This window comes from Spinacia oleracea, chromosome 4 (genome assembly GCF_020520425.1).
Source record: "Spinacia oleracea cultivar Varoflay chromosome 4, BTI_SOV_V1, whole genome shotgun sequence".
Lineage (NCBI taxonomy): Eukaryota > Viridiplantae > Streptophyta > Magnoliopsida > Caryophyllales > Amaranthaceae > Spinacia > Spinacia oleracea.
The window spans coordinates 28337196-28409284 of record NC_079490.1 but is presented as its reverse complement, the minus strand read 5'-3'; the positions used below and the strand labels follow the sequence as shown (position 1 = coordinate 28409284).

General features: G+C 37.7%; 2 protein-coding genes, 2 long non-coding RNA genes and 1 pseudogene across 10 annotated transcripts; 1 reads left to right on the top strand and 4 right to left on the bottom strand.

Moving 5' to 3' along the window:
* The first annotated feature begins 20040 nt into the window (after positions 1–20040).
* On the top strand, positions 20041–26377 carry LOC110787834 (protein BONZAI 3). Of its 4 annotated transcripts, XM_056827279.1 has the most exons (17): positions 20041–20562; positions 21411–21489; positions 22466–22513; positions 22632–22780; positions 22890–22938; positions 23045–23101; positions 23256–23423; positions 23520–23654; positions 23754–23815; positions 23921–24011; positions 24105–24219; positions 24326–24402; positions 24694–24831; positions 25373–25537; positions 25610–25723; positions 25802–25898; positions 25979–26377. In XM_056827279.1, exons 1-17 carry the CDS (start codon positions 20420–20422, stop codon positions 26122–26124), a joined length of 1833 nt encoding a protein of 610 aa, XP_056683257.1. In that variant the 5' UTR covers positions 20041–20419; the 3' UTR covers positions 26125–26377. The 4 variants fall into 4 exon arrangements, with proteins under 4 accessions (XP_056683257.1, XP_021848170.1, XP_056683258.1 ...); XM_021992478.2 differs by lacking the exon at positions 21411–21489 and having other exon boundaries at positions 20042–20562; XM_056827280.1 differs by having other exon boundaries at positions 20424–20562; positions 20680–22513.
* A 3559-nt stretch (positions 26378–29936) lies between these two features.
* Positions 29937–33012, bottom strand: LOC110787835 (uncharacterized). 3 transcript variants are annotated; one of them, XR_002533180.2, is made up of 8 exons: positions 32727–33012; positions 32119–32191; positions 31859–31958; positions 31525–31745; positions 31315–31403; positions 31100–31184; positions 30900–30979; positions 29937–30179 (listed from the first exon to the last, which is right to left on the bottom strand). It is a non-coding gene; the product is annotated as an uncharacterized lncRNA (long non-coding RNA). The 3 variants fall into 3 exon arrangements; XR_002533181.2 differs by lacking the exon at positions 32119–32191 and having other exon boundaries at positions 32727–33008; XR_002533182.2 differs by lacking the exons at positions 31859–31958; positions 32119–32191 and having other exon boundaries at positions 32727–33002.
* Positions 33013–33908: 896 nt separating this feature from the next.
* On the bottom strand, positions 33909–37481 carry LOC110787837 (uncharacterized). Of its 2 annotated transcripts, XR_008918801.1 has the most exons (4): positions 36250–37481; positions 35179–36100; positions 34896–35081; positions 33909–34517 (listed from the first exon to the last, which is right to left on the bottom strand). It is a non-coding gene; the product is annotated as an uncharacterized lncRNA (long non-coding RNA). The 2 variants fall into 2 exon arrangements; XR_002533183.2 differs by having other exon boundaries at positions 33916–34517; positions 35179–37481.
* A 2281-nt stretch (positions 37482–39762) lies between these two features.
* LOC110787836 (shikimate O-hydroxycinnamoyltransferase) lies at positions 39763–62097 on the bottom strand. The gene is made up of 2 exons (XM_021992479.2): positions 61318–62097; positions 39763–40804 (listed from the first exon to the last, which is right to left on the bottom strand). Exons 1-2 carry the CDS (start codon positions 61988–61990, stop codon positions 40107–40109), a joined length of 1371 nt encoding a protein of 456 aa, XP_021848171.2. The 5' UTR covers positions 61991–62097; the 3' UTR covers positions 39763–40106.
* Positions 62098–63569: 1472 nt separating this feature from the next.
* Positions 63570–65868, bottom strand: LOC110787825 (anthranilate N-benzoyltransferase protein 2-like; annotated as a pseudogene).
* Between the last annotated feature and the right edge of the window lie 6221 nt (positions 65869–72089).

Below are 72089 nucleotides of genomic sequence, written 5' to 3'. Positions count from 1 at the left end.
CAGTGGTCGGCAAGCTCAGCAAATGGCATATGTGGAGGAAAAGGTGGGTCGTGTTTAACACGGACGACCAGGAGATGTATGACAGGATGAGCCGCTGGAATTGCAACGCCAACTATAGGGACCGTGACGAGCCCCTTCCACCCCTTACTTCCGAGGAGTGGGATCAAATAATGGTCCTGTTCAAGGCCAACACTTACCACTTAACCGTTGACAAGACTTTCCATGTGCCGGCCGAGTGGTTGCCGCACATTAGCCAGTTTCGGAATGAGGCCTTTCTGGCGGCTGTAGGCCTAGGATATTCTATGACTCGAGGTTGTATGCCAAATTGTGTGCCGTTCCGCGTTGGTCTATTCAAATTTTCTAACTTTAGGTTTCTTTTTGTTCACAGAGGAAGGGATGAGCAAATTGTCGGCGGCGGATATTGGGAAGGGCGACATGACCGATTGGATGGCCGACATCTATGAGGCCAAGATGCAGAAAGCCAAGGCCGAGTTGGAGGAGAAGGTGAGTATTCTCTTAGGTCGTTGTCTTTGCAAGTTAAGATTTTCCCGTCCAATGTTTACAGTGGACGTCTTTTTTAGTGACGAGCCGTTATCTTGACATGTGACTCGTGTTTGCTAAGGTGGGCCTCGTCACTTTTTAATGACGTGTCCTTAAGGTAGTGTTTTTCTTGTGGTTGCCAAGGTACGCCTCGTCACGTTTTAAGACGGGCGTCCCTTTGGTTACGAGCCACTTTTCCATAAGTGACTTGTGATTGATAGGGTACGCCTCGTCATTTTTGAGACGGGCGTCCTTTTTAATGACGAGCCACTATTCTATGAATGACTTGTACTTGATAAGGTACGCCTCGTCATTTTCAAGACGGGCGTCATTTTTAATGACGAGCCACTATTCAGTGAGTGACTTGTAATTGATAAGGTACGCCTCGTCATTTTCAAGACGGACGTCCTTTTTAATGACGAGCCACTATTCAGTGAGTGACTTGTGGTTGATAAGGTACGCCTCGTCATTTTAGAGACGGGCGTCCTTTTTAATGACGAGCCACTATTCAGTGAGTGACTTGAGATTGATAAGGTACGCCTCGTCATTTTCAAGACGGGCGTCCTTTTTAATGACGAGCCACTAGTCAGTAGTGACTTGTGATTGATAAGGTACGCCTCGTCATTTTCAAGACGGGCGTCCTTTTTAATGACGAGCCACTATTCAGTGAGTGACTTGTGATTGATAAGGTACGCCTCGTCATTTTCAAGACGGGCGTCCTTTTTAATGACGAGCCACTATTCAGTGAGTGACTTGTGATTGATAAGGTACGCCTCGTCATCTTCAAGACGGGCGTCCTTTTTAATGACGAACCACTATTCAGTGAGTGACTTGTGATTCATCACGAGGCCAAATATCTGACTTTCCTTTACGTTCTTTTTAGCAAGCTAAGGACGCGGCTAAGGCGTCAGGGAAGAAAAAGGGGACGACTCTGTCCCAACTGAAGAAGAGAGCCGTGCCAGCTGGCTCGGAGACTCCGAGTACCTTCAAAAAGCCCAAGCCTATACCCCGACGTCTTGTGAAGAAGGACGAGTCACAGGCTGCTGAGGGGGGTCGCCCTGATGACGATGAGCTTGGCGTGGACAAGCCGTCTTTGGTTGTGGACTTGGTGTCCAAATCAAAGTCTGGTGGGCATCCTGACGAGTTGGAGGACCCTCTTTCTGGAATTCCGGCCGACGTCCGTTCCCAGATACCTGCGGAGGTGGCCCGCCGAGCTAGGTCATCGGGCGGTAAGTATTATTCGAACGTCGTTCAGACGTATCGAGCCTCCTCTGGCAGTTCTTCTTACTCTCCGCGTCATCCTAAGGCCGTTGTTTTTCCTATAGCTAAAGACAAAGGGAAGGAGGCAGCTGCTGCAGAGGACGAGAATGTACCCGCTACTCCTCACTATTCGTCAAAGGATAGGGTGGCTATATGCCTTAAGGTATTTAAGGCCGTCCCCGCGGAGTATGTTGCTTCTCTTCCTGGCCGCAAGACTGACGCCCAGTTTGGTGCAATCCAGGCCACTCTACTCGACGTGAGTCTATTTCCCATTTTTGCTTGTACTTGTTTTCCTTTTCAAGTCATTTACTAACATGTAGCCCCTTTTGCAGTTGTTCTGCCGCATGGAATTCTGCAAGGGTTGGAAGACCCGCACTGCTGAGGAGCTCAAAGCTCAGGTGGCTGAGTCCACCCACCTTGGTGACTATGCATTCAAATCCATTGAAGAGGTCCGCCTGCAGATGCAGACGACCATAGACCTTCAAGCAAAGGAGGTAGCTTCATTGAGGTCTGACAAGGCCGAGCTGCTAAAGAAGATCTTGGCGCAGGACAAGGATATGGTGGCGATGGTCGAGGAGGCCAAGACACTACGGCGGAAATATGGATGCTTCAGGACCAGTTGCGGGAGTACCCTCAAGTCAAAGAGGCGGCTGAGGAAGCCGAACATCTTCGGGGGGAACTGGAGACGGCCAGGTCGCAAGTTCGCACCTTGCGGGAGCGTCTTCTGGAGTCCTATGATCAGGGGGAGCAAGCGGCCAAGGACGCTGTTAAGCATGCCTGGGAAAACCACATGCCGGAGTATGATCTTACGTGGTTCCAACGGCGATTGGAACACAGTGCCGCTGTGTTGGCTGCTGAGCGTCTCGGTCAGCCGCCCCCAGAGTTTGTACCTTCTGACGATGAAGACGATGCGGCTGCTCCCTGACTTGCTTCCCTCCCAGTTTTTCAGAATTTGATTCAAGTGTTCTCATGCCTAAGGGCAAAAACAATTATTTTGTCAAGTTTCGGCGCCGCTGGCGTCTGTATTATTGTGCCTTCTGAGCACACAACAATTTCTTTTTTTTGTTTTTGAATTCTGGGCTACTTTTGCACGCCTTTCTACGGGCATTGTTTTATAAGTAAATAGGTTATTTTTGTTGCTTCTTTTATCCGGCATTTATTTGTTCTTCGTAATTTGATTATTCCTTAATCAATAGGTATGATTGCCAAGGTGCAACTGAGTATACACTAGGCACGTTGGTGCCGCAGGCAACTGAGTATGCGCTAGGCACTACTGTGGTCGTCGCTTTCTTTGGCGAGCGTGTCTATAACTATATTGATTGACGCAAGTCAATCAATAGGTATGATTTCCGCTAGACATGCTCGTCAAATGGCATGGATGGCCAAAAATTCTGCACAACCAACCTTTTTCCAAGGACGTTCGTGCCGCCAAACTTTTGAGCAACAATCTTTGTTTCAAAGTTATTGGTGCCGCAGGCAGCTGAGCATGCGCTAGGCACTACTGTGGTCGTCGCTTTCTTTGGCGAGCGTGTCTATAACGATATTGATTGACGCCAGTCAATCAATAGGTATGATTGCCGCTAGACATGCTCGTCAAATGGAATGGACGGCCAAACTTTCTGCACAACCAACCTTTTTCCAAGGACGTTCGTGCCGCCGAACTTTTGAGCAACAATCTTTGTTTCAAAGTTATTGGTGCCGCAGGCAGCTGAGCATGCGCTAGGCACTATTGTGGTCGTCGCTTTCTTTGGCGAGCGTGTCTATAACGATATTGATTGACGCAAGTCAATCAATAGGTATGATTGCCGCTAGACATGCTCGTCAAATGGAATGGACGGCCAAACATTCTGCACAACCAACCTTTTTTAAGGACGTTCGTGCCGCCGAACTTTTGAGCACCAATCTTTGTTTCAAAGTTATTCGTGCCGCTGAGCATTTGAGCAAACAACCTTTGTTTCAAGGTTATTCGTGCCGCTGAGCTTTTGAACAAACAACCTATGATTTAAAGTTATTTGTGCCGCTGAGCTTTTGAACAAACAACCTATGTTTCAAGGTTGTTTGTGCCGCTGAGCTTTTGAACAAACAACCTATGATTTAAGGTTATTTGTGCCGCTGAGCTTTTGAACAAACAACCTATGATTTAAGGTTATTTGTGCCGCTGGCACTTACCATGCCGTACTGGTTGGCCAGCGGCTTGCTATACTGGGTAGGAAGTTGGATAGGTGATCAGCCTACAACTTGGTGCTAATCTGGGCCACTTCTTAGGCTTCAAACAATTAGTCTTGCTGAGAGTTTTTGCTAATCTGGGCCACTTCTCAGGCCGTCATACAATTAGGCTTTGATTATGCATTTGAGTGTACATTTTTATATTCATTGTGCGAGCAATAACTATTACGAGACAAATAGAGTAGTATTATTTATAACTTTGCAAGGCGAATTTTTAGCCGGTTACAAAAGTAACTACTACCCAACTATGACCATTAGAGGCCGCCCCTTGGGCAATGGATTGTGGTAAGTAAGGCAAAGCTTAACACATATCTAGAAGAAATATTTCTTGAGATTGTCGGCATTCCAAGTGCGCAAAATAGGCCGACCCTACATGTCTTGAATGCGGTAGGTTCCATCTCTAACCTCATCATAGATCTCATAAGGTCCCTCCCAGGTGGGCGTCAGCTTACCCTGTTCGTTTGCTCGGCCTGTGGATTCCATTTTCCTGAGGACAAAATCTCCGACTTTGAGCACTCTATTAGAGACTTTCTTGTTGTATTCTCTTGCCATTCTTATCTTGTACAGCTGTTGTCTGAGCGCCACATTTCCTCTAACCTCGGGCAGGAAGTCCAGGGTTGCTTTCATTGTCTCCCAGTTAGCATTTTCGTCATACAACATGACTCTCAAAGTTGGTTTACACATTTCTATGGGTAGGACAGCCTCGGCGCCATAGGCTAGCAAGAAGGGTGTTTCACCGGTTGAATTCTTAGCCGTGGTGCGGATGGACCATAAGACATTTGGCAGCTCATCAGCCCATAGACCTTTGGCTTCGTCGAGCTTCTTTTTCATTCCTTCGGAGATAATTTTGTTGAACGCCTCAACCTGGCCATTGGCTTGGGGACGTCCGACTGATGCAAAGCAAGTGTGTATGTCGTGATCTGCCAGCCACTCTTTCAGCTTAGGCGTCTCAAACTGAGGCCCATTATCGAAGACGATAGCCTGTGGAATCCCAAAGCGAGTCATGATATTCTTCCAAATGAATGCTCTCACATCAGTAGTTTTTATGTTTTTGAGCGCTTCTGCCTCCACCCATTTGGTGAAGTAATCTACAGCAACGATGACATAACGCCTCCCTCCTGGTGCGGCCGTAAAAGGGCCTAGAAGATCCATCCCCCACTTGGCAAATGGAATTGGGCTCGTGATGGGCGTCAGAACTCGTGCCGGTCAGTGTATTAGGTGAGAAAAACGCTGGCATTTGTCACACTTCTTGACCAGTGAGATTGCGTCCTCTTTAAGAGTCGGCCAGTAATAGCCGGTTCGAAGTGCCTTTTCAGCCAAAGCCCTTCCACCAATATGCGAGCTGCACAACCCCTGATGAAGGTCTTCTAGAATTTCCTGCCCCTTCTCAGGCGTTACACATCTTAACAAAGGACGGGAGTAGGCCTTTTTGTAGAGGGTGTCGTTCCACATTTCAAACCAAGAGCACTTCTTCTGAAGTTTTGCCGCTTTCCTTGAGTCTTCTGGCAAGACTCCATTCATTTTGAAGTTTACTATGTCATCCATCCATGTAGACGTCCTGTCAAGAGTTTCCACCTCCATTTTCTCAACACTTTTGTGCTCTTTTACCTCCCAAAACACGTGCCGAGGGGTATCACAAGACGCGGAACTTGCCAATTTTGACAGGGCATCAGCTTGGTTATTTTCCGAGCGAGGGACTTGCCTTACTTCAAAACTTTTTAGTGGTTCTACTTCCTGATGGACGGCCTGCATGTATTTGACCATAGTCGGATCCCTAGCTTCGTATGTTCCATTAACTTGGCTCACAATCAGTTGGGAGTCAGATAGTGCTACAATCTCCTCGGCGCCTGCCGCCTTACACATTTTTATGCCACAAAGCAGGGCTTCATATTCGGCCTCATTATTTGACGCCTGAAAGTTAAATCGCATAGCATACTCAAAAGTATCTCCTTCTGGGGAGTGACAGATTATCCCAGCTCCACATCCATTCTGTGTGGATGAGCCGTCTACATACACTGTCCACACCGTTTTTGTATTCTTGGCAAAGTCTGGCCTTGTCATTTCAACAATAAAGTCGGCACATGCCTGCCCCTTGACAGCTTTCCTCGGCTCATAGGTGATATCAAAGGCATTCAACTCTATTGCCCAATTTAGCATTCGTCCTGACGCCTCCAGCTTCGTAAAGGGAAGTTTGAGCGGTTGATCTGTGTAGACCACTATTTTGTGAGCTAAAAAGTAAGGACGGAGCTTTTTACTGGCCATGAACAGGGCTAAGCCAAACTTTTCCACTGTGGGGTATCTAACTTCAGCATTTTGAAGAACATGACTGACAAAGTATACTGGTATCTGTATTCCCTCCCTCTCTGTCAGTAGAACGACACTCAACGAGTGCTCTGACACGGCAAGATACATGTACAAAGTCTCTCCTAGCAAGGGGCTAACAAGACGAGACAAGGTATGCAAGTGTTCCTTTGATCTGACCAACGCCGCCTCGGCTTCGTCCGACCATTCAAACTTGGCCTTCTTTCTGACTGCCCTAAAAAAGTAGTGGCACTTGTCTCCAGCCCTGGAAAGGAATCTGCCCAGGGCGGCCAAGCAACCTCTGAGCCGCTGGACCTCTTTTACTGTCTTTGGTGAGCTCATATCAATTACTGCCTGAATTTTGTCTGGGTTGGCTTCAATTCCCCTTTCATCAATCAAGAAACCTAAGAATTTGCCTGCCGTCACCCCAAACACACACTTCTTAGGGTTCAATCTCATATTGTAAACTCGAATAGTCTCAAATTTCTCCCTAAGATCAGTTATATGTGCCGCCCGCAGCTTACTTTTCACGATCATGTCATCAATATAAGCTTCAATATTTCTTCCGAGCTGCTTTATGAACACAGTGTTAATAAGACGCTGAAAGGTGGCCGGCGCATTCTTTAATCCAAACGGCATCACTTTGTAGCAGTAAAGGCCTTGTTCAGTAACAAATGACTTTTTTTCCTGGTCGTCAGGCCACAACGGGATCTGATGAAACCCTGAGTATGCATCCATGAAGCTCATCATAGCATGCCCTGCTGTAGAGTCCACAAGCCGGTCAATCTTAGGTAATGGGAAATTGTCCTTGGGACATGCCTTATTGAGGTTGGTGTAGTCAACACACATTCTCCAGGTGCCATTGGGTTTCTTGACGAGGACCACATTAGCAACCCAGTCGGGGTACTGACTAGGCCTGACGAACCCTGCCTCCATCAACTTTTGTATTTCCGCTGCTGCCGCCTGATTTCTATCTTCCCCATGGTTCCTTTTCTTCTGACGAACCGGCTTAAAGTTTGGGTCCACATTCAGCTTATGGACGGCCACAGCAGGATCAATACCCGGCATTTCGTCCACTGTGAATGCAAAGATATCTTCAAATTCTCTCAGTAGGTGGACCAACTCTGCCGCCAGCGGGTCGTCAGGAGGAATGCCGATGGGCACTACTCTGTCTGGTTTGTTTGTGTTTAATACCATATCGAAATGAGCCCCAACAGGCTCTGGGCGTCTCTCTTCCATGTGCCCTGCTGTGATAGTTAATGTTTCTTTGACGATTTTGGGTTGTGTGTCGCCACATTTTCGTTTGTTTCCCGATGTCTCTTTCTCTTCACCCGTCCCCCATGCTTCTGGACTCAAGGTGGTTAGATAGCAATCTCTAGCTTGTTGCTGATCACCATGTATAGTGCTGACACTCCCATCGTCACAGATAAACTTAAGGAGCATCAGATGAGTCACAATGACAGCCTTTTCCCTATTCAAGGTAGGACGCCCCAAGATGATGTTATACGCCGTCAGGTCTTTCACTATGAGGAAACGGACGTCCATTTGTCGAGATTCCTTTTTATTTCCCATCCTCAAAGGAAGCGCAATGATGCCGACTGGATGGGTGATACTACCTCCGAAGCCTATAATGGGATAGTGGATTTTCTCAATCTTTGAGGAATCATGTTGTAGCCGGTTCAAGCACTCTAGACTAATTATGTCCGACGAGCTTCCTGTATCAACCAAAATACGCCTAACCCTCAGATTAGCATCCTTTAACTCAATTACCAAAGGACCGTCATGCGGGGTGGAGATTTTCCCACGGTCGGCCTCGCCGATTTCAACTTTTGGAAACGGGTCAGCTGTGGCCTTGCCGGACAGCATCACTTGCCCCAATCGCTTGGCATAGTCCTTCTGGCCCCTAATGGTCGGCCCGCCGGCGGCCAATCCTCCGGAGATGACTGCTACGCACTCTGGGTCAGTACGATTCCCATCTTCCTCCGAGGGAGGGGATTTGTTCTTCTTGTAGAAGGGTTTGCCAGAACCTCCCGTGTTCCTGCTGATATAACTCTTTAAGAATCCCTTAGCGGCTAGGCCGTCCAATGCCCTTTTCAAGCTCTTACATTCTTTGGTGTCATGCCCAATGTCACTGTGAAAGTGACAGTACAGTTTGGGGTCCCTACTCTCTGGTGGCGACTTCATGGGAAATGGACGATCAATGTCATATTTGGACCCGACGTCCATCAGAATTGTGTACATGTCTGTGTTATACTCAAATCGCTCCCGATCATAAGTTCTGGACCGTTTCTGGCCTGCCGCCCCGGGAACCCTGTCTGACTCTTTTGCAATAGCCCACGTCCCGTTAGGCCGGCTCTTCTTTTCGAATTTCTCCCTTTTTGCCGCCGGCTCGGCGGTATCACTTCCTCTGGGATCTTTCGGGACGCTGCAAATCTCTGTTGCGTGGATGAAGGCCTCGGCCTCATCCAGCACTTCTGGCATTGTTCGGACGCTTTTCTTTACCAGATCAAACTTGAAAGAGCCCTTTTTAAGCCCTCAAATGAAGTTATCGAATGCAACACCATCTGGAAAATCCGGAATTTGCCCTGCCTCTAGATTGAATCTCTTCACATAGCTCCTCATAGACTCGTCTTTCCCTTGCGGAATCCTACTCAGATGCATGCTCGTCTTCTTTTCTTCCTTGTGAGCCATGAACCGAGTAGAGAACAATAACTCGAGCTCCGAAAAAGAGCGAATAGTTCCGGCTGGAAGTCTCTCGAACCACTTAGATGCTACTCCTTTGAGTGTGCCCGGAAAATACTTACACCAGGTTGAGTCAGTTGTTCCTTGGACATACATGTGATGCCGGTAAACCAAGAGGTGCATGTCTGGATCTGTGGTCCCATCGTAAGCATCAATGTTGGGCGGCTTGACTTTGGGTTCCCTCGGGGCTCTCATGATGGAGTCTGCAAAAGGGGTGGTGTGTCCTAGGGCCATGTTGGACACCCCCTCCTGAATGTCATACACAGGATCTTGACGCCTTGAGTAGGGTACCCGCTGGGAAGACTCGCGTCTGCGAGTTTGACGGGTTGGACGGGTGACCCCTGGGCGCGCCTGGCTCAGGTACGTATAAATTGGATGAGGGAGAGGTCTATCCGGCATGACGGGGGTTGACCCGGTGTCAGAAAGTTAAGACTCAGAGTCAGGCAATTGCTCGGCGTGTGGCTGCTCACGTCCTCGGGACGTTTCTCCGATCTGCCGCTGTGGCAGTCGGCGTGGTAGGTAAGACATTGCCTGATTGGGCTGACTCGCTGGCGGCTGCCTCCTCAGGTCCTCGCCTGTCTGCCTGGTCTAGACGTTTGGGGGGCGCAAAGAAAGTGTTGGTCTATTGCTTGCCGGTCCCTCATGATTTGCAGCCGCAGCAGTGGTGTAAATCAGCATACTCTTCTGTACCTCAGCATTAACTGTCTTTCCCATGTCAGCTTGGAACTCAGCCAAAATAGCCCGAAGAGCATCCACAGAGACAGGCATATCAGGGTTCTCCTCTATTACTGTATCCGCCCGAGGATCCAGGTGTCCTCCAGGAGGGGTGCGATTGGCCTGGTCGTCCTCCTCGCTGAGCACCTCTACCTCGGCAGCATGACGCGGGGTGTGCCCGGCCGCAAATATTCACGCGGCATCTCCAGTGATTCTCGTGGCCGGCGTCTGATGCTCAGTCGGCATTTCTCTTTCGAGGGGTGGCCGCTCTACTCGCGTAGGCCGCCCAGTATCATTGTCCTGTCGTTGATCTTCCATGTTACCGTACCTCCCCACAGACGGCGCCAAAAGTTGTGGGGGTTTTCCGGTGAGATACCTTGGAGGTTTCCCGGTAACTTCTGAGGATTTCACAAGAATGTATTTTTATAGAGAGAGAGAGAGTAGAGAGAAGGCATAGCAGCAATTGCTCTTTATTGTATTGATTGTGCCCCCTTTTTCTAGGGAAGTGGGACTATTTATAGTACTAGGTTTTTGTGGAAATGACCTAATATTCCCTTTACATGATTGGTTGGGGTATGGGAGGAGGACATGTGTCCTTTCTCCTTACAATTCTCTGGCCCCTTTTGGCAATAGTGGGCTATTTGGGCCTATTGTGCTTATTTATTCACTTGGGATACTTACTAATTAAGCCCCTTTCCAGGTATAGGTATAATACATACGTTTATACACACTTAAATACAGATACATAGACACTATAGATACATAGATTAATACTCATGCTCCGGAGTAGACTTCGTATGGTTTCTGCTTAGGGGGCGTAATACGTGCCAGGTGTCACATCCTCATTAGTACACGAAGGCATGGTAATTTTTCCCACAACGGTTATCATTATTAATAATAAGTTCAGATAAGTTTAGGTCAGATAAGTTGAAAAAACGCACCCAAAAGGTGAAGAAAATAATTTGGAAAAACATTTCTCGGATTACCGGGTGAGGCCAAATGGACCAGGTCAACAAACTATCAAACAGACATTGCTACATGTAGGTCGTCTACTCACTAGATAAATAAATAGAACGTCAGAAAAATATTACTCCCTCCGTTCCAATTTAATCGTTGTATTAAGTTTGTGATCGATAAATAGATGTTAGTTAATACATTATATTTTAGTAGAAGAGTAGGTGTGATGGATGATAGTGAAGAAATATTTTAACTGAATAAGATAAATAGAGGAACTCTGGCTTTTGAAAGTGGTAAGAGGGGGATAATAAAATATTTGTAATTACATGACAAAAGAAAATATAATAATTAAATTATGACGAACGAAAAAGAAAAACATGATGATTAAATTGGGACATAAGGAGTAATAAAGTTCATGTAAATCCACGCACTTCTATTACTCTCTATTCTCTCTATCCCGTAATACTTTCACCGCTTTTCTTATAAAGCCGTTCCGGATTACTTTCACTGTTTCTATAAATGGTAAACTTTTATGAATACTATATCAACTGTCCCCTTTACATGTCATTTTGTGACCCAGTGCACACTCCCCCATCCCCCTACCCCTTTTAAAACTTGACACATATCCCCTATCTATATTATAAAAGTACCACACTATCAACTACCATTTAATTAAATAATAAGTTAATTAAATTGTATTAAACTCTGTGCCGCTCAAACCGGTTCAAGTATCCCGGGACGGAGGGAGTATTGATGATGGGTTTGGGTAAATACTATTAGGGGTCGTTTGGTTGGAGAAGGGGAAAGGGAAAACGAAGGAGAATGAGAAAGATAATCAAGAAGAATGGAAGGAAAACTTTTTGTTTAAGAATGATGTTTGATTTCCCCATGTTTCTCCCTTCTTTCTCCCAAATAACTTAACAGAATTGAATAATCAATAATACAAGTAAAAAATAATAATAATAATAATAATAGTAAAATAAATAATAATAAATAAATAAATAATAATAATAATAATAATAATAATAATAATAATACGAAGTAATAATAAATTAATAATAATACTTGGATGGGTAAGGTATTATTGTAGAGGAATTTTGGGGAAAGTGAATAAAAATGAAAAAAAAAATGACAAAAACCACCAAACAAACAACAACAAATAGAAAGAAAATTCATCGTTCTTTTTCCCTTCCTTAAAACCCCAACCAAACACACCCTTGCTCTCTACGTAGTATTGACGCTGGGTTTGGGTAGATTTATCAAGCAAGTAGATGAAGTTTTTTTTTACCATCGTTCGTTTGACGACGATATTCAGGCCAATTGGCCACGTTAATTGGACTCGAACCAAAACAAAATAAAAAGTATCCACTAGATTACGAAGTAATACTTAAACGTTGACAGAAAATATAGAGGTCATTTACTACTCATGTTGAATAAGTTAAAAGTTGACCAATAATTTTCATAATATGGAAGTCATCCTACTTAATTCCTTTTTTAGTTGTTAAACCAATATGCCTAATGGATGACGAATGTACATATTAGTCATCACCAGATAAGCAAATGACGCGCAGAACGCAACCTACCAAATAGATCAGAACTGGTTCAACAACATTTTACATATTAATTTTTATTTTTAATATATTGCAGATTAGATAAAGAAAATCAAAGTTAATAAATAAATAGTGTAAAAATGTTAAAATAATGCATTTATTGTGAAACGTACGGAGTATTAAATAGTTCTGTAACAATTACCAATTCTTATACTTCGTCTGATTTAATTAAACTAGTTCTTTGGCCCGTTCGATGAACGGGCTATTTATAGGAAACATGAGAGTATTATACATAGGCATGCAGGACATGTTCCACCAACACTAACATGTTTACAGCAAAAAATGGAACTCCTTAAGCCTCAAGGTTAAATTCCACTAATACAGAGTATTTATACACGTTACTTGCCAAAGCTAAACAATGTAAATACGTAGTAGCATATATAAGTACATATATTATACATTGTGAGGACTTTGTAGTAGCTATAAGATTTGATGCAATTGCGGCATTTTCCAACTTGATTGGATTAGAAACAAAAATTGATTATGAGGATTTAATTAGCTCAAAAGAAAAATGGTTAAAAATTTAGGATATGAATTCACATATCCAAATTAATTATAAGACGAATAAATAAAAAAATAATTAAACTGGCGTCTGCAAAAAATCATCTTGCAATGAGACAATGGATGCAGAAGTACCCGATGCCCATAATGTAGCTATAGTGGAGTTAGTAGCTAATCAACAATATTGCACAACAATGGCAGCAAAGGAAGTTAGCTAATGAAATCCGATCGATTAAAGAGGAAGTTAGCCAACGTAGGAGGCCGAGAAGCCCCTACAACTCAGTAAACTAAATCACCAATCCATGGTTTGTGCCATTCTTCTTCACCGTATACCCTATTATAAATTCATAAAAATTAAACCCATTTCAGATACAAAACTTGGCATGTTAGCGAAATTTTAAATAAAATTCTAAAAGCCACCAAATAACCAATAATCAAATATACAAGAACCTCAATTTAAAAAAGATACGAAGTATAATATCCGAAACAACCAATCAAGAAAAATGCATTGTTCATCATATACCCACCTGATGTTGCAAATTTTCCCTTAAAATATACTAAAGTATGAAGTTCAACCTGATATAGAAGTCAGTTGAGATATTAAAGAAGGTTTGAAGCCCAAATTGACGAAAAGATCGGTATTTGTTGAGCTAGCTGCTCCTTTTCAAATTCATATAATTGCTTGAAAAACAACCCAATAGAAGAATTAAAATCAATTGTGGAAACAGATGAAAGCAAAGAAATGTACCTAATCAAAACTGAATGTAGAAAATTGGATTTAAATGGCAAAAGTAAAGAAGAAACCGTCAAAATGCTAACGGTTTCTAATTCATTTCCCTTAATGAATAAATTAATAGCCAATTAAATTATGAAAACGGTTAAGTTGTACTCAAGAGACAAAAAAATGAGAACTGGATTAAATAAATTGTATAGAGGGATTAATTTGATTGTTGAAGGAATATTTGAATTGAATGGGGCATTAATTTTGAAGGTTGAAGGAGCTAGAAGATGGAAGGGGTGGGAGATGAATAGATGATACGGTAGGAAGTGGCATCACAGGAAAGGGAAAAGTTAATGGGAAAAAGGAAAAAAAATGGTGAACAAAGAGAATGACACATGGCAATATGGTATACAATGACACGTGGCAATATTGTGTACATGGTTTAGGTTTTTAAACTAGTATGCAACCCGAGCGTTGCCCCGGATTTTGACTTTTATTCGGGATTTTTTTTAAAAATATGTGCACGTAGAGATGGTGTCATCATCAAATTACGGTGGTGACATAAGATTAGTGGCCGATCGATCAACAACATCCCCGATTAAACCCCACATCCAAAAATCTAAACAAAGTCGGATTCTTTTCTTCAAAGTAATAATTGTACATTTATGAATTAAGTAATCATTCCTTTTTTTGCATTCACTTTTATCCAATGTATTGTTTATTGTAAAAGGAATATATAGGCTTATATGGAAAGATATTACATAAGTTGTAGTTGGTTAAGATGGTACGAAGTGTAACTTTTAACAAAGAGGTTTGGTGTTCGATCCTTGTTAGATGTTTTTTTTGTTGTAATGACGTGTCATGATGCTAATTAGTGGTGACGTGGCGTAATAAGGAGAGGTTTACGTGTCACGTATACGTTCTTCAAAACGCCTTTTAATATATTAGTATAGATACTAGGTATAGAGGTATAGATTTTGTCTAAGTCTTGAAATAAGTGAAGAAAAATGAACAAAACAACGTCTAATTTGAAAAAAATAAGAAAAAGAAGGTTTTGGTTTAAAAAGTCTACAGAAAGAACAACACTAGTAGAGTTTAAGATTAAAAATTATAGAAACAAGAGCAACATTAGTGGGTCTAAGATTTTCACATCATCTTTTTATTAATTTTTACTTTATTTCTTTTTAGTTAACTAATTTTTTCACTTCATCCCATATTCATTCAAAACATGTGATAATAATAATAATAATAATAATAAGAATAATTATTATTATTCTTATTATTATTATTATTATTATTATTATTATTATTATTATTATTATTATTATATCTCGGCCCAGATTGTATCTCGGCTTTCCACTAATTATTTGTAAAATATTTGACTTTGCTCGCATTTGATATAATAATAATAATAATAATAATAATAATAATAATAATAATAATAATAATAATAATAATAATAACATAAGCATTGCTAATGCTATTCGTACTTGGAGGGAGGCGGGTGGTAATATGCTGCTTTTGCGGGAAGTTTTGGCAGTTGGATCCCCTACTTTGATGGATGCTGACGAGGACCTTCATTTGGCAGAGCGTAATATCAAGCAGTTTTCTAGAAAGATTTGTGATGGCCGTTACACCGCCGCAGTTCAGGTTCTTTCTTCTTCTGGCGTTGCTCCTTATAATGAGGTCACTCTTGTGGATTTACAGTCAAAACACCCTTCTTCTCTAGCTTGCCTGATATATTTGTTAATCACCATCTTCTCATCGCTACTTCTACTATTGTTTTGAACCAGATTAGGAGCTTTCCACGTGGTACGTCATGTGGGAGGGACGGTTTAATTTGCGAGCTCCACACCATATGGATTGCTTGAGTGGTGCTGATATGGCTGTTTCAGATGAGTTAGTTGATTTTATTTCTTAGGTAGTTAATCTCTTTTTAGCTGGAAAATATCCTATGGGTTTGGGAGAGTGTATTGCTAGTGCTCCCCTCACCCCTCTTGTCAAGCCCGGTGGTGATATTCGTTCTATTGATGTGGGTACTGTTTTGCGGTGTCTGGTTTCGAAGGTCGGTGCTGTTATGGTTGGTCCGTATAACTTGATGATCTTCAGATTGGTGTTGGAGTTTCTGCAAGTGGTGAGACTATTCTTCATACCATGAATCAGATGATTGAATATCGGAGTTCTGATGTGGATCTTTCAATGTTGTTGGTGGATTTTCAAAATGCCTTCAATTTAGTTGATCGAGCGGCCATGTTACATGAAGTTCGTCATCGTTGTCCGGGCATTTCGCGCGCGATGGGTTGAATTCTGCTACTCTACTCCAGCCAGATTGTATTACGGGGAACACACCTTGTAGCCGTCTCAGGGGGTGCAACAGGGTGATCCTCTTGGTCCACTGCTTTTTTCTTTGGTTTTACAACCCCTAGTGTGTAAAATCAGAGACGCTTTTGATGTATGTCTTCAGGCATGGTATTTAGATGATGTCACTATTATTGGTGACACTTTGGTGGTGGGGAAGGTTCTGCAGTTGATTATGGAGGAAGGGTCGTGTCTCGGGTTACATCTCAACGTGGACAAAACTGATGTTTTCTAGCCTATAGAAGACCCTCGAAGCAAGCTTGTTGGTGTCTTTACCCCTAATATTGCTCAGCCTTTGGGGGTGTTAAGTTGCTTAGCGGTTCTGCCAGTTCCTGTTCCATTTTCAGTGGTGAGCTTGTGATGCAGAGGGTGACCAAGACCATTGTGCTTATGGATAAGGTGAAGGAAATAATGCCCTTGGTCCAAGTATGCATTTAATGATAAGTCTAACAAATGCGGTTCAGTATTAATTATGCAAGTTAATAATTCAGTGAGATCAAGTGAACTGTATGCCTAGCTAGAGGCCGCTTCAGTTCAAGTGGACTAATGATATTAATCCACAGCTTACTCTTGACTGAACCCGTAGGGTCACACAAATAGTACGTAAACGGATCAAGTATTTAATGGCATTAAATACTCTATCTAATCAATATTCGGAATCGACGAATCTTGGTTTCAGTGGGAGCTGAGATCGTCAAAGGCAAAGAAATGAATACTCCGGAAACGATGATATTGCCGGAAACGGAAATATGGATCGTATCGGAAATATAAATATTATCCAAGTCGTAGATGTTGCCGGAAACGGAAACATGGTACGTATCGGAAAATATTATCGGAAATGGAAATATTGCCGGAATCGGAAATATTGCCGGAATTGGAAATATTGTCAGAATCGGAAATATTATCGGAATCTGAAAAAAATTCGGGAAACGGAAATATTAAATATTTGTTCGAGACGGAAATTAATTCCGGAATCAAATGCTAAATATTGTTCGTATCGGAAATGAATTCCGGAATCGGGAAATTAATCGGAAGCGCATCGTACGAATTAGCATCGGACGAGCTTGCTAGACGAAGGCCCAGCACGAAGCCAGGCCCGCGTCCAGCAAGGCAATAGCGCGCCACACACGCCCAGCCCAAGGCTGCGCCAGGCCCACCGCAAGGCAGGCCCAGCGCGCGCCAAAGGGGCAGGCAGCTCGTTGGCTTCGTGCCCGAGTGGTGTGCGTCACTCGGGCTTCGCGCGCGCGCATGGCACCCCTCGTGGGCTGCTGTGCGTGCGTGTGTGTGTTTGCGTTCACATACGAAACCTAAAGCGTATAGGATTCGTTGGATGATTAAATTTCCTAATCCTAAAAGATAAATTAATTAATTAAATAGTTCTGCTAGGATTCTAATTTAATTAATTCGCATCCTAGTAGGATTCGATTGCTTATTCCATGGCCTATAAATATGAGATCTAGGCTCATAATTTATAACGGGTTTTGAAGTATTCAAAGGTAAGAGTTTGAGCAAAAATTCAGCCATACACTTTGCCCATAATAGCCGAATATTTTAGTACCTTAAGGGCGATTCTAGTTGGTCAATCTTAAGGCGGGTCCGGACGTGCTGTGGACTTTCTACGGAGGGACGACACTTGGAGTCCTAAAGACTTGTTCTTGTTCGGTTCGGACGCAGCAAGTGAGGGCACGCTACAAAGAGTATGCATCCTAATTATGCTAATTATAATGTGGCAATTAATTTGGAATCCTGGCATTTATGGTTTTTTCGCATGATTTATATTCGTTTATATGTATCAAAACCTAACATAATGTTGCTCAGCTTGATGATCCTCAGTGTGAGTTGTTGTTACTTAGGGCATGTACCGGAGTTTCTAAACTCTACTTTGCTTTGCGTACTTGTCCTCCTTGTATTTTTGAGGCGGATCAGCGTCCATTCGATGGGGCTCTTTGATCTTCCTTAGAGCATATTGTTACTGCTTCGGGGCCTAGGTTTGACGAATGGCGGTAGCGACTTGCCACCTTACCTTTTGCGTTTGGAGGGCTTGGTGTTTATTCCGCAGGTGATGTTCGTCATTATGATTTTCTTGCTTCTCGGTTACAGTTTGTTGGTTTGCAAACAAAGCTTCTTCGACATGCTGGCATTGTTGGTCATGGTTGAGCCTTTTCAGATGCGTTGAGTTTATTTAATAGCACTGTGGAGTCTGACATTTTGAGTAATCCTAGTGAGGTCGCGTCGCTACCCCTAAACTCATGAAGAAATTGGCAGATATATATTTCACAAAGGTTACTGCATCTGTAGAATCCACATTCTCTTTATCTCCTCGACTATCGGCACTGTGGAAGTCGCAGCAGGGAGATCACACCTCTACCTGACTTCGAGCGGTCCTCATATCAGATTTGGGACAAACGATGAATGCTAAGGCTTACCGATGTGTGCTGTGTTACCGATTTGGCCGGTGTTCCTTCAATTCGTTCTCTGTTTCGTCACCATGTTCTGCTTGCTCCAGGGGTTTTGCTGGGGATATCTTCGGTAATCATGCGATGTCGTGTGCAGGTATTGTGGGTATTAAACATCGGTATAATATTGTTCGGGATACCCTTATTGATGTTTGTTATCAGTCTGGGTATAACAAAGGTCTTGCACGCACCCGGTATATAATAAATTACTTTATACTGGAGTAACTTTAACTTAGTTTTTGATAATTTTTAATTAACATATTTTTATTAACTTTTCTATTATGAAAAAAAAATTTGATGGATAATTACTTTAAATGGTAACCATTTTATCACTGCTAAAAAATTGATAACTTTTACATTATATATATCGAGTTAACTTTTAGGCATTTTGTGTTAACTTTACTTCCGCCTTATAATATTTATTATACCCCAGCATTAAATAAGAATTTGTGTTAAAGTGAACAAAAGGTGTTGTGTTGTTGTCGTGTTGCATGCCACATCGCGAGTACAATTTCATACTCCCTCCGTATTTTTTTAAAAGATACACTTGGCCGGGCACGGGTATATATTAAGAAGAATAATTGAATGAAATAAAATAATAAAGCAAGTAGGGTTGGATAGATATTTTAATAATTAAATATTTGGGGACCATGTCATTTTGGTGGGTGGAGGGTGGGGTGGGTTTATGAAAATATTTGTTTAATAAGATGGTGGGTGATAGGGTATATTAGATGTATTATTTAATTAGATGGTGGGGTTGATAAGTTACTAAAAATGGCAAGTGTATCTCTTAAATAAATACGGCCGGAAAAGGCAAGTGTATCCCTTAAAAAAATACAGAGGGAGTAAGAAGAATATACGACTATACGTGTTTAATCTGGATTATTTATTTTTCTTATGTCCTGTTCCTTTTAACTTTTTTTGGCTGAACTGAACTGAACTGATATAAACTGACATGAACTGAATTGATCTGAACTAAAATGAATGAGTAGCAATAATAAATGATAAATGCCCCTTAATTAATTTGAAATAATAAATAGTAATAATAATTATTAATATAACAATAGTAATAGTAATAATAGTTAGAGTTGTAATAGCAATAATGATAATAAATAACTACGAACATTACAATATAATAAAATAGTAATATTTAACATGATAATAAAAAACAAATTAATAAAATATGATGATTAAAGACGAGAATGGACACAATCTTTTGAACCGAACTTAAATGATTTAATAGAGTTGAAATGAACTAAAATTAAACCGAAATAAACTAAATGAAATTGTAATTACGGTGAAAAGAACATACAAATTAAAAAGTGTACCCGGTTAAATGTAGAGCTACACCCAACCGAGTTAAAAGTACATTTTTATGGTTTAAAAGTACAGTACATTTTTCCGATTTAAAAAATATTTTTGTAATTTAAAAGCACATACATTTTTTGTTTGAAAATTATATTAATTTTAAAGATTTTGTTGTACTTAACAATATTTTTTTTTTAAAGTTTACAAAAATGTGCTTTTAATCAATGTGTACTTTTATAAAATAAACTGTGTTTTCTGAAATTAAATATGGATTACAAATATAAAATGACTCGCTTGGAGACTTGGAGAGTTGGAGGTAGCTCTATATATAATCGGTTGTACCATCTAATCCATATTTGGAAATCGTTTTTGACAAGTAACCCAGATTTGGAAATTAAATCAACTATAGTCTTTCTCTTTAAAAATCATCAGAAACAACGATGATAGTTTCCATTTAACTTCATTCTTTTGATTTTTTTTTGAAAATTCTTTTAGGAACCGTGTATCTTTTAGGAACCGTGTATCTGTTACTATAAATTCTCAACTTTTTTATCTATATAAAACCTCCAGTGATTTGCGTTTCTTTTTCAAATAATTGATCGAACTAATTATTTTATAAATTTCAAGGGTTTTTGTAAGTTGGACAATCACAAGAGTTTGGCAAAATCGTCGAATCCAATTTTGTTTAGGAAGGGGAAATATGGGGGGTTGTTTTTCAGATGTGAATGGGGGAAAGGCGGCAGTGGGTGGGGTTCACGGTGGGCCCCTTCCTATGGCGGCGGGCGGAGATGTTGATGGCGGGCACAATGAAGCCGTTGATCATTTTTATAAAGTCCAAGGTTATCAACCTTTGTTTACACAAATCGAGGTTTGATTTAACGGGCTTAAACTTAATTGGAGTAGTTTTTTATTATTTAATTCTTTGTTCTAATTTTAATTGACTATGTTTTGTTTTTACGGGGAAGTATTCATGTTTTGTTTTTAGGACGGACTTCAAATCATCCAAGGATTGTTTGTCAAATTGTGGTCCCACTTTGGAATATACTTTGATTTTTTGGTTTTGACATTTGGAATCTTTAATTTAGGGTTCTTCATATTTTGATGATTTTATTTTTCATGCAAATCTAAAGTTTTATTTTGAAATATCTGGAATTTATGTTGAGGGTGAAGGAATCTCATACTAAAAGTAACTGGAAGTAATTTTTAAGTTGGGAGGAGGGAACTGTTATCAACTTAGCTCTATTTTGATCATCCTATTCCTAGGTAGGGTCTATGTATTGCTGGTAAACAGCATCCTCTTTAAAAGAGAATAAATCTTTTTCGTGAATTTGAACACTGAAATAATTTTTATAGTCATCTACATAAACACGTAAACAAGAAATCGAAAAAAAGGACACCAAGTAAATAAAAGGAAACCCTCGTGTCAGAGATTGAGGACAAACTAAGCTGTTAGTGTGATCTGCAAAGCGGATTTTTCATGAGGAAGTCAAAATCCATAACAGTTATGTATTTGTAAAAACATAACAGCAAATGTTAATGAAATGTTACATGTTTTAATCGGATTGGTACTCTGTTTTCAATGAAATGGTACTCTTTTTAACGAAATGGTACATGTTTTTATCGAAATGGTACTCCGTTTAACGAAATGGTATTCTCTTTTTTAATGAATGGTACATGTTATTGACCAAATTGCCCCTGTGATGTGTTTTGAAACAGCTCACAGAATGCCGCTACGACGCTCCCGATTTTCCATTCCTTCCAAGGGCATAGACCTACATTAACTGCTATTTATATGGTGATTTTGAACTGTTGGGCCTGCATGCTCATGTGTTGTGCTACAATATCTGAAGTTAGATTAATGCTTTATTCAGAGAGCAGTTGAAAGAGAAAGTTATTGTTTAAGATCAAAAGTTGTGGTTGAAGTTCTACCAAAAAAAGTTGTGTTCAAGTGGGGTGGAAGTTGGGGAGGAAGTTCACTTTGGTGAGGAAGTCATGTGGATAGAACATCTGAGTATAAGACCTTTGTTTATGGTCAATTTATTTCTGTATATTCCATTATTTGATACTATGGTGTAAGCTACTGGAATATTCCTAGGAAACACCACTTTCAAGATTCCTCTTCCCCATCCCCTTTTCTCCCTTTAGTCTACTTTTGTTTTGCATGTGCAAAGGTAGATGATACTTTGATTTTTCTTGTTTTGATAGTTATCTTGTACATATTATTTAGTCCTAGCTTATAGAAGGACAATGCACTCGAATTTCCACTTCCTTAGTAGTTAGTAGTATTGACAGGTCAGTTAAATAGTTTTTATTGTTTTATGTTGGGGCTGTGAATCAGTGTTGGTTACTTGGATGTATGAAGGAACTTTCAGGCTTTGTTAATTAGGCCTATTCCTAAATAGAAGAAGGATTTCTCAACACTATAACACTTGAGTCAGAGAGTATAACTTCCTTGCATCATGGTTACACAAATTCGAGCTAGTGCTAGCTCAGAATAAGCAAGAGCTCTAAACTAGTCTTCTTGGTGTTTGCAGAAAATGTGAGCAACCTTAAGTTGCAAACCATGACATCTGAACTTGTTATTTTCTTCAAATGTTTTGTTGTAAACAGGGGAATAGTAAAACAATGGAAATGTTACTAGATAGATGTTATGTACATTGACAACGTACCACAACTGGCAATTATTTTAGCAATTTATTGACTTGGTGTTCTAACTCTTGTTATTATTTTCTGTGAGGACGTACTAAACGCATTGCAATTCTGTTATGCAGTTATCCCTTTCTGCTTCGAAGCTAATTGATCTCGATGTCATGTCAAAGGTACAGTTTCCCACATTGATTGGCAATAGTCTGATCTTGTGTCACTAATGAGATTTTGCAAAAACTGATAGCACAAGCTGCTCTCTTTGTAAGAACTTGTTACTTTGGTTCAATGCAGAGTGATCCGATGGCTGTAGTTTACATGAAGAAGCGAAATGGGACTCTTGAGGAAATTGGTCGTACAGAGGTTATCTTAAACGATTTGAACCCTGTCTGGATTGGGAAAATATCTGTTGCTTACCATTTTGAGACTGTTCAGTCACTGGTGTAAGCACCTTCTTTTACACTTTATACAAGCTTCTATGATCATTCACCACAAGGACCTCACACAAATTTAGTTTGATTCATATATTTTCTTCTTCTTTGTCACTATCAGATTTCATGTATTCGATGTTGATACCACACATCACAATGTACCAGTGAAGGTATATTTTCTTTACTTCTTGTTTCTTCCTTCTCTTGTTTTAATTAATGTTTTATGTGACAATCTACCTTTAAATTCTCATTTGATAAATAACTTTATTTGTTCAGACAATCAAGTTATCGGATCAGGATTTTCTTGGAGAAGCTAGCTGTGTGTTATCAGAGGTACTTTAGTTGGAAATGAGAAGTTGTATTTCTGGCACAATATGTTTCTTTTTGCATAATGTTGGGCATTGCAGCTTTCTCAGAGGTTAGGCATTGTTTAAAGCCGTGAGTCGTGACATGATGTTTTCTTATGTTATTCCTCTTTAATTGGCAGATTTTTACCAAACGTGACAAGACCTTAACTTTAAAGTTGAACAACAAAAATAGGAAAAATGCAGGCATGTTAAGCGTTCATGCAGAAGAGAGTGTCGCATCAAGAAATGCAGCAGAGATTGTATTCCGCTGTACCCATCTGGATAACAAAGATTTCTTATCTAAAAGTGTATGTAAATTTTGTGAGGCTTTGATGGTTGAACACTTGAACTTGTTGTTAAACTTGTGTTCCATGTTGTTGCTGACCTTCACTCCTTGTGTATAGGATCCTTTTTTGCGCATATCCAGGAAAGTTGAGACTGGAAATGCTGTCCCAATCTGCAAGACAGAGGTGGTTAACAACAACTTAAATCCTATTTGGAGGCCTGTTTATCTTAATACACAACATTTTGTAAGCAAGGTAAGTTTATTTCTTCTATTCTTTGATGCCTGTCATGTACTGAAGAAAAAAATATATTGCAGAGACCAGACTTATGATTATTTGTTAATTATGTTGCAGCAAAACCCTTTGATTGTTGAGTGTTTCGATTTTAACAGCAATGGAAGTCATACTTTAATTGGGTAGTTATCCTTACTTATTTCTCTTTTGTCCTTTCTTGTGGACTTTCGTTGCTTGTGTGGTCTCTGTATGATAGATTATTAACAAATGCAATACTCATTGAACAGAAAACTTCAAACATCAGTTTCAGCCTTAGAAAATATGCACAGAGACAAGACTGGCATCAGCTTTGTTAAGCAACACCATGGTCGTGAAAAGGTGCTTGTGCTCAACAATACTTGAATTTATGGCTGATTTTGAGTTCCTTTTGTAACTTTTAATGATCATATTTCTTGATGATGATCACTACAGATTCTTAAGGGTCAGCTGTATGTAGATGCATTCCGTGAAAGGCAGCTGTACAGCTTTCTTGATTATATTTCTAGTGGTTTTGAGCTCAACTTCATGGTTGCTGTTGATTTTACTGGTATGTAAAGTTTGCTAGCTGATGAAGATAGATGAAATACAAGATGAGTCATTGACAATATTCACACTAATCCTTTGTAATTGTGCTTTATTTTGATTTCGTGCAGCTTCAAATGGAAATCCTAGAAGTCCAGAATCTTTGCACTATATTGACCCCTCTGGCAGATTGAACGCATATCAGCAAGTAAGGCTTAAATGTTGTTATAGTTATGTGTGCTTTCTTATCTAGGCTGAGCATAGATATAGTTGAACTTATAGGCATTTAGAAAAGTATAACCTTTTTTAGTCATCGCCAGATCCATTGCTTCAAAGTGAAGTGTAAAATATGTGTGTCTTGTTTTTTATGTTCTTCCTTCTGTGCCTTGAAATAAGTTTGTCTCAAGTACTGTATAGTTTGGAATCCTTGAATATATATTGTTTTATCTCCTGCATATTATACTTCTATACAGATTACTCACAAGGGGATTTGTTGCAGGCTATAACGGAGGTTGGGGAGGTTATACAGTTTTATGACTCAGACAGGCGTTACTCTGCATGGGGTTTTGGGGGAAGGACAATGGATGGCAGTGTCTCCCATTGCTTTAACCTGAATGGAAGCCCTTACCATACCGAGGTAATATGAAGCATGCATGCATTTAACTCTAACTTAGCCTGCTGCCTTCTGCCTTTTCCTTTCCTGTCAGTGTTATAGCAGCTTATTCACAAAGATTCAGATGCAGAATATCATGCAACTAAACGATTTAAATATCCATTTGACAGTCGCCTTTCAAGAAAGTATTGATCCCAACTGCCAACATACTTTCCATGGTCTAAGATTTAATTGTATACTCCTAAGTATCTAAAAGAGTAAAAATTTGCATAAGGCTTAATTAAATTCATGGACTTTTCCACCATAAATGTGTTTGTTTTCAACCCTTAATCTCTTACTCAATAAAGTTGGGGCATTGATGTTGATGAAACTGGTGGGTGAAATCAAAATATGCAGAGTTTTGTGTTTCTGATGTTTATTTCCCCCTGGTTTTCGTGGTAAAATTATGTGAAATTGAGCTTAGCTTGAGGCAAGGTTCGGTCCAAAAGTTGGTGCTATTGTGGTGTTTTTACTGAGATGTGATCTAAATATATCTTACAAGCTAGTATTATTTCATCTCCTGCAGGTTGAAGGAGTTGAAGGAATTATGACTGCTTACAATTCTGGTCTCCAAACAGTTGCACTTTCTGGACCAACTCTATTTGGTAAGGTAGTTCACAGAGCTGCAGAAATCGCAGGCCAGTCCCTTGAACAGACTAAGAGCAAGTACTATGTATTGTTAATTATTACGGTAAGTACATTTTGTGAGACAACAGTTGCAATCTATTACGATATCATTGATTTTAATCTGTTTTTCTTTCAGGATGGAGTTCTTTCAGATCCCCAAGAAAGTATAGATGCTTTGGTGAGGGCGTCTGACTTGCCGTTGTCTATCCTTATTGTTGGAGTGGGTGCTGCTGATTTTACACAGATGGAGGTAAGCCAAGTCGTTAGCCTTGATTTATGACTAAATGGTAATTTAGTGGATTGAAACATTTACGTCTTGACTTGACAGATACTGGATGCTGATAAAGGGCACCGGTTGGAGAGCTCAACAGGTCGAATAGCAACTCGGGACATAGTTCAATTTGTGCCAATGCGTGATGTTCAAGGTTTGTAAAATCGAGCTGATCTCAACGTTTAAGTCCTTTTACATAATTCATAATATGGCGTTGTGTTGTCTTGTGTGCAGTGGGACAAAAACCCATGGTTGAAGCGCTTTTGGAAGAATTACCGGGGCAGTTCCTGAGTTACATGCGTAGTAGAGACATCAAACCACTGAATGTCAACATCGAAACCACGTTGCCCCAAGTACACAATGTCAACTATCCTGTGTAGTCTCAAAACATAGATGTTAGTTTGCTGGAATTGTTAATAGATTGGGAACAAGTACAGTTATGTTGGTATAGGCTTCAGTACCTTAGTTTTCAGTACATACAGTTACAAGTGTATATAACCATTGGTGTCGGTTTTTGTGGTGGTTGATAATTAGGTATTCATTGGTTTGTTAACGAGAGGTGTCGATCAGCTGGTGTGTTAATTGGACGAGTTACATGGTTTCATTTATTCTTAATACGGACTACTCCATATCTATTGTGTGTAATATGTTTCTCCTTTTAAGTTTGTAAAGGTTGATTTGGAGGTCGATACTCGCAATGTTTTATTTATGCATATTTCTGCAAGGTCATTCAATGCTTCTTACCTTTAACTTGTATGATTATAATATTCAGCACAACAAACTTTGATCAACATAAAATGCAATCTTGCCTCAAAAACATTTTGGAATATTATTGAACAAGAACATGTAATTATCGTGTACTCCGTACCTTTCACCAAACAAAAATTGTACGGTATGTAACTTGTTATTACTTCCTTAAAAAAAAAATAAACTTGTGTGTACGGTTGTTTCTAAACTAGTAATTAAAAACATTGTAGTTTCCTGAACTCTCTATTCTTTTACTTGGCTTGCTTTCTATGATAGAAAGGTCTAATATTTGTGGTTGGTGTCAAGAGAACAATATCCATGTTCTTAGGGATTGTCAACGAGCAAAAGAAATCTGGTACCTTGTTGGTGTTGATGATACATTTTTTTGTCCTCCTACCCAGTTTTGGTTACATTCACAATCACAAGATATTGCAGCTATTCCACTACCCCACAACATTCTGCCAGTACCTCAACTTGGAAACCTCTTCATCCACAATGGCTAGAACTCAACTGTAAGTCTGTAACACGTACTTCTTTTCTGAACATAGAATCAGTAGCTAGCATAGCAGGGTGTGATACGTGACCATCTAGGTGTTTGGGTGTTGGGTTTTCAGCAAAAATGCAACATTCAGTCAGCACTCATGGCCTAATTATATTGCAGGCTTGCAAATTATCCAAGGAAAAGGAAAAGGATCAGGCAACATTTTTGTTACCTTTGACTCACAGCATGCAAGATAATAGATATTCAAAGGATATCGCATGAAACAAACATCAAGGATTCTAACTGCAAACAATGTAGGGAGCTGAGTTTTTAGGCTGCATGAGATTAAATTGGAATTCGACCTTCAGAATGCTAACAAAGTTGTGGATAGAATAGAAAAAAATATGTAGTACTCTTCCCTTTGCGCCACATCATTCACTCACTAAGTGGTATGTCATGTCATGGATAACCAAAAATCAATACAACGAGGTTTGAACTCTAGACCTCATGTCTGAATGATAATTCTCGATCATTACCATCTTAACAAACCACCAATTGTGGTTTATTTCTTCACATTAGTTTATAAATAAATGTTAACATGAAGTCTAAACCAACTAAATTTTTATGGAATATTTTGAATAAAAATAAAAATAAATAATTAGGACAACTATGAAGAAACATGATGTCATGAATCTCATAAGCATCAACTATAGAAATACCTTGCATGGCTGCTTATATCTAATTTGGTGTTATTAATTTGAAGCACTTAGTTCTATTAGAAAACAAATTATACAATTTAAGATGATCTAATTGAAAAATTACTTGGCATGATAAATGACGTAGTGTGTCTGTGTAGTTGACAAACTTAATTGATGTTTTTCACTTTAAGGTATACATGCATTTCGTCAAATATTGAGCTCAAGAAAAATCTAAATTTTAACTATTAAATGTTAGCGATCAGGCCAACGCCCGGGCCACACACTAGTATATATATAAAGGAGGCATATTTGCTGAAATATTAGAGTGCCACCTAGGATTACTAATGGTTTCGGCCAATGAAAAATAAGATTTCTAATTTATTTTTGAATTAAAAAAATCGATTGCCATGTAGATAATTAATTAGGTTCCACGTAGATATTTTAATTAATTAATTACTAATATATACAACTCCATCTAAAATCAAACTCTAATAATTAAAAAATAAAGTTAAAATAAAATTCATCCAAAATCAAACACTAATCTAAAATAAAATAAATAAAATTCAATTTAAAATCAAACATTAATATTAGAGCGCCACGTAGGAATTCTAATGGTATCGGCCAATGAAAAATAACATTTTAAAATTTTGAAATTAAAAAATTCGAGTGCCACGTAGATAAATAGTCAAGTGCCACGTAGATATTTTTATTAATTAATAATTTAAAATAACGCATATATAATTTCATCCAAAAACAAACACTCTCATAATTAAAAAAAATATACATAAGAGTTTTATTTAAACTAATCTAATCTAATATATAAAATTGGTATATACATAAGAGTTTTATTTAAACATAACAATTTAATAGAACTCTATCTAAAATCAAACACTATAATAATTTTAAAAAAAAACTAAAATAATATCCATTCAAAATCAAACACTAATCTAAAATAAAATAAATAAAATTCATTATCTAATATTAGAGCGACATGTAGGAAATTTAATGGTTTCGGCCAATGAAAAATAAGATTTCAAAATTAATTTTGAGTTAAAAAAGTCGAGTGCCACGTAGATAAATAATTAAACGCCACGTAGATATTTTAATTAATTAATTAATAATATTACGCATATACAATTTCATCCAAAAACAAACACTCTCATAACTTTTTTTTATCTAAAATGAAATTTAATGCAAAATCAAAAACTAATATAAAATTGGTATATACATAACAATTTAATAGAATTCGTGCATCGCACGGGCTAAAATCTAGTTAATAAAATAATATAATATGTCAAAAGAAGATTAAATTACAATCATTAATAAATAATATGCAAATAATAATTAAATCTATATTAACAACATTCAAATAAGTAAATATAATTATTCTACACAGATTGACACGATAATTAATATATTAGGCTCATCAAGTGAAAAGTCTGTCATTCCAAAACAAATAAAGTCTCTTAAATTTCCGTAATCATATGAAAATTGAATAATTTTGAAATATGTGTCCAAATTATTATTAAAATAATATGCATGTAGCGGATTTCTTTCGGAGGACGTACTTTTAGAGGGTGTTATCTTCACCTTTTAAAAAATTAAGTTTTATGTCTACTAATTTCATTTCAGTTATAATCAGATATATTGAGGTCAATAAATTCCAATCAGATTATATAAGTTTACTCTTTCCTATTTACTTTTTTGTAATCAATTCCAATTATATCATATAAGTTTACTCTTTAAAATCTCTCTTACTCTTAAATTATCATAAGACGTCAGTGCAAGTCGACTCATACCATAAGCAATATTCAATTAATCAAACATGGAGTACTATTTGTAGGGTTTAAGGTTTGCTGAATCAGGCATTGACTTTTAAGACAGTATCCAACAAACCACTACAAAAAAAGTTCTATTTATGACGGGAAATCCCGTCATTGACCCGTCATAAAAGACCAATTATGACGGAATTACCCGTCACAAGCCCGTCATGAAAGGGGGGCGTCGTAATTCACTACCCCGTCATGACCCCGTCGCAAAATCTTATTGTGACAGGAAAAAATCCCGTCGCAAAAGCCTATTATGACATGGGAAAATCCCGTCACAAAAGACCAAACATGACGGGCTAACCTCCCGTCGCAAAAAGCTAACTATGACCGGGTCACTCCCCGTCGCAAAAGGCCATGAGAATGATTCTTATAGCACCTTCTAGCTTATCATGCACCTACTAGTTATGAATCAATATCAATGATTACTACATACATACTAATACCATCAACAGATTATAAAAGTACCATCAAGTTCATTTCACAAAATCCAAATCTACAACAATGGCCCATGATTAAAACTACCACAACCAATTGTCTGATGCCCAAGAAATAAAAAATAAGACCACAATAACACTTGGTCTGATTACTGCAATTTAAATAAAATTCAAAGTTTACAGCAGATAGTAGAAGCAAGGCACATTAGCCCAGCAGGAAGCAAGGAAGCACATAGCAGCACCAACCTGAGAAGTAACAGCATGTCAGACACTGCATATTTTTGGCAAAAAAAATCACTTAGAACATGCATTTCTGTAAATTGTCAATGATCTGTAGATATACTTCAATGTTTTCTATAAACTATAAAGTCATAAAGACAAGACGAAGTCTTCTCATCGACACTGCATTTTACACAAGCACTCCAAAACCAATACAATATCGCTATGTTAGTGTATCAGGAACAAAATATTTCAGACTTAGATTAATTAGCAATATTTTTTTTGATGGAATGACACTAATTTCATGTTAGATTGATGGAATGACACTAATTTCATGTCAGATGTTTAAGAGATTCAGAAACATTAGAGTCTAGTAAAGCCTTTTTCAAGTTTGGTTTTTTCAGCCTTATTAACTGATACATTGGTCATCAAATGTATCAGTTAAGAATGTGGTAAATAGTCCTGTTGCATAATCAAGTACATTTAGTAAAGTGAGATCGACATCTTAACAACTAAGATCCCATATACATTAATCTTAGGCCCAACTTCTAATAACACTATACTATAGCCCTTAATCTACTGGCCCAAACTATCAGATCGACAGGACAAATAAAGCAGAGAAAAGGAAAGGGCGATTAGAGTATTCTTAACTTAGGAGGAGGCCATGAGTGCATATTCTTAACCAACGAATACTAAAGCAGATGTTTAGATGAAGAATTCAAGAAACAAACGTACTGGAATACCAACCTGAATTTACAGTTGCAGACAAAGGAATAGCAGAAAACAGGTACCACAACTCATATATAACATGTGACAGTTCTTTGTACCTTGAAAAAAGTAAAGCAAAGAAATTAAACTTCACAAGATTATGGAGAAAATGCATATCATCATCAAATTTAAAGAGGAATCAATCACTTGATTAAAAGAGGAAGATTTGTAGTATTTACCTTACTTATCTCTAAAAGCATCTAGAATGGCCTGAAGTTTTCCCTCCATCTCTGGATTTTCTTGAATTGTCTTCTTGATCATTTCCTTTAAGAATTAAAAATCAAGTTATTTGCAATATCCCATAGGGTTTCACAGTTTCAAAATCCACTTATGGAACTTAAGAAAACCCCACTTATGGAACTTAAGAAACAGAGAGGAAGGAAGATAAACTTACATGTCTTTCCACAGTTTCGGGCTTGTCTAAGATAATTCCTGTTTTGTGAATGTCGAACCAAAACTTGGAGGATTTCCAGAACTTCCACCCTACAAAAATTCAATAAAATATATCACTTCTAGAAAACAAAGTAATTGATGTAAACATTATAACAACTAGTACAATTACTTGCTTATACCAACTAGTACAATTTTTTATAACTAACTCTACCTGCGGAGGAAATACCAGAATCTAGTTAGACCACACTGATCAACAGTTCAACGCCCAACTCCAAAGCAAACAATTAACTGTTTACCGTTGAGCATATGATTATCCAAACTTCCTTTGGGCATATATTCAGAGACTAAATAAAACTTCTCCTCAGTCCAGCAATATCCTAATGAATGAGCGAAGTTTGGATGTGACAATCTTCCCAACAAGTTCAGCTCATCCTACATTTCCAGAGACAAGAGTATGTGATAGATTAAATCTAACTCATTCCAAGTTATTCAAAATGTAGCAGCAATCTTTAAATCACAATCCAAACCATAATATATGTAATTACCTGAATTCTTTGTTGTTCTTCAGTCATTGTAAATTGGCGAACTTTGTATTTACACTGTTACACACCAATCTACCATATGCAAAGTACTCTTACCTAAGGCCTGAAATTCCAAATCAAATTTTAATTCACCTTTCCCCGAAAGTTTTAATCGATTTAACATGTTTAATTATGTAGTATGCCCTTCAAATTCAATTCTATTTCATCCTCATTTGCATTACCAAATCGTGGAAATCTTACTGTAGTAGTGTAGTTGTAATTACGTTTTAAACGACGTTTGGAGCATATTGATTGGGTCTTTTATAAAAATACCCCTTTGTGAGCAATGCAGATAACCTGTTTGATAAAATTCCCAAGTAAATTTGGGTCAGGAATTGGGAGCATATATTATTAAACATATTGGGTTAGGAATTGGGAGCATATATTATTAAACAAAAGGTTGAGGCCGAGAGCTCAATTAGTCAATTCCCACTTCTTCCAATAATATAACTATATATCAATGTTGATTAGTCAAAATTAGCCGTAATTTTGTACATATCCTAAATGTTCTGATTACAACCATAATTACCAAACAACTTGCTGCTTAATTTCAGATAAATCCAAAAAAACCTTCTAACAACTTTAATTGCAGATTATTAAAGCTAGAATTAACCAAACATCAAATTCCAGAGCAAAACAAACCACCAGATAACCAGGAGATACTAATTCGCCACTATAATGAGAAGCAATTTAGTAAAATTTGCCGATAAATCAGATTGAAGTTACAAATTCTCGGAAAAATCAAATAAACACAAATAAAATTGGAGTGACAGATTCTCAAACAAATTCAACTGGAGATCAAAAAAACGACCATAGGAGAGAGATTATATACCTGATAATACTTGAATCATCAATTTGGAGAAAACCTAATTAACTTGCATCCGGATTTAAACTTGATAAAGCTCGATTTTAATCAAATAATCTCTGATTTGCAGCAGAATTGGACAAATAAAACTTGAATAAGCTCGATTTTATGGAGGAATTTCAAGAAATCCTGCAATTTTCATCGGTTTCTACGGAGGAGCTTCATCGCCTTCGTCGCCTTTGTTTGATGGAGTGAAAGGAACAAAATGAGGGAGGAGAGAAAATATGACATTGTTGTGGGTTTTTAATTATCTGCGAGTAAAACTCTATCACAAAAACGACGGGATTTGGGCCTGTCGTAAAACCCACCACAAATAGCGACGGGATTTGGGCCCTGTCGTAGAACCTATCACAATAACGACGGGATTTAGGCCCTGTCATTAATGGGTTGTCGTTAATAAACTGTTTTTTTGTAGTGAACCTACTTTCATAATATCCAACAAAGGTTTGCTGAATCAGACGTTGACTTTTAAGACGGTCAGTAATTAACGAATACCCTTAAAATGGTTGGTAAATAATTTTTTTACGACTACCTTTACAGCGGTCGGTAAATACAGTCGATATAAAAGCCTGAATTCTTGCAGTGAATCTATACACTTACTCGATTTCACAATGGATGTATCATTTGACTTTTTATACTATTTATATACTAACTTTAATCATTAATATTTTTAATTGTATATATTAATACAAAATTACAAAAATTAGATATTTTATATATATATATATATATATATATATATATATATATATTATATAGTTTTGAGAAAATTAAACATATATATTGAGATTAACCCAATACAAAAAAAACACAAAATATGCCTTTACATATTGATACTCCCTCTGTCCCAGATTAGTTGTTACACTTTCCTTTTTCGGTCATCCCATATTAGTTGTTACACTTTTCTTTTTCGGCCATCTATCCCAGATTAGTTGTTACACTTCTAAATTAGGAATGACACTCACACTTATTATATTGTTTCTCTCTTCCCACTAATTATTTTTTGTCACCACACCCTCCCTCATTCAATTAAAAATAGTGTGAAAATTCAAAATGATGCATCTATTATGAAATGGAGGAAGTACAATTTTCCACGACAAAAACTCAAAAGTAGGGTGATTTTATAGATACAACGGGTTATACAATGAGATGATACAACTAAGGCTAACTTTTCTCTTTGTCAAAAAAAAAAAAAAAAAAAAAAAAAACTAAGGCTATCTTTTATCACACGTGCTTGAATCTTGTGTAAAAAACAGCGTTGGTTGTACCCTATGAATCTACGATGTACAACCAGTCATATGGTGATGATTTTTCCGAAAGTATATTATATACAAAGTTTAGCAAAACCCCAAGCTAACCCCTAAATATTGTCAATACAATGTGCAGCTGCAATGAACTAAAAACATGGAACTCGTTATCATAGAACTTAGAAGCGAGAGAGGCAAGCGTGATTATCAAGGAAACGAGTTTTGTATAGCCTAGAAAATACAGAAAACTCAAGGAATTCGATCTGTATGTCTATACATTGCAGCTATCATATGAGCGCCTGCGCCACTGGAATGTAATAAAAGGCCCATGTCTTCTTCGTTGGTATTCCCAGCACAGCTTCGGCAAAGATGTCAACTTCTCCTTCATGTCCTTATTTTCGTGCTTAACTTCAAAATCTTCAATGTTATGCCACCAATATTTATTGCATAAATGCGCTTCACAACAGCATTCATCTCCCAATTTCTTATCCGCTAGTTTTTCACACAAGTACTGAAAATCAAAAGTATTATAGTTAAACACCTCATAGTGCTCTCTTTGTTGACTGGCACATTTGTCAAAACACTTATTTGACCGTAATTAATTACGCTATTACATATTATTAAAAATTTCAAAAAGTTAACATTCAAAAAATATACATATATTAAGACTAATCCAACAACATATTACACATACTAACATTTGGTCAACACTAATGTATGAATGAATAGTGCAAAAGTCAACATGTTGAAATTATTTAAGAACGGAGGGAGTATTACTTTCAGTTTACATACTAAAACATTTATATTTCGATTACACTAATAACTTGTCAATTTATAGTTCTTATACGCTATAACCTTAACCTACTTGAATAAAAATGTATCCAAATACCTTAATGGGATTATAAGCATAGCCGTATATACTCAAGGTAGCCGGACAGGTATTCCAAATCAAGCCATCTATAAAAGCTGTTGAATTTTCCATGTCAAGGTCAAAGGGCACAAGGACTTCTAGGTGAAGATTACGCGGTGAAATATGACTGGCTTCAGATTCATCCGGAACGTATACGTATTCGACCTGTGCAAAATCAAACAAAAAAAGTCACGGTGAACAAATGATCACAAAGTAGAAAAGTTTGAGAAATCAGAGATTGTAAAACAACGGTTGCACGTACCAACTTACAATACGAAACAGAAAGATGAAGGAAAACACATAGGTTTTTCTTGTATTTGTTGTAGCAACTTGTTTAAGTTGATGATCCACGGCGAGTTAAGGGCGGAATACAGATCAAAACTGAGCGAAATATACCGTACCGTAGGGGGTATGTTAAGAAGAGTAAACATTGGAATTTTGACAATTCCATGATAGCGAAAGTTGGTTAATTTTGGACAGTCGATATAAACATTGGAATTTTGACAATTCCACCTCATTAGTAGTGAAGCTGATATCAGTCAAAGTGTATAAGTTGAATCACCGGACAACAACTTGCTAAGTTACTTAATGCTTCATCATCCAATATAACTTGTAACAGCCTCAACTGTTGTAAGGAAGAAAACATACCCGCATTGTTGTTGATTAATTTGTTGTCACTCGTAAACTTGCACCATTTAATAGAAAGAGATTGTAACTGTTTAGAAGCGAGTACAGTCGTGTAAGGGAACTCGTAAGTCGTAACATACTACTGCCTTAAAAATATCATTATACCAACGAGAAACACACAATTCCTCGGCCTTTGTTTTTCCAACCAAATCCATTAACCGATCAACACGTGAAAAATCATCATCAAATACAACAACATCCAGTGTTAATTTTAGCACGGGTGGGTTGAACTGGTGTATTGTTACCAAGTGATTCTCTGCAAAATCCATGAATTTGTCCCTAATTTCACAAAGTCCAGGCTCTTGCCCACTTTCGGGGGAAACTAGTAATTGTGATGCAAAGGAATTGTGATCGTAATGCAGAGATGGGTAAATGTTGTAGGAACTAGGAAGTGCATACTGTTTCCCAGTCCTTGGACAGAATGCAAGTTCGACCTGCATCTTTAATGGGAACAAATGATAGAATCTGGTTGATTGTTGCTCGTTGATTGGTCACACCTACCTTAAACAAAATTTAATTAATCGACAAAATTATTCTCCAATTAGGGCTTTATTTTTGAATTGTTTATAATCGGCCCCTTAAGGTTACAAATACTTGTAAATCGAAATTCAGAATAAATCGTTAACAAAGAGATAAAGGAAGTTACCGGTGATGTTGTTGTTGTGGTGCCGCTGATGTTAGCACAGAGAATTGCTCCAAATCTCAGAGATATGTAAATTATAAAATTACGGAGTATGTATTTATGTTGGTGCCAAACTGCTACGGAGTAGTATTTAAGTTGAGATCGGAACCTCCATCTTAAACGGGCATAGCCCACTAATAGTGGTTGATTATGATTTTTAAAGTGGAGCGCTAAAAGCCGTCCCACATTATTCAAAATCGCCCCACTAATTTACGTTAATATCCTTACTTAATGAAATTTTCCTCCCAAATTTTACCCCATCTATTTTGGAGAGAGAAAGTCTCTTCATCCAACCACCACCACACACCACCTTCACTCCACCGGATCACTACAAACCGACCACCACCACACCCCCACCTTCGTCTTCTACTCCAACCGCCGACCACCACACACTCACCTCCGTCTTCTGCTTCAACCGCCAACCACCACCACACACCCACCTTCTTCATCTTTAAGCGACCACCACCACACACCCACCTTCTTCATCTTTAACCGCCGACCACCACCACACACATACCCATCTTCTTCTTCATCTTTAACCGCCGACCACCACACACCCATCTTCGTCTTCTGCTTCAACCGCCGACCACCACCACACACCCACCTTCTTCTGCTTCAATCGTCGACCACCACCACACAACCACCTTCTTCTTCAACTTTTTTGTTGGGTTATTCATGAATTGGGTTATTATTCTTGATGCATTTGGTTAGATTTGTGATAATGAGACTTGTTAATCTGGGTTGATCCACCAAAAATTGACAGAATTTGTTCCAAAAAATTGACAGTAAGTCGTATAGGGGGTGTTAATTGACAGAAATTTGTTAATGGAGTTTGCTGGGAGTGATTCATGATTTATTTTTGTTTTTTAATTTTAATTTGTGATGCAAATCAAATTGGGTTGAATCGTGTGGTAATTTTAATTTGTGATGCAAATAAAATGCGTAAGTTTTTTTTTTTTTTTTATCAATTTAAATAGATATGGACTTATGCGATTTAAGCTTCGTCCATGGTCTAGACTTATGCGGATTAAGCTCGAGCCATGGAACGAGCTTAAAATTCATAAGTCCCTTTCATGGACAGAGCCTAAAATGCATAAGTCAACAACTTTAAAAAAAAAAAATTAAACCGACATAGACTTATGAGTTTTTAGCTCCGACCATGGCATAGACTTATGAAGTTTAAGCTCCTTCCATGGTACGAGCTTCAACTACATAAGTCTATACTATGGTCGGAGCTAAAAACTCATAAGTCTGTACCATGGTACAGGCTTAAACTTCATAAGTTTGTACCATGGTACAAGTTAGAAATGCATAAGTTTATGATTTTTTTTCCGGAAAAAAAAATACATCTAGTGAATTTGATGTTCCACCGGTAGTCTCGCCCATGTAAAAATTGTTTTGCATTATGTCGCGATGTGGTGGCCGACTTTGGTGCCGGCGGTGGTTTTCGGCGGGGGCTGGCGGTGGTTTTCGGTGGTGGTGGCCGGTGGTGGAGGCCGGCGGTGGTGACCGGTGGTGGGCTGATTAAGGGTGGGCGGTAAAAAGGGGAATAAAGGTAAAAGTTAAAATGAGGGGGTAAATAAAAGGGGTATATGAGTAAAATATTAGGGCGGTTTTGAGTAATGTGGGGCGGTAAATAGTAAGCCCCTTTTTAAATCATTACCTTTTTAAAATCAGAGTATAAAAAGTATCTTAAAAAAAATTCGGAGTATAAAAAGTATCTTAAAAAAAAAATCGGAGTATGAAAAGTACTCCTTAAATATGAATTGCAAAATTCTTGTTTTAGGTGTGTTTTATTGATCAGATTTTCAATTTTTTTTCCTGAATTTTTTAGAACACAAATTTTATTTTAGTTATAAATTATGCTGTCAACCCTTATTTTTTTTGAATTGAACTTATCTGAACTAATTTGTTCTAAAATAAGTGAAAATAAGGTGAACAGAAAAGAACCTTAGTCCTTTTATAAATAAGTACGGAGTAGTACTAGACAAAGCAGCAAAATCTAATCTAATATATATATGTAAAGGAGGCATATTTGCTGAAATATCAGAGTGCCACCTAGGATTACTAATGGTTTCGGCCAATGAAAAATAAGATTTCTAATTTATTAAAAATCAAGTGCCAAGTAGATAATTAATTAGGTGCCACATAGATATTTTAATTAATTAATTAATAACTAATATATACAACTCCATCTAAAATCAAACACTCTAATAATTAAAAATTAATCGATTGCAACGTAGATAATTAATTAGGTGCCACGTAGATATTTTAATTAATTAATTACTAATATATACAACTTCATCTAAAATCAAACACTCTAATAATTAAAAAATAAATCTAAAATAAAATTCATCCAAAATCAAACACTAATCTAAAATAAAATAAATAAAATTCAATTTAAAATCAAACATTAATCCAATATTAGAGCGCCACGTAAAAAAATATAATGGTTTCGGCCAATTAAAAAGAAGATTTCAAAATTAATTTTGAATTAAAAAATTCGAGTGTCACGTAGATAAATGATTAAGTGTCACGTAGATATTTTTATTAATTAATTATTAATATTACGCATATACAATTTCATCCAAAAACAAACACTCTCATAATAATATAAAAAAAATCTAAAATGAAATTCAATGCAAAATCAAAAACCAATCTAATCTAATATATAAAAGTGGAATATACATAAGAAGATCGAGGTCTTGATATCTACGAATTAACGGTCTAAAAACTTTAAAAAACTAACCCAGTTTGATTTGTAATTAGACAAAAAAATAAAAGAGAGTCGAAGTTTTATTTTAAATATGATCGATACACACTCTGAAGAAACCATTAACCAATACAACTTGTAACAATTAGACCCAACTTAGGGTGAGTTTATCCCCAGACGCATTTTCAATCTTCAGACTCTGTCACATCAGCTTTTCACTAACTTTTTCATTATCCAGACTCACACAAAACTTACCCTATTTTTACACATTATCCCCAGACTCAACTCACTTCTTAAAATAATATTTTATGTATATATTTATTTTTTGGTACATTTTCTAAATAATATTGAAACTATGTTTTCTTATATATAAACAAATTAGACCCGATCAAAAGGCGGGCCGGGTCGAGGACATAAAAATTTGTCCATTATGTCGGGGCGGGGCAGACCGGGCCAAGCTTCGGGCCAATTTTGTATGCCCATAACCCGCTATTTCGGGCTAAAAATAGCGGGCTTTTCGGGCCAATTTCGGGTCGGGCCAAATTTATAAATAAAATTTATGTTTTCGTTGTCCAAATGCCGTAATTTTTTAAAAAAAAATCGGGCTGGGTCGGGCCTTCTGCCCAACACCAGGCAATTTTCGAACCGGGTCAGGTCGGGCCAGCGGGCCAGGCCCATGTTGATTAGATCTAAGACAAAGTAATTTATAATTCGAGAAAAAAATGTAAAAAAACATAAAATATTAATTTCGAAATTGACATATATTCCGTACAAGTTAGAAATAATTATACAACATATTAAATTCAAAAGATCTAGAACATAAATGTAAAGGCAAATGAAACAAAATAATAAATAAACCATCAATAATTTAGTTGGGTGAAATAAGATAAATAAAGTTTGATGATGTGGAATGATTTGATTGGAGGAATAAAAAAGTAGAGTATGGAGTGAGTCTTGGATTCTCAAACTCACTTCAAGAATTAGTGTAGTCTTTTACCACATTATCCCAAGATTTAGGCTTGAGACTCACCTCGAAACTCCTTTCAAGACTAGGGATAAACTCACCCTTATAATCAGATGTTATCGGTATGACGTATGGAGGAGATGACTATAGTTTGTTGGGTAGGTTTCCAACGTCGTAGAAGTATTTCCGGAAGAGAGGCATGTGCACGGCAAAAAGATTAATGTTGACCGAGTAGCTACCATCCCTAATTGGGCTTGGAACAATGATAGTTTGACCCTCATATCTCAGCTTACTATGACCTGCAAACTCCGGCTTGCCCCAACCAAAATCCGCTTCGTAAAATGGGAGCCTACCAAAAGAGTTTATTGTTAGGTTCGGACATGTAACTGTGTGGGCCCCACGAACTATAGGCGTTAGATCTGGCTGTGATTCCAAGTAATCCACGGCTGATCTTAAGTACTCCACATTCTCCACGTTCTTTAGAGCTTCGTGTACTTTACCTGCGGCGTACCATAGTGGCTTGCACGTGATATCACGTGTTTTCGCAATACATGCAGTGTAGAAAATTACATTCCCTACATACCCTTGTGGTAGTGGTGTTGGATCCTTCAATCTTGACCGTCCATCAGTTGGAATGTAAAGCTTCACTAATTGATCATTTGCTAAGTCACGTGCTTTGCATGCTGTTCGCCACACGTGCGCAGCTAGTACCTCGTAATTACTCAGTTTGTAGCTATGGTGTTTTTCTTTTTCTTCACTTGGAGAGTTTGCTTGGAGGTTTAATGCATTAATTTGAGGTTTTGAAAGTTTAAACAGACATTCCTTCGTCGTTGAAGTCTCACCTGTTTTCATATATAGATTCACCCGCATCAATAATTCACATCACAATATTTACAAGCTACTTCCTCCGTTTTAAAATTAAAAGTTTAAAAATGAGGAAATTTTTCCAACAATTACTTTTTAGTTTACTGCTTTGGCAAACAATTACCTTTTATATTGTCTTTTGTTAATAACTATCTTGAAAAACACTTTTGTGTTGGAAACGCTACCATATGATAGTTTTATTTTAAAACAAACTAAAATTTCTATTTTATCATTTTATGTGACTCAAAGTTCCTAATTTTTTTGGTGTAAATAAATCGTAAGTGCATTCTCCATATATTTTCGGTCAGGATATTAAAACAATCCGGTATTTCAAAAAAATTGTTTGATCCTTAAATCATAAATATTGTTAAAAGTCACAATTCGTTTAATCTTTCACAACATTTTAAAAGCACAATGTCTATGGAGTCCACATAGAAAAACCAGGAAAATGACATTTAAATCGCTTAAAACGATCAAGACACAAAAAAGATATTTGAGTTTTAAAATGAGAAAGTAGTAAGTGTGGTAGTGGTTTCAACACAAAAATATACTCCCTCCGTCACTTAACATATACTCACATCGATTTGACCGGTGCGGGGTGTTAGTTGATAGTTGGGTATTTTTTTTAATATAGTTAGTGGAAAATGTTTAAGGGGTGTGGAGTGGTGAGTGGAAGTGTGAATTTGTAAATATTTTTTTTTGTAGGGATTAGGGGTATAGGTGAGTTAGTAGGTGAGTGTGAGAAATTATATATTATTGGTAAAAAAAATTCAATTTATAGAAACGGTGCAAGTATTAAGGGACATCCCAAAAAGGAAACCGGTGCGAGTATTAAGGGACGAAGGGAGTAGTTAAAGTCTTTTTCTGTTATCTATATTATGTTCAATATATACGAAATGGTTAAATATATTTTGTTTAATCCGTACGAAATATTTAATAATATTATGTTCAATTTGCACAAATTGAATGAGAATGCTCGTAAAATAGGAAAAAAATGAAAATTACCTCAATTCTAAGGTCTTCCAAATTAAGAAAAATTGTCAGTTGCAATCAAAATATTTACTCTAATTTGATTATACACGTAACACTAAAAAAAATCAAATTTATTTGACCAAAATTATATCAAAAAAGGTTGAGAGAAATAGTAAAAGTGAGGGATAATATTTTTTAAAATTGAAAAATAAAAGTAAATAAAAGCGGTTGCGTCAAATAAAATCAGGCTACGTTTAGCACTCCATCCTAAACCTAGATGGGAGTTGCGATATCCTAAGGCCCAAAGGAGGGAAAGACACAATTTAGATGGTGGACAAGGGTGCACACTCCTCTACGTGCACTCTCCCTAAAACTACATCGTTTTGTTTGTTTTTGCATTAAAAAAAAATTGAAATTACACAAAAAGTAGATTTTTTTTTTCATTAAAAATAATTAAAAAAAAGGTACCAGGTTTTACGCATAATTTGAAATCTAACAAACTTTAAAATGTCTTTGATCAATTCAACATCTAATTGCATACACTAGTGGCATTTGATATAGATCCTAACTAAGATGATATTGAGATAATATACGAAGTATCATATGTATTCAGAAATCAGAAGTATCATATGTATTCAGAAGTATCAATTGTAGAACGTTACGGTAAAACATAAACGATGCGAACATAAACGATGCTTTTTAATTGTATTTTTATCTCGCTTTTCTTTAGAATTATACATCGCATAGAATCATGTCCGTTTTATTTCTTTGGCATGTTCATGGTGAAGTGATTAAGTATTCTTTCATATAACCATTGTTTTTTGCTATTTATTTATGGGTTTTGATATATGCAACCCTTAGGGCTGCGCATAAAAATTAGCAAAACTCACTATTTAATGCATATTTTATAGTTTTAAAGAAATCTAATTGAACGAATAAAAAACATTACTCCGTTATTTGTTAACCTAATTAATGCACTTCATAACAACAAATTTAGAGTTCCAATTTTATTTTATTTTTTGACAAACTAGAGTTCTACTTTGGTCACACAACTCACTGCTAAACTTTTTGGACGGCATAATCTTATTAAAGAACATTTAACCGAATTATATATACTTCGTTCCTACATTAAGAAAACAATACTACTCATGATACAGAGCTAACCAAATCAATCAGAAGCACAACTTATCATAAAAACTCCGTACTTAGAATTATGTCTTCTGTTTATTTCGGAAATACTAATAAGTTGTGCTCATATGCGGAAGCAACCAAATAATAAGTTGTTTCTATATCATTAAGCAAACAAAACCAAACACCCAATTAATACTACGTACATCATCAAAACAAAAAAACATTTTTTTATATGAGGATTAAATTCAAAAGTAAAAAAACAACAAAAATAAAGAACATGCCGGAGGTAAAACAAATTCTGAAGAGGTATGAAAATGAGTGGAAGAAAAATGGCAGAGGTTAATGTTGATTATTGTAACAGTAAATAATTAATGAGGTTTTTTGAGTTAAGCTAAAGGTTGGGGTCCAACCTTTTGGTTTTTCACCCTTTAGGACCTCAACTTTTTTTTTCACCTTCTGGGACTCATATTCATTTTTCGGCCAGTTAACCATAGTTAAACTCACCGTTAATCATACTATCACTCAAATAATAAATTAAGACAAAGGTTAGGGTCCAACTTTTTGATTTTTTCACCGTTTAGGACCCGAATATTTTTTTTCACCTTTTGGGACCTCATATCCATTTTTTTTATACCAACGTTATAGAAAATGCAAAAAAAAAGTTAGCGCTCAAATTAATAATTATAATAATAGTTATTAATATTTTTATTTTTATTTTTATTAATTATTATGTAATAATTGTTATTAATATATTTAACAATAATAATAATAATAATAATAATAATTGTTATTAATATATTTAACAGGTCTTGGAGTTGATTTTGGAGGAGGGTCCTCATTTAGGTCTCCATGTTAATGTTGAGAAGACGGAGGTTTTCTGGCCTTCGGAGGACCCACGCAGTCGTCTAGAGGGTGTCTTTCCTACGGATATTGCTCGGCCTGCGCTTGGTGTTAAGTTGCTTGGTGGCCCAGTCAGTACGGATTCCTCTTTTTGTAAGGAGTTGGTTTCACAGCGTGTGTCGAAGACTGTTGTGTTGATGGATGCTGTAGCCAAGCTTACTGATCCCCAGTGTGAGTTGTTGCTTCTTCGTGCGTGTACTGGAGTTTCTAAACTCTATTTTGCTATGCGCACTTGTCCGCCTCATCTTTTCGAAGCGGCCCAATTATCTTTTGATGTGGCTCTGCTGACTTCTTTAGAGCGCATCGTGACTGCTTCGGGACCTGGGTTCGGTGACTGGCAATGGCGCCTTGCCACCTTGCCTTATTCTTATGGAGGATTGGGTGTTTATTCAGCTGGTGATGTTCGGCATTATGCTTTTCTTGCATCCCGTTTGCAGTCTTCTGGTTTGCAGGATTCGCTTCTTCGGCTTTCAGGTGTTGATGGTCCGGGACCGGCCTTTGATGATGCTCTTCGTCTTTTCAATAGGACCGTGGAGACCGACCTTGTGCGTAGCCCTAGTGAGATCGCTTCCCCCACACTCTTGAAGAAATTGGCAGACATATATTTCACGAAGGTTACTGCTGATGCGGAATCCGCCTACTCCTTATCTTCACGTCTTGTTGCCCTATGAAAATCACAGCAGGGGGATCACTCCTCGGCTTGGTTGCGGGCAGTCCCCATCTCGGGTTTAGGCCAGACTATGAACGGTAAGACTTATCATTCGGTTCTTTGCTATCGGTTGGGTATTCCGTTGTTCTCTGATTCGACGCCGTGTTCTGCTTGCTCTCGGGTTTTCGACAGGGACATTTATGTGGATCATGTCGTGTCTTGTGCTGGGATTGTGGGTATCAAACATTGACATAATGTTGTTCGTGATACCCTTTTGGATATTTGCTATCGGTCGGGGATTTCTGCTCGCAAGGAGGTTGATGTTGGGCTGACTAGGGAGAGTGATGGAGCTCTTCGTCCTGCAGATATATTGCTTAATTTACTCATTGGATGGAGGTCTAGATGTGTGTGTAGACTTGACTGAGTCTTCCCCTATGACGCAATCTGGGTTGTCAGGGTTCATTCCGGGTCGGGTTGTGGCGGTTGCAGCGCAGCGGAAGCTGGATAAGTATGCGGCACGTTGTAGGGCTTTGGGTTACGGTTTCTTTCCTTTTTCCTTCTCTTCTTTTGGGGAATTAGAGAAAGGAGTTGTTTCTTTGCTGAAGCGGGTCCAGACGTACTCCAGGGCTCAGGACATTGGGGCACGGGCAGCTACCCACATTTTCAGCAGGATCGGGTTCGCCATAGCTAGAGGAGTGGGGGCCCAGATTGTATCTCGGCTCCCCTCCAACTTCTTGTAGTTCACTTGATCTTTGTAGCTTGTTAAGCTTGTAACGTTTTGGTGTTTTCCCATAATAATAATAATAATAATAATAATAATAATTCATCTTCCCCAAACCCTATCATACAATTAAAACTACATAGTACTCTTCTCCAAACATCATACTCCCTCCGTCCCGGAATACTCGACCCGGTTTGATCGGCACAGAGTTTAATGGACTTGAATTGACTTATTTAATTTAATAGGTAGTAGTTGATAGTGGGGTATTATTTTAATGTAGTAAGTGGGAAATTTGTAAAGGGGTGGGGTTGGGGGAGAGTAGGGGTTGAATTTTTAATTATTTATTGTATGGAGTAGGGGGTAGGTGGCTTAATAGGGGTGGAGTGAGAAATAATATAATATTGTTAGAATATTTCCATTTTTAGAAACAGGTCAAGTATTAAGGGACGGCCCGATAAGGAAAACAGGTCAAGTATTCCGGGACGGAGGGAGTAGATAATCTTTACTCATTCATAAGACCTTTAATAGTTGAAACTTAATTTACGTAATCCAATAACAACGGATTTGAATATGTTTATAGAAAATTTGAGGTCGTAAATTTTAATTTGGAAATTGCTGATTAATTTTGATCGAGTTAAGCATAAATCATTTAAATACCTCATCAAATATGAGCATAAATAATCCAATTGTCTTTACTCTCATAAAACAATCAAGAACTAGTATGATATATTAACTTGTGTTCAAAATCACAATTCGTTTAAAATTAACCTATTTTTATTATTTTTACGTTTTTGTGTGGACATTATTAATATTCTTCAAACAAACCACAAACAATTATGAGGATATACAATCAATGGCGGATCTTCCTAACAACTTGGGTCCCGGGCGGAAAATTCCGTAGTGTATTTTTAGTTCCACCATCCCCGTAAACCTTTGAGTATAATTGTATGAATATAGTACTCTACTATATAAATTTCTTAACTCTTCTATTGTCATTGGACACCATACCGAATTTATAAAATATGATCAGCTTGTAAATAATTATTTGCTTCTTTATTCATTAGATTATTTGATACCCAAATCAATTTATATATGGGCTAAGTTTATGAATTAAGTTACATATTATTTCAATTTGAGTTTATTATAAGTTAATGATTAGAAACTTTAATAATTGAATTGAGATTACATGAAAACTTAAATGAGGTCTCAAAAGGTGAAAAAAGAAAGTTCAGGTCCTGAAAGGTGAAAAAACGAAAATGTTAGTCCTCAAACTTTTGATTTACTTTAACATTTTAACCCAAGGACCTAACCTTTTAATGTACTCTAGTTAAATTTGGCAGGAAAAGGGAAATGAGGTCCCAAACGGTGAAAAAAAAGGTATAGGTACTAAACGGTGAAAATTTTTAAAGGTTAGACCTCATTTATTAGCTTAACTCGAGGCTTTATATGAAATTTTTTATGTGTATTAAATTCTCCTACTAGATTCTATTTTTCTTGAAAATATAAGAATATTTTAGGAGTATTTAATGCTTATTTGCAGCTCTAAGGGCTGCAAATATCATTTGCAGCTCTAAGGGCTGCAAATATCATTTGCCTTTATTTATTTATGATCCCTTGTTTTCATAGAAATATAAACATGATCCTTTGATTTCGTTATCATGCATGATCATTGTAGAGTAGTTAAGTGTTCTTTTTGTCACTCACCTTTATTAATTATTCCGTATATTACTCGATCTTATTTGGATTAGTAATAGGAAGTATGTTTTATGATTTAATTTAATTGTTTGTTTTGGTTCTTTGTGTTAGAAATAACATGTTCTTTTATTATTATTTGCGATCTCTCATTTTTTACAAGTATATCCATGTTCTTTTAATCCCTTTTCAATGTTCATTGTGAAGTGATTAAGTTTTTTTTTTGGCAAGCAAGTAAGAGATTATATATTAAGACCACACAACAAAATTACAACCAGGTTAAGGGGGAAGGAAGCCAACAGGCAACCAACACATACCAAAGCAAATTAGACAGACTACACACAGTCTGTAACAAACAAAGCAACTTGGAACTTACAAAGATAAGAACCAGTTCCTATCATGGGACTTGATTTTGTCACTAATGATGTTTTTAATTCTAAACCTGACTTCCTGCTTAATCTGGTTCATTATATGGTCTACAGAAGGAACATGTTGATCCCAAACTGCACTATTCCTGGCCTTCCAAACATGATAAGTGAGAGCAGCTTTGACAGTGTAGCTGATATTTCTCTTGAACTCCCCCTTGCAGCATCTCTTGATCCACTTAAGGAGAGCAATAAGGGAATCACCCTTATGATTGATGTTTAACCATTGCAAGATACTTGTCTTACAATCAGTACTGAATTTACACTTGTAGAACAAGTGCAGGACAGTTTCCTCATTTGAACCACAGATTGCACATAAATTATCCAAACATACTCCCACCTTAAAGAGTCGAGCTTTTGTCTTCATTCTATCCAGCATAGAGAGCCACAAGATAAATTTGTGTTTGGGTACTGAAAGCCTGTTCCACACTTGATTATACCAATGTACTTTAGGTTGAGAGTCACTGAGGTCAGAGTACATCTCTTTGATAGAATACCTGCTTTTATTCAGCCATTCAGAAGACTGCAACTTTTCAAAACATTTGTTCTTCACCATACAGACTAGTCTAACATCCCAACTTGCATAGTTAGAAGCAATGAACTGAGACCAATCCTCATTTTTCACATATAGAGCATGGATCCACTTTACCCACAAATTGTCCTGCTTCTGAGCAATAGACCATGCTTGCTTACAATGGCAGCTTGATTCCATAGGACTATGTTTCTGAACCCTATTCCACCACAAGCTTTGGGGTGACAAAGTTTGTCCCATGCCACAGGTCCGGGTCTGCTATCATCAAAATTCGCAAACCACATAAAGCTTCTAGAAATTGCATTAATCAGGATAGACTTGGGAAAACAAAGACACAAATACTCATGAGAAGTGAGTTCACTAATTGCACTCTACCAGCAAAGGAGAGGTTCCTATAACTCCAAACTTTTATCCTTGCCACCATTTTGTCTATCATAATGTCACATTCACTCCCTTTTAGTTTTCAGGGACTAATTGGCACCCCTAGATACCTAAAAGGAAGGGAACCAGTGGGGAATCCAGATAAAGCACTAATAGTGGACTTCATAGCATCATTCAAACCACAATAGTAAATGGTGGACTTGGAGGGGTTCAGTGTCAGACCAGTGGAGCTAGAGAAGGTAGCAACCCTTCTAACATCAACTGAACTACCTTAGGATCGCCTTTGCAAAACATCAACAAGTCTTCTGCAAAGCACAAATGGTTAAGGTGGAGCATCTTGCATCTAGGGTGGAATCTAAAGAGGGGGTGGGAAGCAACTGTCTTCATAGCTCTTGAGAAATACTCCATGCACAAAGTGAAAAGGAGGGGGGAGAGAGAGTCACCCTGCCTCAATCCTCTCTTAGGGTGCAACAATGGTGTGGGAACTCCAATAATAAGAATGGAATATTGAGTAGTGGTGAGACAAGTCATCACCAGGTGAGTGAAATGAGATGGGAACCCCAAATCAATCATGATTTCCTCAATAAAACCCCACTCTACAGTGTCATAGGCTTTCCTCAAATCTAATTTCATCAAGCAACCAGGAGTTTTCTAACTGTTTCTGTACATTTTCACAATATCTTGACACACCAACACATTATGTAGGATAAATCTTCCTGAGATAAAGGCACCTTGGTTATGAGAGATGGTCTCAGGAAAAACTGAGTTTAGCTTCCCACACAGGAGCTTTGAGATGCATGCATTTATATATGATAGAGCAGCAAGAAATGGGTCTAAAGTCACCAGTAGAAGTTGGAACACTCACCTTAGGAACAAGGGTAATGGAATTGACATTGACCTCCTTAAGGATCTTTTCGGTATTGAAGAAATCCATAATAGGTGCACATAGATCTTCACGGATGACATGCCAAGCAGTCTTGAAAAAATGGCTATTATAACCATCTTACCCTGGAGCTTTGTTTCTAGGAATATCCTCCAACACTTTCTTGATATCAACAGAGGAGAAACTGCATTCCAACAGTTTCCTGTGATCATCAGTCAATCTTGGACCCTGATCCATGATTATTGGGTTGACATAAGTTCTTGTCTCCATTTTCTCTCCAAAAGGAGAGCCATAGAAGTTTAGGAAGGTGTTTTGATGTCAGCCATATCAGTTAACCAAGCACCACTGTCAGATTGAAGAGAATAGATTTTGTTCTGTTTCCTTCTTTGCTTCACACTTTGGTGAAAAGCTCTAGAGTTATCATCCCCTTTTTCCAACCAGTGCAACTTTGCTGACTGCTGAAGGAAGGAAATGTAGTTAGCATGGGCAATTTTGTACTCAACTGCTACCAGTTTCTCTTCTAAAGCTAGCATAGGGTCAACAAGGTTATCATGTAATCTGTCTTGCACTTCTAAAAGCTTCAGGCGTTTCTGAAATTGTGTAACTTCCACCTCATTGTAACCCGGTTTGTTCAATTCTTTGAGATCAGACTTCAAACACTTTAGTCTTTGGATTACCCTAAACATAGGACATCCACGGACATACTTTCCCCAGTTCTCAGTAACCAAAGGCATAAAGGAATCAGAGCTTGTCCACATGTTAAAGAATCTAAAAGGCCTGCTTTGATGATTTTGTGAGTGACTAACAAGTACCATGGGACAGTGATCAAGATCACCCTCAGGAAGGTACATTGCTTCCGTAGTCTCATAGATGTCATCCCATTTGTGACTAGCTAGATAACACCCTACCAATTCTTGTAAACACTCTATCATTCCCATCTTGCTTATTAGTCCAAGTGTAATGCCTCCCTACAGTTTTCAGAGTGCTAAGCTGACAGTAATCCATACACTCTCTCATTGGCTGAATTTCAGACAACCTTACTACAGAGCCAACTCTGTCTTCCAACTCCATGATGGAGTTAAAATCTCCCATGATTACCCATGCATCCTTACTGATATCAGAAAGGCATCTTAGAGTGTTCCACAGTGGTTCCCTCCCTTTTTTGTCATTCATGCCATAGATGAAGGAGTAGAAGAACCCTTTCCCAATAGAGGAAGGGGTGATGTGACAATGAATGACTTGGTCTGTCATATAAATGATATCCAGCACAAAAGAAGCAGGCTCCCAAGCTAGGATAATTCTACCATTATTGTGATGGCTAAGGTTTGTGGTGAAGCACCAGTTGGGGCAAAGGTTAAGATACATTGCACCCATCTTCATGGCTTTCACCCTGGTTTCAAGGAGGAAGAAAAACTTTATGTGTTGAGAAAACAATAGTTTCCTCACTTCATTTTTTTTTGCAGTTATGTTAAGTCCCCTCACATTCCAGCACAATATATTATCCATTAGGTTCAGGGGTAGTCAACCCCCTTCCTAATGGATCAACACACTCACCAGGTGTAAGAGTACCTTCCTGGTGTGGAGATATACCCTCGGTCAATGCTTGGAAAGCATTCCTAGTTACCACCGGTATCAACTGTTGGCACCTTTGTTTGCTGAACCCAGTTGCTTGAGTGAATCCCTCATTGTCAATAGTGACAATAGGGCCTACCCTTGCAGTCACACCTTGTGGCCTACTCTGCACTTGGACTTGTACCCCTAGGCTTTGAGTGTTTTTCCTCACCCAAACCCTCTTTTGTTTGGCAGGCTGCTTTCTCTTGCACTGGTCACTCACATGTCCCATTCCCTTGCAAACACTGCATATAGTAGGAAGCCAATCATATCCTACAAGCTGATCAATCTGAACCCCTTCCTCATTAATGAAATGCAGGACTTTAGGACATTGTTGTCCCATGCTTATCTCCATTAGAACCTTGGCAAACATGAGTTTGTCCCTGTTCAGAGTGGCCTGGTCTACCTTAATAGCCTTCCCAATCAATCCAACTATCTTGAACAAACTTCTTTCACCCCAATACTTCACATTCAAACCAGGTAATTTGATCCACAAAGGTACAACTTACACAAGTTCTTTAGTATAGTCAACATCTGGTGTCCAAGCTTTGCAAAACATTGGTTTAGAGTCAAAAAAGCAACGGCCACCATGAAGAAATTTGTCACAATTCTCCATAGTTTTAAATCGAACCTGAAAAGTGCCACGACCTGCTAATGACACCTTATCTACTCTAAATTTCCCCCAGATTTGATGGATAAACCCTTCCATCACATTTTGTGGAGGGTTTGCTCCCGAAATGTAGCAAACAACAGCTGATTTCCAGTATTGCACCTCCTCTTCAATATCATCAAAATCAATACGCATAACAGGGGTTTCAGCAATCACAGTATTATCAATCACAGAGGGTTCAAAAATCAGATCATTAGTACTTAAACCATTAGGGGAAGGGTTTGGAGCTATTCTATCCTCATCTTGCATCACAGGATCAATTGGAACCCCTTCCCTTCTAGAACGAAAATGGGTACGAATATCTTGCCCTCTACTCAACCCATTAATACATGCATTAAAATCATTTCGTACCTGCGATTGATGTTGCAGATCAATCAGGGAAGAGCGTGGGGTGAGAATCATCTCCTCAATCGCAAGATGGTCATCTGGGTTTTCTTCAGAAAATTCTAAATTGTCACCTTCATCCACCATTGTTGATTGTTTTGTGCTTTCCTTTGTAGCAGCACAAGTCATTGGTTTTGTAGGGTTGTCCCCTTGCTTCTCTTTACTTTTTCCTGAAGCATGGGAATGGCGCTTTCGAGGTCTAGCCATGGCTGTCGAGAGGAAAAACTTCGAAACCTCTCAAGCAAGTAACCCCATGCATGTGGATAAGTGATTAAGTTTTTCATTACTCAACTTTTATTATAAGTTGTTTTTGATAATTAGATATATTATTGAAATATAGTAACATTCTGTTATAATTTTTTTATTTCATCAGTTATTATTTGTGACAGAAACACACATTTGTATTGTTAATTATGATCCCTTCCTTTTATAAAGTATATAGACTAATAGACATGTTCTTTTAATTCCTTTGTCTTGTTCATTTTGGAGTCATTAGATGTTCCGTATAATCCAACTAGAATATTATTAGCATTTGTTTTTCTGTATTAGTAATGTATATCCCGATTTTGAACAGCATGTACAATAACTATCTTTTCAATTTACCTTTAAAATAAAAATCTTACTTTAAATACACTGACAAATTTTCTTCCACTTGCATTCCTCTTGTTCTTTCATCTCTCTTCCTCCTCCATTGATGTGTTGTTGTAGAGCTCAAAATTTCGAGCAAGTCAACGGGGTTTTACTTTTTTGTTGGAGGAAATGGAGAGCTAAGTTGGTTATTTAATTAAAAAGAAGCCAAGATTTGCAATTAATTTCCAGCAAGATTTGCTGTTTATCCTCCATTTTTGGTGCCAAATATTCAGGATTTAGTTATTTCAAAATTTTAACAAATAGCCTTTTAGTCCCTTAATGTCGTTTAATTAAAATATCATGTCGTTTTCATCTAGGGTGCACGGTCCTCTATGTGGACCTGTGTCCACCTTCCACGAATTGAAGGAAAGAGCATTGTTTGTCAGCCAGTCTAGTGTGATTTCTTCGTGGCTGAATTCATGAATTCATTACTCCCCAATTTATGTTGCTTTTTTTGTTTTTATTCAGTTTACATATATTTTGAGGGTTTTTTAATAATATAAATTCATAAATAAGTCCCAAGTTGGGTGTATGAACTTGAGAGATATATAGTTTAGTATGGGAAATAATTTTGCAACACTACAAAACAAGTTTGCTACATGTACGGTAAGATTACATTTTTTTTATGCTCTACACAATAACTAGACAAATAGAGCACTAAGTACGTGTGTGATAAAATCAATACATAATGTGCTAAAATCAGTTTCTTTGTTAGGTATCAAATTTAGGTTAAAGTTTTTGGTTTTCATAAAACAAGAAACTTGTTTTGGTTTTATTTTGAGTATTTTGCAAAACTAAAGAATAACCAAGGTGCTATGCTCCTAGCTTTTACTTTAATTCTATAGAAATTAAACCCATTTGGCAATTAGTCCAACTGTTGAGATGTTATGATATGTTTTAGTAAAATAGTTTCTATTGTTAGGATTGATGTACTAAACTTAGAGTTTTACAATTAAGGATGATATGTTTGAAGAACGTAATTGCTATTGTTTAATTAGGACTGTTTCCGAAACATAGAGTTACCTTAATTAGGATAGTTTGATGTACTGTATATATGCATGCATACATGCATGAATATTAATCAAGGTCAGACTTTGACCCTTTAATTACTTTTCACATGGTATCAAAGCCTGACATACACACACAATAAAACAAAGGCCTACGACGATGACCAACCACCATCGCCACAACCTAAAAGGGAGATGAATTCACCTTTTTTCTCGACACAGGAGACCGAATAGGTGACTTCATCACTCCCTCTCGCTTATATGGAGACAATTACGATGATTGGGCTTTAGATATTCGAATGACATCGGAGGCGCGCCGCAAGTTCAAGTTTTTGGAAGGCACTATCACTAGAACGCAACCTCCATATACCCAATCTGATTGGAACACCGTCAATGCAATGTTGATTTCTTGGATTACAAAAACAATTGATCTTGAGGTAAAGAGTAACAATATCTAAATTTTGTGATGAGAAATTCTTATGGGATCATCTTAAGCAACGATATGCTATCATTAATGGCCCAAGAATTCAATAGCTAAAGCCTTCAATTTCTAAGTATGAGCAACCAAAACCTATGTCTATTACCAATTAGTATGGAAAATTGAATGTATTGTGGGAGGAATTATTTAAGCATGAACCGCTAATTTCTTGCACTTGTTGTTCGTATTGAACTGCCGCATCATTGCACCAAGAAAGATGTGAACAAGGAAACTTACATTACTTCTTGACGGGACTCGACAATGATTTGTAGACTCAATTACGAACCAATATCCTTTCTCAAGATCCCTTGCCTTCGCTTGATCGAGCGTACCAACTGGTGATACAGGATTAGCGTGTGCGGCTCTCCAAAGCATTCATAGAAGATAAGCAAGAAGAGGTCCTTGGCTTTGCTTTCCGTACAGGCGCTGGAAAAGGACGAAGAGAAACAGAGAGGCCCATGTATAGCCAATGCAAGAATACGGGACATGAGTCTTCAACTTGTTGGTCCCTAGTTGCTTGTCCTCACTGTCACAAGCATGGCCATGACAAAAATAATTTCTATGAAATAGTGGGATATCCTAAGGGATAGTCGGATCAAAACAAAGTTGATGGGGGTGTTGGTCGTAGTCGTCGGCTGGCTGGCCGTGGGCATGGTTCAGCTCGTGCTAACGCGACAAGTAGTACACTTGGAGCATCCTCTACTAAAGTTTCTACCGATCAACTCTTCACACTCGAACAATGTAAAGCTCTCGTGGGCTTAATTGGTAATGCTCAAGTTCCGGATGACAGGTTGAATGGTAAGTTTGACACGAAGTCATGGATTATTGACACCGGGGCAACTTATCACGTGACCGGTGATTTGTCTTGGTTATTTGACACTATGGCGTTGTTTGAGTGTCCGGTTGGACTTCCTAATGGTGAATATGTTATTGCGACCCCATCCGATTCAGTTCGATTGTCGAACAAAATCGTTCTTAAAAACATTCTTTATGTGCCGAAACTCAATTGCAATTTACTTTATTTTTCACAATTTACATTGTATTGTCCAATTCAACTATTACATGTGTGCTATACAAGACCAGACCAAGGAGCTGACTGGAATGCGAGTTAGGCGAGATTAGGGCTGGCAAAAGCTGACCCGACCTGATAACCCGACCCGAACCCAACCCGAAAATAGCGGGTTTGGGATGATATTTTCAACCCGATTAATTAAATGGGTCGACACGAACCCGACCTGAAGTTAAATGGGTTAGGTTCGGGTTGAAAATCTCAACCCGAAATCAACCCGAGTAACCCGATTATTTATATGGGTCAAAATCAGGTCGGGTCAACCCGACCTGATAACCCGAAAAAAGTTTTTTAAAAAATAGAATTTTAAAACAGCAGTAATTTTATTCTGAAAGAAAGAAAATTTTGAAAAAAAAGAAGGGAATGCGGGGGGTATGGGTATGCTATTACAGTAATAATGGCCCAAGCCCAAATTTCTACCCTTTCACCCTATAACCCTAATTTCTACCCTTTCACAGTTTCACTCTCTCAAGCACTCTCAAACTCTCTCTCTCTCTCTCTAACTGCGCCGCTTCTCGTTCCTCTCATCCTCTGCTCAACGTTCTTCGTCCACTTCGGTTCCTCTTCATTCACTCGGTAACGTTCTTCACTCACGTTTTTTTGTTCTTTCTCTAATTTATGCTAATTTTTTTGATTTTTTTGGTTTTGTAATTGTTTTATCTACTAATTTATGGTATTATTTCGTTGTTTTATTCGATTTTATCGGGGGTTTTTTCGCTTATATTTATGCTACTGTTTTTTAATTTTTTCGATTTTCTTTTCGATTTTGTTTAGGGTTTAGGGTTTGTTCGTTTTTGTTTAGAATTTTTCCGGTTTTGTTTAGGACTTTTTCGATTTTTTTTCAATTTTATTTATGCTAATGTTTTTTATATTCGATTTTGGTTTTTTCGATTTTATTTTGATTTTTTCGTTTTAATGGCTGGTTTTTTTTCGGTTTTAATGGCTGATTTTTTCGATTTTAATGCTATTGTTTGGACTAATAATTCGTGGCTGATATTTTCAATTTTAATTGGGGTATTTTTTTCGGTTTTAATGCTATTTTTTGGACAAGTCGTGGCTGATTTTTTCCATTGTAATGGCTGATTTTTTGTTTTCACTTTATAACTTTATTTCCCAAATCTCATAATAATATGATTGTTCTTGTTTGTTCATTGTAGCAGAACTGCAGAAGGGGGTTATCCATTTGAGGAAATTTGCATCTGTTCATTACAATTGTCAACAAGCGTAGAACTTGGAACATATATTTTAGATTTTCAGATCTCATTTGATGTAATTTATGTAGCGTAAATGTTATTTTGTTCATTTGATATAATATACAACGTTAATATCTATCCTCTTCATTCTTAAGTTGATTTTATTGTGCTGGTGATTATCTATTTGAAAATTTTCTCAAACTTTTTGTATACTTCATTTAAACATTTCATGCATCCCCAGATCTAATTATAAAATGGGTTCGGGTTGACCCGAAGCAGGCAGGTTGAATGGTTTCGGGTTGACCCGAAATAGTTAGGTAAAAAAGAAATCAGGTTGAACAGATCGGGTCGGGTTGACCCGATCAAAGACAGATCAGGTTAGGGTTGAGATTTTCAACCTGATTACTTAAACAGATCAGGTTCAGGTTTGAGGTTTTCAACCTGTTTAAGTCTGACCCGAACACGAACCCGACCCAACCCGACCTGATTGTCACCCCTAGGCGAGATGGACTTTACTACTTCGGCAAAGCTGGAGGTGATTCAGTATAACATGTTCTGTCCACAACGCATTATCGACTTTAGAGTTGTGGCACAAAAGGATGGGACACCCTTCAGAAAAAGTAGTGAAGTTAATACTTTCTCCAGTTAGCAATCTTAAGGTTAGTTTAAATAAAGCTTGTGAAATATGTTTTCGTGCTAAGCATCCTAGAGACAAATTCCCTTTAAGTGACAATAAGGCAACTAGAATTTTTGAGAAAATACATTGTGAATTGTGGGGCTCTTGTAAACATTCCTCTTCTTGTGGAGCTCATTATTTTTTAACTATTGTTGATGATTTCTCAAGAGCTGTGTAGATTTATTTGTTGGTCGATAAACCAGAAGTTTTTCGGATGTTTATGTCTTTTCTTGCAATGGTAGATCGACAACTTTCTCAAACAGTGAAAGTTGTTCAAAGTGATAATGGTACGGAATTTAAATGCCTACTTGACTATTTTTCTGCAACTGGTATTTTATTTCAAACTTCATGTGTGGGAACCCGCAACAAAATGGGAGGATTGAGAGAAAACACAAGCACATTTTAAATGTGGGGATACTTCTTGTTGAGAGAGAAGTAGATAATCAGGAGCACGAGTTACTGAAATGCCCAAAAAGCAACTCAATGGCCCCAATTTGGACATAGGGAACTCACTTTTTAACTGAGAGGTCATCCTCTCACACAACTCACTAGAATAAGTGGCCAAAATAATGTCATCAACATATAAAAGTAAATAAGCTAAATCATTACCCTGAATATAAATAAAAAGTGATGTGTCACTTTTTGCTTTGACAAATCCCATATGCAGCAAAAAAATTAGCAACCTTTGATATCGGGCCCAATGTTCTTGTTTTAGACCATATAAAGCCTTTTTGAAAAGGCAAACATAATTAGGAACACGACGATCAGCGAATCATTGACGTTGGTGCATGTAGACAGTTTCTTCTAAATCACCATAAATGAATGCATTTTTTTACATCAAATTGATGAATTGACCACTGCGAGCCATAGAAAAGCTGAGCAACGAACAAATAGTAATCGATTTTAGTACCGGCCTAAAAGTATCATCACAATCCACTCCTACTGTCTGGGACCTGCCTTCACAAAGTACGACAAGTTTTTTTGTTCCTTTTAAGGACACATTTATCATTTCTTTATTCTTAATTAGCCACATATAATTAAAATAATTAACCCCTAGGTTTAGGAACAAATCACAAGTCCTTGTTTGAATTAAAGCACCAAATTAATTTTGCACTGTAGCATTCCAATTAGGGTTGATTAAAGTAAATTTGTGATTTTTGGAAAGTGGTGATCTGTAAAGAGATGGGTTAGGGATGTGAGTATTAAATTCATGTTTTGGATTAGTATTTTCTATCCCATGTTTAACTTGTGTTTTCATTTGAGGAGATATAGGCATGGGGCGAGTGGGCTCAATTGATGGAATTCCACGAAGAGGAGGAAGAGTGATATGCTTGTAATTTTCATTTTTTAAAAAACCATTGGATACTCTTTTGTGTACATATTAGCGTAGTTTAGTTGCATAAATGTTGCATTTAGAGCTATTCATATTCTATTGTCTTTCTTTGCTTGTTTCTATGGAGAGTTCCTATCTTCCTATTTTCAGGCCAGGCTAAAGTGACGCATGAAATATGAAGGTTTCGATAGTCCAAAAGAGAGAAAACCCACAATCACGGGGAACGAGTGTAGCTTTACGACCTCCTCATTTTCCAACCTTATCCCTATTGTCGAACGCTCATATGAAGGAAGAAGAGTAAGAGTAGAAAGCTTCCACCAAGTCAAGTCTATGGGCTAAGGAGTGCACTATGTCAATGCAAATGAGAATTGAAGAAGAGAAGTAGAGTAGTTAGGGGCACAATCTTTGCACCGGACCGTGCAACCCTTGTATTCACCATGAAGAAACCAAGGAGAGCATCAGGCATGGACCATATGAATTAGCACAGACCGTTTAACTCATTGGCACGGTGCTTCTCACTGTCCGTACACCACCTTCTCTTCCATCATCTATAAAGCAGCATGACCCACCCGAATGGGTCGTGCAGACCTGCTAAGCCCTGTGCGTACTTGACGGCAACCCCCACTTCTTGGGCACATGTCCCCCCTTGTATAAATAGAATATTTCCTTAAAACTCATATGTGTGGAGTGTGTAGCATAGTGTAGATAGTAGTTTAGAGTTTGTCTGATTTCCTAGGTTACTCACACTCTCACCACTTTATTACTTTTCCTGTTAAACACTTTTATTTACCTTTTAATTGTCCTTCAAGTTAATTTCAATTCTGCACTTTTGGAACAAGATCTCCTCTTTCAATTCAAGTATAATTTCCTAACTTAATCTCTTTATTGCTTTCATTTATTGCTTACTTTACATTTTCTGAATTTTTAGTTCATGATTTGAGGTTGAGTTTCTTTTCTCATTTTGATATGTTCTTGGTGTTCATCTTCAAGTTTCTTTTCGGTTGAGTTTTTTTACCCAAAATAGGAAGTCATGTTTTCATGTATGGTTTGCTTAAATCTTCTAGTTTAAGTTGTACTATGTGTTAGTAGTTACCTTAGGCCTAGGAGTTGGGTTACAACTAGTAGAATTATAGCATGAAAACTCTCTCCCTTTACGTGTATTTAATTTTGGTGTATGTTGGTCTTTGCTAGTTGTTGTGATATTATGTCCTTGTTTGAGATGGGTCTATGAGAATGTTATACAGACTTAGGTTGATTTTGCTTGTTTCCTTTTTCCTAACCCCAGGGAAAAGTGCGGTTAATGGTTATAGTTGTTCTCTTAGATAATCATTGAGCAATAAGCAGTTGACACAAAAAACGCTCCATTTGACACGGGAAAGTGCATGTTCTTCGTGTTGACCCGAGGAACGAGGATATATTGTGTGTTGAGCCTCATTTCTATTTACCTTTGTGTCAGCTTGACCATCGTGAACCTAGTTAGGAAATCAGAAACACATCTCTAGATTATTTGAACCACATCGTGACCATCGGGTGGGATTTGTTTGTGGTAGTGCACAATGCCCCCTAGATTAACAAGTACATCGTCTTGTGTTCATGTATAAGTGTAATAGGAGAGACTTTCATTTAATTTGCCATAGATATATTAGGACAAATCCTTCTTCCCTAGTCCTATCCTTTAGTATAGATTACCCCATTTGTGCAATTAGTGACAAGTTGTGCAAACAACCCATCAATAATTATTTATTATTTTTTATTGTTGCTCGTATAAAAAACGCTTGATCCTGAGAATTCGACCCCATACTTAGTCCTTGTATGTTATATTTCGTTGTAGTATCATAAGACTGAGTCAAGTTGAATCTATTTTATCACTTATGTGAAGCCCTAGACATTGCGATGTGTTTGGGGATCATCAAGGAGTATAAACGTGCTGTGATTGGTTATGGGAAATCGAGTGATGGGTGAGCGAGGGATTTGAGCTGTCTTTTCTTGTGTACTACGGGTTGGGCTCAACCACGATCAGCTTGGCGCTGGCCCAATGCTGAGGTATTATGCCCTGGAAGGAGGAATGAGCTGGGAGTCTGAGAGTTGGGCCACTTCTGTAAGTTGGTCCAGATGCTGGGCTGCGTGCATGAGGAATACCCGAATATGTATGTCACTGATGGCAAAGGAGAGGGAGAGATACTGGGCTGGGTTTTCACACGGGACTGTAAGGTGGCTGGTTGGGCCTGCTGGTAAGGTCCTATGTTTGGGCTAGAAGGTTTTTGGGCATGTTCCATTATTTAATTGTGTGGGGAGAAATTCAAGTCATTGAGGCTATATTGACTCAAGCTTCTAAATGGAAAATTAGATTCACCATATTAAGGTCACATGACGTGATAAGATGATATTATGGGTGGATAAGTCTAAACACCTATGACCACGATGGTTGGGTAAGTTGTATTTTCTCTCAATTTGTAGTATACGGAATTATATATTATTGTAAATGTCATATACTGATTATTAAAGATAATTTTTTTTCCCAGTAAAAAAGAAAAAAAAAATACAAAGCGGAGAACATTTTGTATTCGTTGTTGAGCAGCACACAATCCAAGGAAAAAAAAAAGTATCGGATAAATTCTTTTGTGCAACAATAATAGAATAAAATATCATCTCTTCGATGGGTACACCGTGGTAAGTTGGATGAGACCAATTAATGCAAGCAATAATAGTCTAAGGAATTGTGATTATCAAATATGGCGCAATAATGCAAGGGGAAAAAACCCAATAAATGCAAGCAAGTGGCGCAAAAGATCAAAATAATCAAGAGAAAAATTTATGATTTTTAAGAGAAAATTGGCGAAAAGACCTATTTGGATTAAAAAAATAATAATAAATGTGGAAACTAATAATCGACCTACTTAACGTGTGATACCATGTTAGATTGCATAAACATTGTGATCGAGTGTATTCGATCCATTGATCAATAGCACAATACATTAATCCTAATTATATTAGGAAACTTAATGTGAATTGGATTATAACTAAATAAAACATATCCTGAATCCATGAAGAGAATACTATTGAAATGAAATAAAATTGAAATCGATGGAATATATACTATTGAAATGAAATAAAATTGAAATCGATGGAATATATATTTAAAGAGCTGACTGACCTGCAAAACCTTTGGGTGATATAGGTGGCAAGGGTGGCTCATACTCCAAATGGCGGAACTTGATCTGGGGCGGATGACGTGGACCTAGGTAGATAACCCTATCATGAAAGGGATGAACATCAAGGTCAAGACCCCTAGCAAGTCTTGACCATGAGTTAATCAAGTATGCAAATGCAATGCCGTCAGTTGCTTGGTGGTGTATGCTAAAGACAATACACACACCCCCGCATTTGAAGCGGGTTACTCGTGCCAACAACAAAGGGAATGATGAGAGACCACCAGAGTAGTCCCAGGGGTGGAGTACCAATTTGCGAAACTCATTACTAGACTTAAAGTCACCAAACTCATCAAGAGAGTGCCATGTTTCTACATCAACAAATAACGCTCCCGCTGCATTGCAATCAATCTCGATTCTACCATTCTTTTCATTCTTTTTTAGTCTGCCTGCCACTGGATAGAATGGCACTAAAACTCTACTTAGAGACTCCTTTAGGATTTCCGCGTTAAAATATTTTGACACATTTTGATCTTCATTTTGACGATAAATGTACATAATTTGGTTATGTGCATATGGCGTTCGACCCACCAAGTCTATGGTTGATAGCCAAAGATTATGCCTCGGCGTCTCGTTTGCCGGGCACACCATGGTGCATTCCTTCACTTTCACATCCATTTTCTTTCTTCCTCTTTGATTCTTTTTCTTGGCTGTTTCCTTCGGTTAACTCTAAGCTCACAATGATGGTGGATATAATATATTCTACGTACTACGTATTGTTCCAGGAAGGGAGCCACTGACTTTCCTATATATTTTGTTATTTAATGGGCAGGTTCTTGGGTCCCATCGATTAGGTGTGCAAAATAATTAACCAATTTTACCCTCCTTATTTAAAGGATACACTTTTCATAAACTTTTGTACCCCTCCGTCCCTTATTACTCGCACCGGTTTGACCAGTGCGGAGTTTAAGACACTTGAATTGACTTATTAATTTAATAGGTGTTAGTTGATACTGGGGTATTTTTTTTAATATAGTTAGTGGAAAATGGTTAAGGAGTGGAGAGTTGTGAGTGGGGGTGAGAATTTTTAAATGATTTTTTTGTAGGGAGTAGGGGTGTAGGTGAGTTAGTAGGTAAGTGTGAGAAATAATATAATATTGGTAAAATTTTTCATTTATAGAAGCGGTCAAATATTAAGGGACGACCCGAAAAGAAAAGCGGTGCAAGTATTAAGGGACAGAGAGAGTATTTTATTGAGCGATTTCCTTCAATATTGCATAAAGATCCAATAATTCCCTAAATACATTACTTTTTAAGTTATTTCCCACCATACCGTTCACGTAAGCAAGTAAGAAAGAGAAGTAATTTTTTTTTTCGGTTCAATGTTATAAACCGCTATCTCAGATAGCGGTTTGCATTAAAACAAAACCGCTATCTCAGATGGCGGTTTACTTAATTGTAAATTATTTTTAACATGAATTACAGTTTAAATAGAAATATAATTTAGAAGTAACCTCTTGTGACATCAATTGTGTATGTAGCTCAGTGGATAGAGTGTGTTGTTTCTACGCAGGAGGTCGTGGATTCGAATCCTACCTGATGTGTTTATTTCTTTTTAATCATTTGTTAATATTAATTATAAACTTTTCCAAATTTAACTTATCAACATTAGTGTATGTAGTTCAGTGGATAGAGCGTTTGTTTCCTAAGCAGAAGGTCGTGGGTTCGACCCCTAGCTGATGCGGTTAATTTTTTTTTACCATTTATAAATAGTACGTGATTATAAATCGCTATCTCAGATAGCGGTTTACTTAAGTCAACCGCTACCTGAGATATCGGTTTAGTGTCGCTTCGTTAAAAAAAAAAGACCGGTTTTAATGTTGACGTGGACGGTATGGTGGGAATTAAGTTAAAAAGTGGCGCATTGGGAATTTGACGTTCTTTAAACAATATTGAAGGAAATCGCTCTATTTTATTAAAGGATATATATTTTTTTTTTTGGCATTTTGTGGTCCCCACTTTCAATTATATTAATATTTATCTGTTTCTTGCATTCTCCCAAAATTACAAACTAGAACCTATCATATGCACTTGAGTGCACGGTGCACCCTTATATTTGAGGAGAAAATGTAGTATAGACCACAATTGATCATAAAAAGTATGTTTTTTGGATTTAAACTATTTGTCCATTTAGTATATATTCTTTGTGTATGAATGATATGTACTTTAAATTTGAATTATATGTTCATTTAAAAACAGGGTACACAATGGGCATTATACACGCATCCGAATGCATAAATCACGTATTGTTTTTATTAAAAGAAATAAGTAAATGTTGGGAAAATGCAACAAAAGAACAATTGTGGCCTTAAATTTTTTGTGGACGGAATAGTATTTGGCGATGAAGAGAAAATAAACAGCATAGATAAATTATACTCGTATACTTAAACTTATAACCTTGTGAAAATAGGAGTGTGGAAGTGGTACAAATACTTGTCAAAAAGAGACATATGAAGTGTGAAAAGCTTAATAGCCAGTGATACGCTACCATCTCCATTTTGACCTGCAATTAAGTAGGATTGGCCTTCATATTGAATCCCACCATGGCACACATATTTGGGGTTTCCCCATCCGAAATCAGCTTGATTAAAAGGAATATTTACCCAAGAATTAATGGTAAAATTTGGACAGGTAAAAGTATGGGCCCCGCGAATAAAATCATTGAAATTGTGCTGCGATTCAAGGTAATCAACTGCTGATCTAAGGTACTCGATGTTACGCATTCTTCTCACAGCTTTGTGAATCATAGTAGCAGTATACGATAACGGTTTGTGTCTAATATCACCTACTTTAGTAACACAAGCTGTAAAGAAGATTGCATTTCCATAGTAGCCTTGAGGGAATATAAATGTTAAGTTGTGTAGCTTTGACCGTCCATCGATCGGTATGTAGAGCTTCACCTGTTGTTCATCTTCTAACCCACGTGCTTTACACGCTGTTCGCCACACGTGTGCAGCTACTACATCGAACGTACTTAGCTTGTAACGAATTCCTCGTCCTTGGGATATCGCTTCTTGTTTTAAGGCATCAATTTGTTCCTTGCTAATTTTGAAGTTACCCTCCGTTATGCTCGCTAATGTACCTGATACATTATAAATCACGTTTTGTTTTTATTAAAAGAAATAAGTAAATGTGGCGCTCTAATACATTTTTCATCAGCCGAAATCATTAAATTTCTTATGTGGCGCTCTAATAATTCAGCAAATATGATTCTTTTATATATATATTCTAAAACATGTAAAAAATGCATGCAAAAGTCAAAAAGTTAATGAGTAATAATTTGTGGTTAAAGTAGCTCACCGAACAAGCCTTTAGGTGGCAAAGGTGATAAGGGCAGCTCATACTCAAGGTGGCGGAAGTTGATTTGCGGTGGGTGACGAGAAGAAAGACAAGCAGCTCTGTTATGAAAGGGTTGAACAGTAAGGTCAAGCCCCTTAGCTACTCTTGCCCATGAGTTGATCAAGTGTGCACAAGAAGCACCGTCAGCTACATGGTGATGATGCAAAAACCCAAGGCATACGCCGCCACATTTAAACCTTGTAAGCTGCACCATTAGCAAGGGGAACGACGAGAGTCCCGCCGCGTAGTCGTCATAGGTGGGGAATACCACCTTTCGGAGATCACCACTCGGCTTAAAATCCCCAAAATCAGCAAGCACGTGTGTTGTCTCCACTTCAATAAACAAGACCCCTTTCGAATTGCAATCGATCTCTATTCGACTATTTTTCGAGCTCGTCTTTAATCTACCTGCGATTGGGTAGAATGCTACAAGGACTTTACTAAGACTATCCTTCAAAGTGTTTGTATCAAAATATCTTGGGTTTTTTATTTCGTTTGGTTCATACACGAACAAAAGATACGTATGTGTATAAGGCGAGCGTGTGATCAAATCTAAGCTTGAGAGCCAAAGACTTCCTCTTGGGGTGTCTTCATTTGCCGGGCATACAATTATGGATTCTTTTACCTTGATGCTCATCTTACTTGCTTTCCTTTGCAATATTGACCGACAAGAGTAGCAAATAGTTACAAAAAAAAAAGGGAAGAGAATGCTGTAGCTATGGGTTGAAAACAAACGCAACTAATGTAAACCAAGCACCACCACGAGACAGGTTGTCGATGTTGGATCCGATATATTTACAAGCCAAACTCAACAAGATATTTAATATTGAGCCAACAAAAAATTGTGCTTTTAAGCTAGGCAATCTTCTATTCACCCTATTTTTACTTACTTCTGTAAAAATAAGTTCAGATAAGATAAGATCAATAAATTTAGATACGTTTAAATTGTAGGAACTATGACTAATAAGAACAATAATTAGAACAAGCTTATCTGTAACAATGTCGTGGCGTGACACCAATCACTGCCCTAAAGTCGAATTTGCCCCGCTAAGTACACGCGGACTCGTAGCAACCGACCCCCAGGGATACACGACTCCAATCCTTCGGTGTACGACGAAGAACTAGATTGAGAACACCCTTAAGCAATGCCCAGAACAATGGTGGTTTTGTGTTTTCATTTCGGAGAAGAGGAAGATCTTAATTTTTTTGTGTCTTTATCTGGAAAGGAAGGTCGTGTTTTATAGCCAAAATGGTTAAGCTAAAAACGGAAGCACAATCAATTAGTCCTTGATTGATTCCGTAACTGAAGCAATAAATCGGAATAATATCTTTGACGGAAATCAAATCGTCAAAGAAAATCAATTAACCGTTACGTCAATCTTGCAAAGATTACGTGACCAAAAATAATAACGGTTAAGAAAAAGGGGCCACACCTACACCTACACCCGCGAACGCGCCGCGCCGCGCCCGGCCCGGCCCGGCCCGGCGCGCGCGCGCGTGTGTGGTTACTAGTCCCACCTCTCTAGTCTTCTAACAAATCATTAAGGGGTAGTGGGATATTTAAATAAGGAAGCATGTGAGTTTTTTATCAATGTGGGACAATTGAGTTTTTATTCTTTTGAAGCATCACTTGGAGAGGAAAACTCCAACATTCCCCCACATGATTCAAAAGAAGAACGGCTTGATAAGAAAAGGTGTTCTGGGCAAGGGATACTTAGTTTTACACGTATCAATGTCTTGTGGACTTGAATTGATACCTAGTGCTTACTGGTATGTCATACAGCCATATAAGGTGGATTTACCCTTGAACCTTGCATGGGGATTGTAGTAACACAACAGCGCACCAAACTTTTCTCAAAACAAGTAGTGTTCTCGCGAACTTTAATAGTCAGTGCCCCACAAATTCCTGGTCTTTCATGAACGCTCTAGAGGTCCTAAGCCAAGGGACCTCATAGGGGGTTGGGCGTAGCCCCCACATTCACATAGGTAAGTTCATCAGGTTTATACTGTCATAAACCACCTCAATAGGCTATGAACTTATTAAGAGCTTTGGCTCATCCTTACACATTTGACAGTAAAACAAAATACTACATCACTTTATTAATAGGAATGGCAGTAGTATACAAAATGCGAGTTCTTTTGTGACTTAGTTTGACCCATTGAACATAGATTTCTCCAAGATGGGTATCCATCACAATTCACTCCTCAATAGGCTTTAAACCCATTCCTTGTGCTGACTCATGCACCATTTTCTTACAAAGGCCTTTGGTGAGAGGATCTGCAATATTCCTCTCCGACTTTACATGCTCAAGTGATATCACATTATTTCTGATCAGATCTCTAACAATTGCATGCCTCACGCGAATGTGCCTCCTTTTTCCATTATAGGACTGATTGTTCGCTACCCCAATTGCAGCTTGTGAGTCACAATGCATGGACACTGATGGAGCTGGCTTCCCCCACAATGGAATGTCAGCTAGCAGGCTCATTAGCCACTCGGCTTCTTGGCCTGCCAATTCTAAAGCAATAAACTCAGATTCCATTGTAGATTTAGCAATACAAGTTTGTTTAGATGATTTCCATGAAATAGCACCACTAGCAAGAGTGAAAACATAGCCACTAGTAGAATGAATCTCATCATTATCTGACACCCAATTAGCATCGCAATATCCTTCTAAAACACAAGGTGTCCTATGATAGTGCAAAGCCCAATTGATAGTGCCTTTCAAGTACCTCAATAGTCTTATTAAAGCATTCCAATGATCACGATTAGGACTATGAGTATACCTACTCAATCTACTAACAGCATATGCAATATCTGGTCTAGTATAATTCATTAAAAACATCACACTTCCAATGATCTTGGCATATTGTTCTTGAGACACACTATCACCTTTATTTTTCTTCAAAGTAATATTAGAATCATATGGGGTTTTCGCAGGTGTACAATCAAATTGATTAAATTTCTTTAAAATTTTCTCAACATAATGAGATTGGTTTAAAGACAGCCCATATGAAGTTCTAATAATTTTTATGCCAAGAATAACATCCGCCTCTCCCAAATCCTTCATTTCAAAACAAGAATTTAAGAAGGCCTTAGTTGCATTAACAACATCTATATTGGTTCCAAAAATCAACATATCATCCACATATAGACATATGATAACACAACCATACTTGTCAAGTTTAGAATACACACAAGCATCAGAATCATTAACACAAAAACCATCAGAAATAATAGTTTGATGAAACTTGTCATACCATTGCTTAGGTGCTTGTTTTAGACCGTATAACGATCTAATGAGCTTACATACCTTGTTTTCCTGTCCAGGGCGATACATCCCTCTGGTTGCTTCATGTAAATCTCCTCTTTCAAATCACCATTCAAAAAAGCAGTTTTCACATCCATTTGATGCACAATAAGATCATGAATAGATGCAAGTGCAATTAAAGCTCTAATGGTAGCAACCTTTGTCACAGGAGAATAGGTGTCAAAGAAATCTAGACCTTTCTTTTGATGATGACCACCAACTACTAATCTAGCTTTAAACTTGATCAAATTTCCATTAGTATCCTCTTTCTTTGTAAAAATCCACTTACTTCCTAAAGCTTTACAACCCCTAGGAAGTTCAGTCAAAACCCAAGTATTGTTACTCATGATAGACTCTATCTCACTATTTATGGCCTCTAACAAAAAACTAGAGTCAACAGACCTCATAGCCTCCCCATAGGTCCTAGGATTTTCTTCTAAAATAAATGCATCTATCTCATGCTCATTCAGAAACTCATTCTCAATAAGAAATGCAGTTATGAAATCAGGACCAAAACTATACTCAGTTCTAGCTCTCTTACTCCTTCTAGGTTCTACATTAGATGATGCAATGTCATGATGCACAACAGGAGAAGATGGACATGCAACAGGTAAACTTGCTTGCACATTCAATTTCATAGGAAAAATATGCTCAAAAAATTCAACATCCCTTGACTCACGAATTGGACCAAAACCAGATGCATCCTTAAGAATGAGTCTATATGCAGCACTGTTAGAAGCATAACCAATAAAAATCCCATCAACAGTCTTAGGCCCAATCTTACTCCTTTGGAAATCGGGAAGTCCTATTTTTCCTAAACACCCCCACACTTTAAGGTAACTCAAGTTTGGCTTAAAACCTCTCCATAGCTCAAAAGGGGTTTTATCTAGCCTTTTATGGGGAACACGATTAAGCACATAGCAAGCAGAAAGAATGGCTTCACCCCACATGTTAGTAGGCATACCCGAACTAATAAGCATTTCATTCATCATATCCTTAAGGGTTCTATTTTTCCGCTCAGCTATTCCATTTTGCTCGGGGGTATAAGGAGCTGTAATCTCATGAATAATACCATTAGTTTCACAAAATTTTTTAAGGGGATTGTTATCATACTCTCCACCTCTATCTGATCTCACCCTTTTAATCTTAAGGTCTAATTGGTTTTCAACTTCAGCCTTATAGATAAGAAACTTTTCCTCAGCCTCATCTTTAGTACTCAACAAATAAACCTTAGTAAATCGGGAAAAGTCATCAACAAAAGTAATATAGTAACGCTTTCCTCCTCTACTCATTGAATTCTTAAAGTCACCCAAGTCACTATGAACTGACTCAAGTAAAGAAGAAGTACGAGACACATTTTTGTTAAACGCTTTCTTAGGGTGTTTAGCCTCCACACATACTTCACACTTATCAAAAGAAGTATTGCTAAAGTCAGGAATTAAACTAAGTTGTTTAAGTCGTTTAACAGATGCAACATTCACATGACCTAGTCTAGAATGCCATAAAGAAACAGACTCAGCAATATAAACAGAAGCAGTAAGAGTTTTATTATCAGAAACAACATCAAGCACAAACAAACCCCCATTACAAAATCCCTTTCCCACAAAATCCCCATTTCTGGTGAGTACAAGTTTATCAGATTCAAAAGTTAATTTGATGCCAGCTTTGTTCAATAATGCACCAGAAATGAGGTTTCTGCGAATATCAGGTACATGTAAGACATTTTGCAAAGCAATGGTTTTTCCAGAAGTTAATTTCAGAAAAACCTTTCCTTTGCCAAGAACACTCACAGTGCTTGAGTTGCCCATGAAGACACATTCTCCTTCAGAAACTTTTTCGTACTCTTTGAACATCTCCTTGCTAGAACATATATGACGAGTTGCACCGGTATCAAGCACCCATTCTGTCACGTTGCTTACCAGGTTCACTTCTGACACCACAGCAGCAATGACCTCATCTTCAACAAGATTGGCTTGAGCTTTGTTCTCCTTTGCTTTGTTGTTCGGTCCATGCCCTTGTCTGCAATCTTTTGCAATATGCCCGAACTTACCACAAGTGAAACAGTTTCCCTTGAATTGCCTATTTCCCTTGAAGTTGTTGTTGGCTTGTCTGGTCCCATGAAGTTGATTAGAACCTTTGCCTTTCGAACCTTTATTATAACCTGCATTTTTAGATTCAACAAGGTTAGCAGTAGAAGAGGAATGATCCTGAGAATTCCCTTTGGTTTGGATGCGATTCTGCTCTTCTATCTTGATCCCAGAAACCAACTCTTGGAGGGTGAAATCCTTCTGTTTATGCTTCATGGAATGAACATAATTCTGCCAGGAAGGAGGTAGCTTTTCAAGAAGACAATTGGCTTGAAACTGATCACAAAACTTCATTCCTTCAGCAATAATATCAGCACATAGATTCTCATACTCATGCATGTACTTGATCTAAAACAGGCTTATCATCAGTCATACGAAAATTTAACCAACGAGAACAAGCATACTTCTTAGTCCCAAAATCATCAGTACCATACTTAGATTTCAAAGCATCCCAAATATCCTTTGCATTCTTTGACTTACTATGAATCATGTAAAGGGAAGTAGTCATATAATGCAACAACATACCACGACAGGTCTTATTATCCTTATCAAAATCTCTAATAGAATTAACAGGGGCTACATCAACAAGAAGAGTATAATCTACCCCAATCTGACCCAAGAAAAATTCCATTTTATCAGACCACATCCTATAGTTTTTCCCATCAAAATGTTGCATTTTCGACATATCAGGAATGAAAGCATGGGAAAGCAGGGATGAGGAAATGGGTACAGCAGTAGGGATATTATCAGCCATAATTCACGAATAAAAATTAAAATTCGACTTTAGATTGTAGGAACTATGACTAATAAGAACAATAATTAGAACAAGCTTATCTGTAACAATGTCGTGGCGTGACACCAATCACTGCCCTAAAGTCGAATTTGCCCCGCTAAGTACACGCGGAATCGTAGCAACCGACCCCCAGGGATACACGACTCCAATCCTTCGGTGTACGACGAAGAACTAGATTGAGAACACCCTTAAGCAATGCCCAGAACAATGGTGGTTTTGTGTTTTCATTTCGGAGAAGAGGAAGATCTTAATTTTTTTGTGTCTTTATCTGGAAGGGAAGGTAGTGTTTTATAGCCAAAACGGTTAAGCTAAAAACGGAAGCATAAACAATTAGTCCTTGATTGATTCCGTAACTGAAGCAATAAATCGGAATAATATCTTTGACGGAAATCAAATCGTCAAAGAAAATCAATTAACCGTTACGTCAATCTTGCAAAGATTACGTGACCAAAATTAATAACGGTTAAGAAAAAGGGGCCACACCCACACCCGCGAACGCGCCGCGCCACTCGCCCGAGCCCGGCCCGGCCCGGCGTGCGCGCGCGTGTGTGGTTACTAGTCCCACCTCTCTAGTCTTCTAACAAATCATTAAGGGGTAGTGGGATATTTAAATAAGGAAGCATGTGGGTTTTTTTATCAATGTGGGACAATTGAGTTTTTATTCTTTTGAAGCATCACTTGGAGAGGAAAACTCCAACATAAATAACATAAGTTCAGAAAATATAAGTCTTGCTTAAATAAATTTATAACTACAATAAGTTTTGATTAGTTATATTAAGTTATGTGAAAAGTGATTAAAGGGTGAAATGCTCACCTTGATTGATATTCATGCATATATATATATATATATATATATATATATATATATATATATATATATATATATATATATATATATATAGTGCATTCAAGCTATCCTAATTAATGTAACTTTCTAAGTTTAAGAAATAATCCTAAACAATAGCAAATATTTTCCTAAAAAATATCACAACATCTCAACAAGTTCACTTAAGTTCAGATAAAATAAGTTTTGAAAAAATAAGTTGCGGTAGTGCTAGGCCCGCATTTGCTTGGCCTAGCACGCATAGCTCATGGGCCTATTAAATGGACTGTTAAATGGACTAGGGGCCTATTAAGTGGACTAGGGGCCTATTAAGTGATACGATTCTACCGGCCTTTAATATTGT

Excerpts from the sequence above, each read along its gene's own strand:
- LOC110787834 (XM_056827279.1), top strand. The coding sequence starts at position 20,420 with ATGGGGGAAAGGCGGCAGTGGGTGGGGTTCACGGTGGGCCCCTTCCTA. Across the intron at positions 22,781-22,889 it reads GAGACTGTTCAGTCACTGGT|ATTTCATGTATTCGATGTTG; the intron begins GTAAGCACCTTC and ends TGTCACTATCAG. Across the intron at positions 23,816-23,920 it reads GGAAGTCATACTTTAATTGG|AAAACTTCAAACATCAGTTT; the intron begins GTAGTTATCCTT and ends CTCATTGAACAG.
- LOC110787836 (XM_021992479.2), bottom strand. The coding sequence starts at position 61,990 with ATGGATGTGAAAGTGAAGGAATGCACCATGGTGTGCCCGGCAAACGAG. Across the intron at positions 40,805-61,317 it reads ATCACCCAAAGGTTTTGCAG|GTGAGACTTCAACGACGAAG; the intron begins GTCAGTCAGCTC and ends ATATGAAAACAG.